The sequence below is a fragment of the Triticum aestivum genome, chromosome 3D (genome assembly GCF_018294505.1).
Source record: "Triticum aestivum cultivar Chinese Spring chromosome 3D, IWGSC CS RefSeq v2.1, whole genome shotgun sequence".
NCBI classification, from domain to species: domain Eukaryota; kingdom Viridiplantae; phylum Streptophyta; class Magnoliopsida; order Poales; family Poaceae; genus Triticum; species Triticum aestivum.
In genome coordinates, this window is record NC_057802.1 from 556,240,854 (window position 1) to 556,312,942 (window position 72,089).

A 72,089-nucleotide genomic window follows, 5' to 3' on the forward strand; every position below is an offset into this window, starting at 1 on the left:
CATACGGGGTCACCAAGGTAGAGTTCTGTAGAACTGTGTAGTGTGCTTGAGACCAAGAATGCCCGTCCCTGCATATTATTGAGTCCGCTCCTAGCGTGCCTTTTCCAGTCAGTCTCCCCTCATACCGCGATTTAGGGAGACCTATCTTCTTAAGGCCAGGAATGAAGTCAACACAAAACCCAATGACATCCTCTGTTTGATGGCCCATGGAGATGCTTCCTTCTGGCCTAGCGCGGTTACGGACATATTTCTTTAGGACTCCCATGAACCTCTCAAAGGGGAACATATTGTGTAGAAATACGGGCCCCAGAATGACAATCTCGTCGACTAGATGAACTAGGACGTGCGTCATGATATTGAAGAAGGATGGTGGGAACACCAGCTCGAAACTGACAAGACATTGCGCCACATCACTCCTTAGCCTTGGTATGATTTCTGGATCGATCACCTTCTGAGAGATTGCATTGAGGAATGCACATAGCTTCACAATGGCTAATCGGACGTTTTCCGGTAGAAGCCCCCTCAATGCAACCGGAAGCAGTTGCGTCATAATCACGTGGCAGTCATGAGACTTTAGGTTCTGGAACTTTTTCTCTGGCATATTTATTATTCCCTTTATATTCGACGAGAAGCCAGTCGGGACCTTCATACTGAGCAGGCATTCAAAGAAGATTTCTTTCTCTTCTTTCGTAAGAGCGTAGCTGGCAGGACCTTCATACTGCTTCGGAGGCATGCCGTCTTTTTCGTGCAAACGTTGCAGGTCCTCCCGTGCCTCAGGTGTATCTTTTGTCTTCCCATACACGCCCAAGAAGCCTAGCAGGTTCACGCAAAGGTTCTTCGTCACGTGCATCACGTCGATTGAAGAGCGGACCTCTAGGTCTTTCCAGTAGGGTAGGTCCCAAAATATAGATTTCTTCTTCCACATGGGTGCGTGTCCCTCAGCGTCATTCGGAACAGCTAGTCCGCCGGGACCCTTTCCAAAGATTACGTGTAAATCATTGACCATAGCAAGTACGTGATCACCGGTACGCATGGCGGGCTTCTTCCGGTGATCTGCCTCGCCTTTGAAATGCTTGCCTTTCTTTCGACATTGATGGTTGGTCGGAAGAAATCGACGATGGCCCAGGTACACATTCTTCCTGCATTTGTCCAGGTATATACTTTCAGTGTCATCTAAACAGTGCGTGCATGCGTGGTATCCCTTGTTTGTCTGTCCTGAAAGGTTACTGAGAGCGGGCCAATCGTTGATGGTTACAAACAGCAACGCGTGCAGGTTAAATTCCTCCTGTTTGTGCTCATCCCACGTACGTACACCGTTTCCATTCCACAGCTGTAAAAGTTCTTCAACTAATGGCCTTAGGTACACATCAATGTCGTTGCCGGGTTGCTTAGGGCCTTGGATGAGAACTGGCATCATAATGAACTTCCGCTTCATGCACATCCAAGGAGGAAGGTTATACATACATAGAGTCACGGGCCAGGTGCTGTGATTGCTGCTCTGCTCCCCGAAAGGATTAATGCCATCCGCGCTTAAACCAAACCATACGTTCCTTGGGTCAGCTGCAAACTCAGCCCAGTACTTTCTCTCGATTTTTCTCCACTGCGACCCGTCAGCGGGTGCTCTCAACTTCCCGTCTTTCTTACGGTCCTCACTGTGCCATCGCATCAACTTGGCATGCTCTTCGTTTCTGAACAGACGTTTCAACCGTGGTATTATAGGAGCATACCACATCACCTTCGCAGGAACCCTCTTCCTGGGGGGCTCGCCGTCAACATCACCAGGGTCATCTCGTCTGATCTTATACCGCAATGCACCGCATACCGGGCATGCGTTCAGATCCTTGTACGCACCGCGGTAGAGGATGCAGTCATTAGGGCATGCATGTATCTTCTGCACCTCCAATCCTAGAGGGCATACGACCTTCTTTGCTGCGTATGTACTGTCGGGCAATTCGTTATCCTTTGGAAGCTTCTTCTTCAATATTTTCAATAGCTTCTCAAATCCTTTGTCAGGCACAGCATTCTCTGCCTTCCACTGCAGCAATTCCAGTACGGTACCGAGCTTTGTGTTGCCATCTTCGCAATTGGGGTACAACCCTTTTTTGTGATCCTCTAACATGCGATCGAACTTCAGCTTCTCCTTTTGACTTTCGCATTGCGTCCTTGCATCGACAATGACCCGGCGGAGATCATCATCATCGGGCACTGGTTCCTCTTGATCTTCAGCAGCTTCCCCCGTTGCAGCATCATTGGGCACATCGTCTGGTTCCTCTTGATCTTCAGCAGCTTCCCCCGTTGCAGCATCACCGTATTCAGGGGGCACATAGTTGTCATCGTCCTCTTCTTCTTCGCCGTCTTCCATCATAACCCCTATTTCTCCGTGCCTCGTCCAAACATTATAGTGTGGCATGAAACCCTTGTAAAGCAGGTGGGTGTGAAGGATTTTCCGGTCAGAGTAAGACTTCGTATTCCCACATGTAGGGCATGGACAACACATAAAACCATTCTGCTTGTTTGCCTCAGCCACTTCGAGAAAATCATGCACGCCCTTAATGTACTCGGAGGTGTGTCTGTCACCGTACATCCATTGCCGGTTCATCTGCGTGCATTATATATAATTAAGTGTGTCAAAAACCATTACAGAACATCATGAATAGATAATTAAGTGACCAAATTAATAGAAGTTCATCATCACATTAAAACCAAAGTACATACATAGTTCTCATCTAACAACATATAGCTCTCCAGAGCATCTAATTAATTAAACCATACATTGAAACTATGTAAAACATTTCAATGCGAAAACAAATGCGATCATAATCGCAACCAAGGTAACAATTGATCCAACGGCATAATGATACCAAGCCTCGGTATGAATGGCATATTTTCTAATCTTTCTAATCTTCAAGCGCATTGCATCCATCTTGATCTTGTGATCATCGACGACATCCGCAACATGCAACTCCAATATCATCTTCTCCTCCTCAATTTTTTTATTTTTTCCTTCAAGAAATTGTTTTCTTCTTCAACTAAATTTAACCTCTCGACAATAGGGTCGGTTGGAATTTCCGGTTCACATACCTCCTAGATAAATAAAATCTATGTCACGTTGGTCGGCATAATTGTCATAAACAATAAATGAACCAAATAGTTATAAAAGATAATATATACCACATCCGAATCATAGACAGGACGAGGGCCGACGGGGGCGGATACCAAAACCATCGCACTATATAATAAGAAGGAATAATAAAAGTAACAAAATTAGACAAGTATGTATCTGAAGTAAGAATTTTTTTCTTTCAGAAAGAAGATAAGAACAAGAGGCTCACCACGGTGGTGCTGGCGACGAGATCGGCGCGGGCGATCGACGGCGGTGAAGACGGGGACGGGACGTGACGGACCGCTAAACCTAGACAAATCTCGGGGAAAATGGAGCTCGGAGGTCGAGTTTCGAGAGGAGAAAGATTAACTAGTGTGGCTTAGACATTTCATCGAACACCTCATGTGCATAGGAGGTGAGCTAGAGCACCCAAATACCCTCCCTCGACGGCCAGAAAAAATAGAGCACTATGGAGTGCTCTGCTGCGGCGATGGGGTATATATAGGCAGCTCATTTGTCCCGGTTCGTGGCTAGAACCGGTACTAAATCCAGGCCTTCTGTCCCGGTTCATGCCAAGAACCGGGACCAATGGTTGTGGGCCAGGAGCGAGGCCCATTAGTCCCGGTTCGTGCCTCGAACCGGGACAAATGGTTCCATACGAACCGGGACCAATGCCCACGAGGCCCCGGCCGGCCCCCTGGGCTCACGAACCGGGACGAATGCCCCCATGGGTCCCGGTTCGTGACTGAACCGGGACAAATGGGCTTGCCATGCCCGAACGAAAGCCCTGTTTTCTACTAGTGTGGAACCCCTCCACCACTAGTAGAAAAACGGCCTAATGTGAAGCACATTAGTACCGGTTTGTAACAAAACCGGCACTAATGTGTCCATTAGTGCCGGTTCGAACGGCTAGGCGGCCGGAGCTAATTAGTACCGGTTCGCTGCGAACCTTTAGTACCGATTCATGGCACGAACCGGTACTAAAGAGGATGTGGCACGTCGTGGTCCGGCTGGGGCCCCACCAGCGCCTTTAGTACCAGTTCGTACCACAAACCGGTACTAGAGGATTGCAGTTGCAGCTGTTTTTTAGTCCCACCTTGCTCGGCTAACAGGGTTTTTACCACCTTAAATATGTTACTTCTCAAACTATCACAAGCACTTGGTCTTCATTGAACTCTATGTGTAGAATTTGTGGCCGCAATATCAGTCCTCAACGGTTTAGAAACCGGTGAAGACTCATATCGACAATTCAGATTGTACACAAAAAGATCAATGATGATCAATGTATTTTTTATGTATATTTTTACATGTTTACACCCTCACTCTGTCCTCTCAAACTCCAGACTTTTTTGTGTTCAGCAGGCGCCATTCAAAGCCACGTCATCAAGTTTCAACTCTTTTCTGACTTAATTTGCTATTTTTAATGTATTTACTGATTTGTTTTGAGCAAAATGGCCCTGAAATTGAAAAACACTACAAATGAACTCTGAAAAAGGTTGAAACTTGGCATGGTATCATCATTTCATCCGCATAGCATCTGCAAAAAAGTAGAGAGGGTCACGGCAAAAACTGGATGCAGTTCGTGTACAAACTGGACAATCTCTTTCGAAGTATCAGGGTTTTAAACGAAAACTCATCTCTTACACCGACAATTCAAAATTTTAATAACTTATTACAACCGCGGACTTTTTTTGCGTTCAGCAGGTGCCATTCAAAGCCACGTCATCAACTTTCAACCCTTTCTGACATAATTTGCTATTTTTAATGCATTTACTGATTTGTTTTGAGCTAAATGGCCCTGAAATTGAAAAGCACTGCAAATGAACTCTGAAAAGGTTGAATCTTGGCATGGTATCATCATTTCACCCGCATAGCATGTGCAAGAAAGTAGAAAGGGTCATGGCAAAAACTGGATGCACTTCGTGTACAAACTGGACAATCTCTTTCGGAGTATCAGGGTTTCGGACGAAAACTCATCTGTTACGCCGGCAATTCAAAATTTTAAAAACTTATTACAACTCCGGATTTTTTTTGTGTTCAGCAGGCGCCATTCAAAGTCACATCATCAACTTTCAACCCTATCTGACTAATTTTCTATTTTTAATGCATTTACAGGTTTGTTTTGAGCTAAATGGCCCTGAAATTGAAACGCACTACAAATGAACTCTGAAAAGGTTGAAACTTGGCATGGTATCATCATTTCACCCGCATAGCATCTGCAAAAAAGTAGAGAGGGTCACGGCAAAAACTGGATGCACTTCGTGTACAAACTCGACAATCTGTTTCGAAGTATCAGTGTTTCGGACGAAAACTCATCTGTTACGCCGGCAATTCAAAATTTTAATAACCTATTACAACTCCGGACTTTTTTTGGGTTCAGCAGGCGCCATTCAAAGCCACGTCATCAACTTTCAACCCTTTCTGAAATAATTTGCTATTTTTAATGCATTTACTGATTTGTTTTGAGCTAAATGGCCCTGAAATTAAAAAGCACTACAAATGAACTCTGAAAAGGTTGAAACTTGGCATGGTATCATCATTTCACCCGCATAGCATGTGCAAAAAAGTAGAGAGGGTCACGGCAAAAACTGGATGCACTTCGTGTAGAAACTGGACAATCTCTTTCGAAATACCAGGGTTTCGGACGAAAACTCATCTGTTACACCGGCAATTCATAATTTTAATAACTTATTACAACTCCGGACTTTTTTTTGCGTTCAGCAGGCGTCATTCAAAGCCACGTCATCACCTTTCAACCCTTTCTGACGTAATCTGCTATTTTTAATGCATTTACTGATTTGTTTTGAGCTAAATGGCCCTGAAATTAAAAAGCACTACAAATGAACTCTGAAAAGGTTGAAACTTGGCATGGTAGCATCATTTCACCCGCATAGCATGTGCAAAAAAGTAGAGAGGGTCACGACAAAAATTGGATGCACTTCGTGTACAAACTGGACAATCTCTTTCGTAGTATCAGGGTTTCCGACGAAAACTCATCTGTTACACCGGCAATTCAAAATTTTAATAACTTATTACAACTTCAGAAAAGAAAAAAAAACTATATAAAAAAACTACTTAGAAATAAATAGAAGAAAATAAATAAAGCAGAAAAGAAAAAAACTATATAAAAAACTACTCAGAAATAAATAGAAGAAAATAAATAATGCAGAGAAGAAAAAACTATATAAAAAACTACTCAGAAATAAATAGAAGAAAATAAATAAAGCAGAAAAGAAAAAACTATATAAAAAAAATTACTCGGAAATAAATAGAAGAAAATAAATAATGCAGAAAATAAAAAATATATAAAAAATTGTTGGGGCGCTGCCCAGTGGGCCTGCCAGACCTCGGGTGTGGTAATTCAGGCCCAGAAGGTCCAGCAGGCTCACAGGGCAGCGCGCCGTAGTTAGGCCCAGAAGCCTGCTTTATAGAGGAGTTCGAAGGAGCAGCCGCGGCTGGGTTTATAAACCAGTGGAGCTGCCCTTCGCCTGGCGAAGTGGGACTAAACTTTGCGCCCCTCGCCAGGCAGCGCACCCCCTTTAGTACCGGGTCGTGGCTCCACCCGGTACTAAAGGTAGGGTCTTTAGTACCGGTTGGAGCCATCACCCGGTACTAAAGGGCTGCCCTTCCCGCCGCTTGGCCTGGCCAAAATTGACCTTTAGAACCGGTTGGTGGCTCCAACCGGTACTAAAGGCCCAACATATATAAGCGGCACTTACAAATTTTGTCAGTTTTCATCTTCTTCTTCTCCTCTGCCCCGTCGCCCCCGTCGCCACCCCTCGTCGACGCCCCGTCGCCGCCCCGTCCCCGGCCGTCCCCGTCATCGTTGCCGCCCCTTCCCCGTCGTCCCGTCGTCCTGGCCCGGCCGCCCCGTCCACGTCGTTGTGGCCGCCCCGTCCCCATCGTCCCCGCCCCGTCCCCGCCCCGTCCCCGTCCCCGTACATCGTCGCGGCCGGTGAGCTCCTGCCCCGGCCGCCATGTCCACACACACACACACACACATACACACACACATTGTTAGTTATATAGAAATATTAGAAATGTTAGAAATTTTAGAAATGTTAGTTATATAGAAATGTTAGAAATTTTTTCTATTTTTTAGTTATAGAAATATTAGAAAGGTTGTAGAAATGTTAGAAATTTTAGAAATGTTAGTTTTAGCTAGATGAATTAGATTAATGTCAAATTGTTAGACGATGATCGATCTTTTTTTAGTTATCACAATCCAATCAATTAAAATTGTTATCACAATCCAATCATTTTAGTTATCACAATTCAATCATTTAAAAATGTTACTTTTTGCGGGCATATAGTATTTGTTGTCGACGATGCCCGGCCCGCATCCTCGCCGTCGACCCGTTCGCGACGACGTCCTGCTTCACAGGACCCATGTCCGGGACTGGGCTCCGCCGGGCTGGCACTGGGAGGTGCTACCTTCAGGGGCACATCGCTTGGTGAGGAACCCAGCCCCGCATCCCGTCGTCGACCCTGATCTCCTTTGGTGGCGTTCGTGTGGGCCACATTCGGTGCAGAGGGAGCCGGCCCCGTCGGAGGTGGTGCGTCGCCGTGTCAGGGAGGAGGACAAGTACGTCCGTCGCTACATGGCTGCTATGGACATCAGGTTCTCCAATACCTGGCAGGTTCTTTGGGCAGATGACTGGAGATATGATCCTGTGATGGTTCCTTCTCTTTGGGTGTCCACCGCCCGTGCCTTAGGAACCGCGAGTGGCCTAGGTTCTTCTGTAGTATTCGAACTTTATTAGCTACCTAGCCAGTGATGTATTCGATATATAATATTCGAGACGATGTATTCGAGATTATATATATTATTAGAGATGATGTATTCGAGATTATATATTATTCGAGATGATTTATTCGAGATTATATATTATTCGAGATGATGCATATTATGTACTATGATTCAGTTTTTCCTTATTGATTGCATCCATGCATTGTAATTTGAATACTAAGTTGTTTTATATTTCTTCTTGATTAGTTAAATAAAAGCTATGGCGGACAATACCGGCAGAGAGGGAGAAGAGGCCCTATTCGAGATCATACGCAGCCCTCGCAGGCCAGATGATCTGAATGAAGCAGAAGACGGCTCCCAATATCTTAACAATACCGTGGAGGGTGATAATAAGATATTCGATCTCGACGACTGAATGGATGAAGTCATGAACTATGATTATGATTATGATGGCGCAGACAATGTTGATCTCGAAATAACAAAGACCGGCGAGGTATATTTATATAAGCAGGCATCTGGTGATCATCACATATTTTTTTGATTTGAAGATCTATTAATGAATCGATCTTTCTTCTTTCAGCCCTCCGGATCGATCAAATCTGCTTCTACAGACAGCAGGACAAAGCGAGGCCCGGGCAAAAAGTTGAAGGAGGGTGTAAAGTACAACATCGATTCCATCAAAGCTAATGGCGAACCACTAGCGCCTAAGAACATTGTGAACAAGTTCGTTCGTCAGTGCGGAGTTCTTGTGAAGGACCAACTCCCGATCTCCATTCAAGAATGGAAAGAGCCAAAAAATAAACGTCCAGATGTTACTTGGGTTGACGACAGAGCAAAAAAACACTTTGGGAATCTCTCATGGAACATTTCACCCTACCAGATCATTTCACTGATGCAGATGTGCAGAAAGTCAAGGACGCTGCTCTTAGGAAGATGGCAATTGCATTCAACACCCACAAGAAAACTATATGGGCCGACTACGTCGAAGGAGAAAAGAAGACTCAAGAATTCAAGGGAACACTGGAGAAGCAAAGAGAACACTGGCCCGCTTTCGTGAAATTCAAAGAATCCGAATTAGCTAAGGAACGGTCGAGAAAAAACAAGGCCAATGCCGCAAAAAAAGAAGCAGTTCCATAGGCTGGGGCCAAGTGGCTACGCGGTGGCAATGCCTAAGTGGGATAAGTCTGAGGAAGAGATGCTGGATGCAGGGGTCACTCCAGTTACTAGGAGCTGGCCCCCCAGGTGCAGAACTTGGTTCTATGCGCATGGGGGTCGTTGGACCCGAAGACAGGCCTGGTTTCCGAGAAGGTAAGTCTAAAAGGAGCCGAAGAGAAGTTACTTCAAGCAATAGAAGATGCTCGAACGGGGGTGTTCACGCCCAACAGGCCTGGTTTCCAAGAAGGCAAGTCTAAAAGGAGCCGAAGAGAAGTTACTTCAAGCAATAGAAGATGCTCGAACGGGGGTGTTCACGCCCAACAGAGAGAACGACGAGCTTATGCGCGCCTTGGGAAATCCTGAACACCCGGGAAGAACACGAGGCAAGGGCGTTATTCCCTGGTATGAGGGATTTTCGGAATGGAACGACGACTACAGGACCCGTACAAGAAGGAAGATGGAGGAGGAGAAGAAGAGGAAGATGGAGGAGGAGCAGAGGAAGCAGGAAGCAGAATGCCTTCAAGGCCTAGAATCAGCGCACGCAGACTTGGCACTCAAATTCCAGCGGCAGCAGCAGCAGATCGACTCACTTAGCCAGGAAAGGGGGTCTCAGCAGCGGCAGCAGCTAGCGGATGATCCAGCATTGGATAGCACCGCCCATCCATGCCGAGAAGCAGCGTTGGTTCTGCCCCGGGGGACGCACTGCTGGATAGATACCCTGTGGATGACATCATGGAGAACACTAACTATGAGCTACACTTCAAAATGAAGAACATATCCATGAAGGTGGCGGACGCCGTTGCTTATATAAATCCCCCCGAAGCAACCTTCCATTGCAACCCGATTCTAGCTAGCTATGCTCATGTCGTGGTTGATGAGGTGGTGGACCAATATTAGGCGCTAGAGCTTGACATTCCTGGACAGCACGAGGAGCACACACTGGGAGAGGCCACACATCGTATCATCCTATGAAGAAAGGATTGCATCATCTTTCGAAGGCCACCGACGCCGCGTCGTCAACCGACTCCTCCTCGATGTGAGGCCACTCCTCCTCCTCCAAGTCCGGCACAACAGCAGGTCACTCCTCCTGCTTCAAGTCCGGCACAACGTGAGGCCACTCCTCCTGCTTCAAGTTCGACACCGCGTGAGGCCACTCCTCCTGCTTCAAGTCTGACACCGCGTGAGGCCACTCCTCCTGCTCCAACTCAGCCACGTCAGCCGTCTCCGCCGCCTCAGCAATCAGCGAAGAGAGCCGCCGCAGCTATGGTGCGTAGTGGTACGAGTCGAGGTAGTACATGAGGTACAGGCGGAGGCAAGCGATATAAATATGGTCCAAGCGTCGCTCCTCTTCCTCAGAGGCCTTACGACATGACCGAGGAGCAAAACGCAACCATAGTGAAGGCCCAAGTGGATGCCCATTTTGGACCGAAACCGGCACCGCCGCCAAGGGAGAAAGTGCCTGAGGGAAAGTTTGACCACTTTATTCGTATGGCTAGACCACCAGCTCCCAAGCCTGTTGACTCAAACTATGAGCGCCAAATCAGGAAGGCACATCGAGCACGAGTACAAAAGGAGTTGAGCTCGAGCTCGAGCCAAGCAGCTGGCAAAAAATGCAGGAAACCCGTTCCCCAGCTGGGAGAATAGGCGGCGCAATCGATCCCCCCGCTTGTTGTGCCAACAACACATAAGTGTACCGACGCCCTATATAAATGTGGGCAAACCGTTAACGTTCCCCAGCTAGGCAATCTGGTAATAACCGAGGAGCATATAATGCAAGCTGAAATGCTCGATATGACTGTTGGACAACTCCTCGAGATCGAGCCCATGTCTCCGCTTAGAGAGGAGGAAATAAAACGGAAATATGTCCGCGGCGAACCTTTGGTCAAGCCCGAGGAGGTCAAGAACCTCCCAACGAGAATGTATGAATTGCATCAATGGTACATGGAAATTTGCAAGACCCACAATCTACAGTCCCTCACGGTGAAAGTCAAGGAAGAGGATTACTTCCATAAGCTAGCTCTGTCTATTGAGAATACAGAACTATTTCAGTTATTCAATTATGACGCACTCGACAAATCTATCGTTAGTTGCTATTGTCTGTAAGTGATTTCTTTCTGTAATTTAAGTCTCGAGCTAGCTGTAGTGCTTGATCATTACCTGTAATTATCCTCACTATATTCTTTCCTGTGGTATTATGCAGGATGAAGATGTCCGAAATGAGAAAAGTTGGACGCTATGACATTGGGTTCATTGACCCAAATACCATTAATAGAGACATGGTCATATGAACATTATAAACAAGAAGTAGAGAATAACATGCTAGAGTTCTTGAAGCGTCTCAATACCAATGCAGATATACTACTTCCTTACAACTTCTAGTGAGTCACACTGTCTTGTACTACAAATTCTGTTTTTGTTACTAGCTAGATGTTATTAAGTGTATAGGGTTTAGGGTTAGTTGATGAGTGTTATGCACATGCCCGCTTAATTTATACATGCAAACGTGCGCATGCAGGTTCCACTGGATCTTGGTAGACATTAAAGTTAAAGAAGGAAAAGTTGAAGTACTGGACTCACTACTTAAAGAACCTAAAAAGTACTCAATCGTGAAGAGGATAGTCAACAGGTAATTTCAATCATTATATATATGTCCTGATATCAACTAATTAATAACTCCTTTATTCATTTTCTTTGCCGGCGGGCCGGCAGGGCTTGGCAAAAGTTCATTGAAGACGTTCCAGGCCCGTTCAGAAAAAACTGTATTGGTATCGACCCACGGTAATTAATTAAGTAGTACTAGCTAGTTATGCTTGATTAATTATTATCTGATTGAACTCTATTCTCGTACAGGCCATGAAGCAGGAGCCGGGGAATGATTTATGTGCATACTACGTTTGCGAGTACATTCGCATGATGACGTCCGAAAGGAGCACATCTGATAGACAGATATGGGTACGTTTGCCAGAACACTTTACACAATGATCTCCATCATCATGATCTCCATCATCGTGTCTTCATGAAGTTGTCTCGCCAACTATTACTTCTACTACTATGGCTAACGGTTAGCAATAAATTAAAGTAATTACATGACGTTCTAGTTGACACGCAGGTCATAAATAAATTAAGACAACTCCTATGGCTCCTGCCGGTTGTCATACTCATCGACATGCAAGTCGTGATTCCTATATATATATGACCAGTTCTACGAGAAATTCTATATATATATCATATACATATACATATACATATATATATGCATAACGTGTACAATATGTAGTATCGTAAAATACCAGCAAACGAAAAAGAATTAAATGCAAAACATAAAATTAAAGGAAAAAGAAACCCAAAGCCCAAAACCCCTAACCTTTTAGTACCGGTTGATGTTACTAACCGGTACTAAAGGTCTCCCCGTCCCCGGCGCCGGCTCATGCCACGTGGTGGCCCTTTAGCGGCGGTTCGTGCATAACCGGTACTAAAGGGAGGGGGGACCTTTAGTCCCCACCCTTTAGTGCCGGTTGCAGAACCGGCACTAAAGGCCCTTACAAACCGGTGTTGTAGCCCGGTTCTGCACTAGTGCACTGTCGCTCTTTTTTTGCATACTCTAGATTTCTAGAGCGGGCCACATATTTCTTTTATTTAGACTATTGTTTTCTACAACTCCGTCTATGTCTTCTAGGCATAGCCGGTCGCAAGCCTGGGTAAAGGAGGAGGGTTGTGGTAGGCTTGGCGAGCCAACGTAAAAACTATGTCTTCTAGGCATAGCCGGTCCCAAGCCCAGGTAAAGGAGGAGGGTTGTGGTAGGCTTGGCGAGCCAATGTAAAAACTACTCAATCCCATGGGTATGAAACTCATTTAAGCGAGAGTACTACTAGGATGGGTGACCTCCTGGGAAATTCTCGTGAAAGGGTTTCATATCTAAGGGTTGTGATAGGCTTGGCAAGCCAACGTAAAAACTAGCCAGCCCTTTGGTTATGAAACCCATTTGGACGAGAGTAGCATTAGGATGGGTAACCTCTTGGGAAGTCCTCGTGAAAGGGTTTCATATCTAGCCTAACCCAACTTGTTTGGGACAAAAGGCTTAGAAGAAGAAGAAGACTATTGTTTTCTATAGTAAACTGCATGTTGGAGTACCCTCGGTGTTATGTACCACGAAGGAAGACGTCTCTGAATATGAAAATAGGAATTTTCTCCCCGCATGATTATATTCCTAATCTTTTGTACGTACTAGGACTGGGCCAACATATTGATCAAATCAACATAAAGATAACAGGTCATCCTGGTGCACTACACATGCCAGCCACTCCCTGTCTATATATAACTGATTCAAGTGTGCAGATCAGATTACCCTCCATTATCCGGTCTGACTTTCTCCAGATAGATATCACTTGACAATCAGTAGCCCAAAATTTTCTACGCAACTCATCTATTAGAACTCTACTCATCTCTTTTAGAACTTGCAGCTGGAGAACAACGCTTTGAGGCCAGTGATGGTAAAGCGAAGATAATCGGACAAGAAAAGTGAAGAATACACTTGCATTGAAACAACAGGTCCATATATTAGAAAGCCTTGACAATAGATCGTGTTAAACTACTCCAGCATTACCATATCACAGTTTCAGCAGCCACGAAAATACAGCACAGAAATGGAATGGCAAAAGAACTGAGAATCTCCATGGCATGTACTCCTCGAGACCTCGACTGCTCTAGAAATGCAACAGCAGTCTTGGGGTCATGGTCCACCCAAACAGCAAGATAAGTTGCAGGCTATAAGACACTAAGAATGAGAATATAACCATTCATGTACTGTTGAAAACACATGCTGGTATACTGTAAACTTATTCACAAACAGAGAGATAACAGAGACCAGAATCCAGATCTTAAAATATTCATAATAGTTTCAACGAGACAGCACATATCCATGATTAAGTACAGAACTACAAAAACACAGGCAGAGTACTAAATTGACTGAATAGCTAGCAGCATAAAGTCAGTCCATGACTTCACAAGCACCAACAGCTTCTCACAACTTACCAGATTACTGTTCCTCATATTCAAGATCCCACTCCACTATCATCATCAGAAAGGTGGACAACTGTGAAGCTCCAATACACAGGACCATTAATGCTCATCTGCCAATGACTCCGAGAATAAAGGAACATATGAAAGATAAGGGCGCCTGGAAATCCTTCCAAGATCACATATAAATTTCAGCTCCTTAGAATCAATTTCATATGAAAATAATTTCAACTGTAATCGGTCCCCCGATAATGTAGATTTAGATTCTACGGTTATGAATATCACATCGTCTTCTGGGTGGACTGAGATAACACCGTAACGTCCCTTAGATCTTGAACCGAACAGTTGCAGGTAGCTAACATTGTGCTTCAAGGTCCAATAATCTTCACTGCTAGAATCTTCAAGGACCCAGATTGATGCTTCAGCAGCACCATAATATGCGACATACAGTTGTCCTCGTGAAACATAAACATCATGACGACCACAAGCATCATGTAAAGTAGGAGCAGGAATGAAACGACAGTTTCCCTCCACGACAGCTGCAACCAAATTATTATCAGAACATAAATACAACACCCCGCTGAGAAAAGTGCCAGCTGAAAAGTTGCATATCTTAAATGGATCGTTCCATTCAATTTGATGTGTCCAACCTCCAGCTTTGGACGAGTAGATCCCCACCTCTTTGATGTTATAATCAAACTTCAAATTCGCATTCAAAGCAGCGGCAGGTACCAACTCGAACACATGGAAATGGGAGGAGACGGCCGGGTCGAATCCCAACCGAGCATACGAGTCCGAGGACCATTCCTTGGCGGGGACAGTTACCCATTTCTCAGTGGCAGGATTGCCCACCACGTAATCCGGTGTCTCAGGATAAGGCTTGGAACATCGACAGAGCAGGAGGCCCTTGCAGCAGTCCAACAAGTCAATCTTCTTGTAGTTGGGCAGGAATGAGAGGGAGGCATCAATAGGGCACCAGTTCCCTGAGAGGCTTCGGTAACCATGAGAATCATATTGACAGCGGTCCATGTCGAAGGTTCTGTAGAAGAAGCCAGCGAGGGTCGATCGGGGAAGCTTCTCCCGGTGGTCCGGGTGGGCGATGAGGTCCCGCCAGCGCGTGGAGACGCACTTGCAGCAGCGGGTGGACTTGTACGGCACGCGCGAGATAATGTCCACCAGGACGTCGCCGGGGAGCTTGGCCGTCAGGTCGCTCATGAGGGCCGTCTCCATGGATCCAGTCGTGATCTCCATGGATCCCATGAGGGCGGCTAATCTGCAGATCGGGGCAGAGGAAAGGTTAGAGATACATCATACTAGCAGTGAGGCGGGCGTGAGGGAAGAGAGGACTTACCAGATGCGTGGAGCGCCGGCGCCGGGTGCTCCCATCCGCACCGCAAGTGGATTGCGGCAAGCCGGCGAGGGTTTGGTTTGGGTGCTCGGCGGCGAGATGGATGCGGCGGAAGTGGAACAGGAAGGACGGGCAGGAGCAATTATATGGCCTTTTTTTATGCGAGTCATATGGGCTTTTCACTGGGTCGTGTGAGTCGAAACACTTACTCTCACTAAAAAAAAGTATTTTTAAAAAGTATTACCTAAAAAAACTAAAAAAATTCCCTAAAAAACTAATAAAAAAGTACAAGTTGCCTAAGAAAACTAAAAAAAAGTACTCCCTCGGTCCGGAAATACTTGTCATCAAAATGAATAAAAGGGCATGTATCTAGATGTATTCTAGCTCTAGATACATTCCTTTTTGTCCATTTTAATGACAAGTATTTTCGGACGAAGGGAATAGAAGATGCACATTTTTTTTAAATGCTCATAAGCATGTGCATCGTTTACGGATGCAAGCGGCGTCTCGCATATCCCACAAAACCAGCAATTTAGTTCACCGCTGGCCGGAAAACTAACACTAACTAGAGATTGATTTATAAGCCCGTAAACTCGTCCCCTCTGCATATCCTTTAGGCCATTACAACGCTAATTACGTGAATTAGCAGTCATATCCACCGCGCACACAAATCACAAGCGCTACGAAACATGCTACACGTAGACCACCCTTATGCTAATGGTGATGGGACAAGCAACATAGTAACCAAACTGCGTCACAACCAATGTCGAAGACCTCTACAACATGACCCAGACTTGAGGACAACCCAGACCAACTTACCACACCGATTGCGCCAAGAGAGACCCAGCAAATGGATGGCAGGGCCTGGGCTGACCTAGAGGAGGCATCGTTGAGAGTGTCAACGATGATGTACATTGCGTACCAGAGGCTCACGCCCAGAGTAGTAGCCGGCCCCGACTCAAATCGCACCACCAAGAGTCCTCGAGTAAGCAAGACGACGCCTTCAAGAAGGAAACGATGTCATGACGCCGCCACTACCGCCTGGTCCGGATGCTGGACCAGGTTTCTCCCGAGTAGAAGTAAAGGGATTCAGAGCCGGCCAAAAACAACACTTCCAGGAGGGGACGACACGTGCGGGCGTTACCACTGTTAGTGTCGGACATCACGAAGTAGGGATACCACCAAACCCTTATCATTGAACCCAAAGTCACGGGAGCCGCTCAAGCAGGCCAACCACCGCATGTGCAGGAGTCGCATCACGAAGCACATCATCCGCCGCCACCAAACAACCAGTAACAGAGCAATGCAACCCCAACAAGATCAAGCCCCAACCAGCACCACTACGCTTGGAGGACGCCATCATCAGAATTGAGCACCGGGGCCCAAATCGACCACTCCACCACTCACCATGGCCGACTGGGCCGGAGCCTGAGCCCGTCCACCGTCTGCCGACCTCAACCAAGACCACCTACGCCGCCTTGCCCACTGGACCAAGGTTCTGCCCTCCCAAGAATACCAGCATGCGTCCGCCCAGATGCGGCCCATCCACAAGCTGTGGCACGGCCACCACCAAGCGCCGCCGAGAGGGACGCCGCCCCTAAGCCCGTCAGGCCGATGGGCTCCTTTGGATCACCCCGCACCACTGGGTGCCGCGAGAAGAGCTCCATGACAGTGGCCCACCGAAGCAATGCGCCCCACCGCCACCTTCCTAGGGCACACGTGGCTTCACCGGCTTCCCCTCTGGTGGCGGTGCAGCGGGGGAGAGGGTGGGATGGGGGCCTGGCCGCGCGGGTAGGGTTTCCCCCATGTCGTCAGAGGAGGGCGACGCGGGAGGGGGGGGGGGGTTCTTACTAAAGGAATGGTGAGAAGACGTACACTAGCTCAAAGAAAAGTACAAGTCATACGACATTTTACATTCGCTCAACAAAAAACTCTCCCAGTATCTCGAACGAAGCATTTTTGTTACGAGTGATTTACCTTTGAAGAAACAGACAATCTAATGTTAAGACCGATCTTTCTTTTTGCGGGTCAATATGAAAGGAGCATGTTGTGGCATGGTTATTCATTTACGGTTTTCTTGGTCTGTCATTATGCTCAGCGCCAGTTTTCTCTATTTTGAAAATTTCGTCTCTCAGCAAAAAGGACATTGCGACGACAAAGTGATGTACACAACCTTTTTCTTCCTTTTCGGGTTCCATTGAGAGACCCCGCCTCGCCCCCCTTTCTTGTTTGATTGCCTCCCTAACCTGGAGTACAAATAGGAGACGAGCGAGGGGCAGTCTTAGTATAGTAGGTGCAGTGTTGTCTTGATTTAGAGGCGTATGGCGTGATGCCTGAGTGAATGCACCGCTGTGACATCAAAGTTGCATATGGTGGCTAGCTGTTGCGGTTGGTTATGATACTCCATGGCGGGGAGCCAGACGTAGATGGTGGGTACGGGGTTGATGAATCCCTTGATAAGCTTTTTTTCTTTCAAAAAGGATCAGATCTTTTATAAAGATTCACCGAAAGTACAAATCACCTCAAACATAATAAAAATTACACCGAGGTTCATGGACTACCGAACGACCATTGCCGCCGCCAGAACGAGCCGCCGACGCGTCACTGTCGCCGTTCCCATAATGGAGCCGGCCTGACCTTGTCGATGACAACCGAAAAGTCTTCGTGCACGTGTCCCTAAGGACCAGTGCCCTTGAGCCGCAGTCGTCGCCATTGAATCCATGAATCGATCTAAAGAACCTGACACCAAATATCGTCATTGCGTATGCATGGCGAGAAACCCTAACCTCCCCCCCCCCCCCCCAAGAGCTGGCAGGAATCTATGCTAGAGCTCTGTCTAATACATCCCGACGGACGAACATGAGGAGGATCGAAGCCCGGAAGACTGGCTCGAAGAAGGAGCGTCGTAATCCGTCCAAATGCCGCCCCTGCGAGGACGAAAACCCAACCTATCTACTAGCCGGAGTCGAGACACCAGGATTCTCCTCCCTCCCACTGGCCACAGAGCGGCAGGCGGAGGGGAGGCGTATCCATGGGCTCGCCGGCGAATATCGAGGGGAGGAAGGCTTTCCAAGTCGCCTTGGGAGAGAGGAAAGAAAATGGTACAATCCCTTAATGTGCTTGTGTTAGAAATTTGCCTTAAAGAGATATAATAATTGTATTGAAATATGTATGTGGCAACCGTGTGGCAGATTGCAAAACTGCCACACGCATCCAGCGCCGTCAGATCCGACCGCCCTCCCGATTTCCTTCCATTCCCGCACATCCTCCCTGACCGCCCTCCCGATTTCCTTCCTTTCCCGCACGTCCTCCCCGATTTTATCGCGCACACCCGCTCGTGAACGAAGGGAGCTAACCACCTCACCTATGGCAATCATTTTTGAACAAGCTAAGGGAAATATTGTTTTTGACATGTTTTGCCTTCAATATGTTAGCACTGAAAAAATATTTGTTTCACCTATCAAACCTGGCGCATAAATTTTTCCCGTGGTAAATTCTCCATCACCACCACGATAAATGACGCACCACCAACATGATAACTTTTGTATACCACGCGGTACATTATGTGTAAGTAGCATTGTCATAAGCACTGAAGGCGTGATAACTTTGGTGAAAGCATCGTGGTGACTTTGATCATTTGGAAGAAATTTGTTGAACCCGCCCCCCAACCCCCCCCCCCCCCCCCGCGGTAATTTCTGTAAATAGCACGATAACATTCATGCCATAGAGCTGATAATTTAGATACAAACATCGTGGCAACTTTAACCATTGGGGAAGAAAAATGTGAAAAGATACCCGATAATTTATGTGTAAATAGATGGTAATATACGCAGCGCGCATCTGATAACTGAGGTAGAAACACCATGGTAACTTTGACCATAGGGAAGATTTTTTTTTGAAAGATACTCCAGTATCTTCTGTGTAAATAGCACGGTAGTATACCTCCCTCCTCTGGTATTTTTATGTGTAAATAGCATGAAAACATATGCACTGCGATAACTAAACACCATGATAAGTTTTTGACCCGTGGGGGGAATTTTTGCTGAAACATGCATACCTATGATAAATTTTGTGTAAATAGCATGATATTTTAAGCACTGCGGGCTTGCTAGGTTACCTAGAATCACCATGACAACTTTTTGTCCCGGGAAAAAAGTTGTTCAAAACATCCCCGATAATTTATGTGTAAATAAAATGATAACATAAGCACCACATAACCGATAACTTACATATAAACACATGATGGTAACTTTTTACCAAAGGAAAACAAGTTGTTAAAAACATACACTCGCCTCGCGGGGCCTCTTGGATGAACACAACACATGGCGTGCCACGGGAAAGTCACATAATGTTTAGTGTCATGAGGGGCACACATGCTCGTGGGTTGGCCCAGAAAAACAGCCCACTTTGACCCGCTATAGGCGTGATAAGTTACGGAAAAACATCATGGTAATTTTTGACCTATGGAAAAAGCTACCGGAACACACCCAGGTTTTTAGGTGTAAGTACCATGATAATATACGAACTGTAGACCCGGCAACTCATGTACAATTTCCCATGGTAACTTTGACTGGGGAGAGGTTGATGTAAACATACCCTGATAACTTATGTGTAAGTACCACATTATTTTACACATCGAAGACATTATAACTTTTGTACAAAACACAGTGGTAACTTTGAAAGGGGTGTAGTTGTTGAAACATAGTACCTAGTAAGTTCTATGTAAATAGCATGGTAACTTACGCAACACAGGCCTGATAACTTGCATACGAATACCATGGTAACTTTGACCTGAGGGGAAATCATGGTAATTTTCTGTAATAACACAATTGTAAAAAAGGGGTCAAAACGATTAGTTTCTTTAGTTTGAGCAACAAGTACCTAAGGGTGAGTTGGTTGTGGTGGCGCACTTTGGTGCTAGGGAATTGTGGGTTCGAATCCCACATGTGCAATATTTTTATCATGTGGTGGACGTGAAGAAGTGGCAGTTTTCTCGGGGGTGGGCGCGCGAGATATGTGGGAGAAGCAGGTTTCTCGGGCGAGCCTGCGGGGTCGTGCGGGAGGAGGCAGGGTCAAAGGAAGGGGGGTCGTGTGGTACTTTCAAGTGAAAGAAGTAGAGGTGTAGCAGTTTTGCTTATATGGCACACATGTGCCAAATATCACAGCCCAAGTTTGTGATTAATGTTTATATTTTTATGCTATAGCTGATATGGCTCTCAAGTCCATGATAACCAAGAGGATTAGAGAGGAACTTATATGCACTTGTAGAATTACAAAATGGTAAAATAGATTCCTAATCTTGCCTTTAGGACTAGCTCAAGTGTTGCATAATGGTTCTGTTTTCTTCATCATGGGTATGAGTTAAGTGTAACTAGAGGACCCGGCTGCAATTAAATACAAGGTCATGTACTACTTACTCCCTCCGTTTCTAAATATAAGTCTTTGTGGAGATTCCATTATGGTCTCTTAGTGGACAATTGGAAGTCACTTCATGAAGTAAATGGATCAGCTAGGGTCCAAACGGTTGCTGCTCACTAGAGCAAACCTGGCAATGTATTTTCGTTAAGCGATTAATGAAAAGGGGCGATGCCTGGTTGGAAAAAAATGCATGGTCACGCAATTGGCGGTGTTCGTCGTATTTCTTTCAGCGAAATGAGACGCCGTGCAGTTGCTGATTTTTTTCACAGCAAAGGATGCTCACATGGCACTTTGACGGCTTACTGGGCGTTGTCTGGTGGGGCGGCCCCTCAACTTTGCATGGTATGCTAAAGAACATAGGGGGCGCCCAATCAGACTGTATCAAACCCTGTCGGCTGGGGAAGCTACTCAAGGTTGTCGGGGTGGGCTATGAGGTCCCGCCAGCGCGTGGAAACGCACTTGCAGTAGCGGGCAAACTTGTATGGCACGCGCGAGATGATCTCCACCAGGAGGTCGTCCGCTTCGTGCCGCCAGGGACGGTCCTAAAATTTTAGGGGCCTGGGGCGAAACTAGGACATGGGGCCCTTAGAGCATGTCATCGGGACTAATATCCTAGCTATTTTCCCCATTTAATATTGCACCCAAATACTAAAAATTATTTACTCATGAGTTGGCATAATGGGGAGGGTTATCAAATCCAGTGCATTATGTAAAAATAGTTTAACCATCTAACAAGAAAATACAAGACTTGTTTCTTTTCCTGAGTGCTTGCCTCTCTCTGTTTCAGAGAACAAATCATTTTAATGGGGAAGCATATATACAGACCAATCAATTTAATAGGAAATCATCTATACACTGCAATTAGCAACAGGGGTATTAGACAGATGCTATGTATTTATAATTATAATATGTATATTTCCTAAGCACCCAGCAATGACTTTGCATTGGACGTGGCCAAATAGCGAAATTGACTCATAAAACCTTACTCCTAATTATGATATTGAACTTACAAATGACAAAACCTAATAATATATGTCGCTAACAACGGCCAAACAATCAATTATCGGTGCCTAATGACAACAGTGAAGATGGACTATTGGTTATCCTTGTTTATATATAAGTACCAATGGGAAAAGCCAAATCGCCAGGGTATAAATACCTTCTCCATAATCATCCTCTTGTCTCCGTGATGGGGCATCTCCCAGAGATGAACTCCGGCTAGAGTTACAGCGGCCAGATGCACAACGTGTGCGTCTCGTCCATCGTTGTACAACTGTTTCTCGTGGTCGCGGTGCTTACAGACGAGGAGATCAGAGATCACGGTTACGGATCAGGCGAGTGTACGGCATGGTCCAAAAATATGTGAAAAGTATGTTAGTCCCAAAAATAATATTGACATGAAACAATATGTTAGTCCGAAAAATAATATAAGATATTACAAAAAATATGTGAAAGTTGAATATTGGCATGAAACAATCAAAAATTATAGATCCAACTGATACGTATCAATTTGTTCTGCCGCATGATTTGGAAGTGGACCAGCCGTAGCCGTACTAGTGTTTAATTTGATTATTAATAGTTTAGTAGTAGTACTATCCAGGACGGTTATAAGGGAATTCAATAAAAAAGTTCAGCACGAGGGAGTTCACTAGTTCAGTGCATGTGCGGATATTGCTGTAATTGGGTATTTAACTCTTGGTATGTACCTCACTTATGCAACTCTCTAGTATTATCATGTTGTCTATCAAGTTTGTATTGAAAGGGGCAGAATACTGTCGGATCTAATGACTGCTATGATTTACTCAGCGTGCTATATATGTATGTATGCCAATGAACTGGATATCTAAGTGCTCTAGGAGTCTATTATTATCGTGGCCGGTGATGTCTTTCAAGTTTTTTTTGAAATGAGAGGGGTTCCCCCCTGCCCCAACTTTTATTAAAAAGCAATGGCAAAATGACCACACACAAACTGTTAATAGCTCTTGGCACAGTTAGGAAGTAGTTGCAGAAGACTTATTATAGGATAGAATCCCTCCCTGAAACACTCATATTTGAACCAGGGGCAGGCAACAGAGCTATTTATAACGGTTAACAACACAACAAAACTGCAACTCGATTGAACAACTACCCCACATCACCAGTAGTCCCGGCAATCCTAAGCGGCTCCCCTCGTCGACGGTCGAGCAGCCTTAAGTAGCAGAGGAGGAGTGCACATTGGTTGTCTGAACATGTATGTTCCATTGCCGAATTCTGGCGCCCACCAGGTCCAGGATGCATAGCACACTTCACCAGCTTCGCTCCTGGAAGACAAATTCGTTTCAAAATAACCATAAGATCCACAAGGCAGCAAAACTAACCAGAATAATGGCATCACATCATTTTTTTTTTAATTTTCTAGAAGGAAAGCAGAGAATGGAAGGAACTGGGCACAAGAATGTTAACACTCTCTACCACCACAGCCCACATATGTTGAGCAACAAAATACAATAAAAATAGGTGTTGGATACTTTCAGGTTCATCACAAAAGTCATAAGAAACATCTTCAACATTTTTGCGTTTAGCCAAGTTATCTCGAGCAAGGCTTTTGTTATGGATAGCATGGATAGTTTTAGCCCATGGTATATTTGGTTTATCAATGGGTGTACTTAAAGCACATAAGTTTTTTCAGTCACTATCATATCATCAAAAAATCTTTTACTCCAGGAAGCCAACAGAGCCATATTAAAATCTCTAAGATTGGGGACCCACAAACACCTTCCTTTGAGGGACAAGCCTCCAATTAGCCAAATGGCATTTGTGCTCCACTCCCAAATTTCCCCAGAAAAATGAGACATTTGGGAGGCAATGGCATCAATTGCCCACTTAGGAAATTTCATCATAGACATCAAATAAGTAGGAATGCTAGCAATACTATTAAGTAAGACAAGTTTTCCCCTATAAGACAAATTTCTCCCCAACCATCTTGCAATATTTTTTATAATTTTATCAATAATAAGCTGAATATCCTCTCTCCTATGTTATTTATAGTGCAGGGGAACTCCCAAATATTTAAAGGAGAAATTCCCCAATCTAGCAGCAAACAATCTCAACAAATTCTCTAGACATTTCCTCCCCAACATGGATAGTATGCAGATCACTTTTATGAAAGTTAATTTTAAACCAGAAAGTTTCTCAAAGCAAGTTACGATCCATTTCAAATTCCTGGCATTTTCAACAAATGAGTCAAGAAACAGGATAGTGTCATCAGCATACTATAAACTGACTACACCCCCAGGAATCACATGTGGAAGAAACCAAGCAATCAAATTATGATTAACAACTTTTATAAGCATCTTAGAGAAAACATCAGCCACCAAATTAGAGACTGGGGGGGGGGGGGGGGGGAGGGGTCACCTTGCTTCATTCCATCCCCCCCCCCCCCAACTAAATGAGGCCCATTAGCATCGTTTATCCTAACACAAAGGAACCTTGATGTAGAGAATTACGTACCCAGCCAATCCATTTACTACCAAAACCTCTACATTTGAGCATTCCACAAGGAAATCCCAACTAACCCTATCATATGCTTTTTCATAATCAAGCTTCAAAACCAAACCACTAGTCCCACCTCTATGAGTTTCATGAATCACTTCACGAGCCATGACTACACTCTCCAAAATGAACTTACACTACAAGAGGACAGAGCTTTTGTAACACAGTCTTGTGTTACTAAAGGCCCAAAACTATGTTACAGGCCATATAGTAACACAATTTGAAATGTGTTCCATTAGACCGTGTTACTACGTGGTGTCAACTGTCACACATAATAATTGTTACCATATATCAAAAAGTGTGTTACAATTACATTGCAGTAACATGTGTATTATGTGTTACCAAACACACTGGTAACACATTTTTGTACTTATAGTAACACCGTTCGTAACATATTTGCATAGACGCTGAACATTGGTGGTAACATGTTTCTGTAACAATAGTAACACAACTGGTAACACATTTTTCTAGCATCGGAACACAACCAGTAACATAATATCCAAATATCGTAATACTATAATTAGTTGTCAACTACTCTAGTAACAAATTTTGTAACTATAGTAACACCATCGGTAACACTACTATATCAATATGGTAACATAATTAATGTATTTGTTTTTTATTATTACCCACAAAATTTGATACCCATTTTATGGAATATAAATTTATTTAATAAAATAGATGCAATTGTGTAAATAGTTAATCATTTTATTATTATGCTAGGCAGCATCAAAATGATATTGAAACTGAAGCACAACACATCTAGAAATTCATATGAAGATATTTATTACGAATACACAAGAGTGTATGATACATATGCATTACAATAAATATATCAGTCATATCATTTTGAGCAAAGAAATTACAACTATCGAGAATATTACACCATAGCATTTGCATCAATTAGACGAAAGAAAAAAAATCTTGTGGATGATATTACATTTTTCAATCTATCAATGTAAACTACGACTATTGGTAGCTAAAATCTTCAAATTTTATTTGCTTCTCGATCCAAGAATTCAGCTTCAACTCAATTATCCTTCTCTCGAATCTGTAAAAGAAAATTGCACCTTTGATATATGTGATTAAATGTACACAAATATGATTTCAGAATGTGGAAGAGAAGATTTTAACTTACAAAAGCTGAAGGCCATGCAATTAAGTATCCTAAAGTGAAAGCCTCACCAATTGTCTTGCAACTCAATCCCTTACCAACTCCTCATTATCAAGAATAGGTTGATATATGCGCACAAGGGCAAATTCAACACCTACTTCAATGCCACCAGCCTTAGTTCTTTGACCAGTACTCCGAATAGTACCATACGCAACATTCCGCTTGTTGGGATATATTGAGGTCTTTAAAACTACTTTGGAAGCAGCCTATATTACGATCTATATTAGCATTCAACGACAATGATAATATAATTTGTAATTTGCATGAACAATATGAGATCATTAGAATGTCAGCCCAGTAAGGTGCCCCCAAAAAACTAAATAAACTGGACCCGGCATCAATGTCTAATACCCAAGGTCACCTCGCTTGCTCATGCTTGGTTAAATATATCCTTTACTTGCATATACAACAGATTGAGCAAAATTTGTAACAAAATCCATTTTTCGAGCAGGCATGATAGTGTGGTCTGGGTTGGGAATTTGGGTGCAGTAAACCATGCCCCTTGGTGAATCTTTACCTTGATGGAAGAAGTACGCTTTCTTTTTGAGCTAGCTGGGTGTGGGTGTTCAGTTCTATTCCCCTGCTGGTTCTGTGTTGAAACAGATTCACCTGTAAGATCCCTCGTTTCCCTCACCTACCAAGACACAATAATATTAGATGGAATGATATTCATATCTTGAAGCTACAGAAAGATACAACTTCAAAACCCAAAAGCACACAAAAATTACCTCTGGCACAGAATCAATAACAAGGTCTTGTGGCGATGATGAATTTTGTTGAATTTGTAATTGGTTGACATCATGGTTGCCAAAGTTACATGACACAACGATGGTAAGCAAGCAACCATTTTATATTCTATGTGACATGAGTAAGAGTAACTATAGGCATAACCTCATCATGGATCTTTGTAAAATTTTGGCTTCCTGGTTTGCATCTTCATAGTGCAGGTATATGGTCAGCATGTCCATCACCTACATATACATATATATATATATATATATATATATGTGTGTGTGTGTGTGTGTGTGTGTGTGTGTGTGTGTCAATTGAACCATTACAAATAAAGACAAATTAACTAATGACATAACAGGGACAATTTTATTTGCCAATAGACATGAATTCGTAGCAGATAAATGAGGGAAGGAGAAAGGAGAATCCACCTAGGACAAGATTGTAGTCTCGGACAGGGGAATCAAGCAATACAAGTTGTGGAAGTCCCCTCGGCAATTTGGGTCCCAAAACCGATGAAAACTACCAAAAGAAACATGTGAATGTAGAGGGCAGAAAAGTACACAGTAGCATGTCAATGCACTATCAGCTTATCATAACTCAAAATAGAGAGAGGAGGTACAAGACCATGGGTCCAGCCACACCCACACTCAGATATAACGCTGCCGCCATATGGATTCAGGACAGGTTTAAGTTGAAAACTGTACAGATTATGCAAACTGAGCAGTATTCAAGCGACGGATAAGATTCTGTTAAGAACTATGTGATAGTTGTCGGGGGTTGGGTGCGACATATGCCAATGGATGGCTTATCATGGTGGGAGCGAGTAGAACGTCGCCGGTGCCTGGAAGCGGGATAAGGCATAGACACGAACGCCGACGCACTTTACCCAGGTTCGGGACTCTCCTAGGAGATAACACCCCTAGTCCTGCTCTGCGGGGTCTCCGCATGATCACTAAGGCACAAGTGGTACAATGGTGCTCCTCGAGCTGTTTGCTAGAGGTGGAAGAGAGCAAGGCTAGCTCTCTCCTTTCTTTATGGGTCGGTCTAGTTCTAACCAGTTGGGAACCCTTTGCATGGGTGTCCTGGGGGGCTTATATAGGCCTACCCCCCAGGGGTACAATGGTAATCTGGCCGGGTATAGGACCCGGCCGTCAGTCTCTCTGGTTGCCGGCTTCTCCGCCGACTGCTGGGGCCCGCCGCCTGGTGGGCCCCGCTGACTGGTCTGGTACGGGGCCGGCAGGCCGCCCCCGCCGCTCATGGGTCTTATCGGCTGCAGATCACTGTTGCCGTGATGCTAATGACGCAGGCACGGTCAGGGGAGCGTGGCTACAGCTCCGCCGCCTGGCGGGCGATTACTGTAGCCACTCTGCGTCTCGTCTGATTAATGGCGTGTGGGCCCCGAGGAAGGGGCGGGCCGACTGTTGGGGGCCGACTGGTGGGGCTCTAGCCGTCTTCCGGGCTCTCGCTGATCGGTGGGGCCCGTCGTCCTTGGGCCGTACCGACAGGCCGTCGTGGGAGCAGGGCTCCGCCTGCTTGTGGTGATGTCAGGGGTGGTGTGGCAACAGTGTCGCGCCGGGCGGAGATCTCCGCCGGTATGGTGCACTGTGGCCACGCCCATCCCTGGATCGGGGGGGGGGGAGGATGGGTTACGCTGTAGCCACTCCCTGTCTTGTCTTTCTTGATGAGGGCGCAGGCTTTGCGTCGCCTCGGGCTGACTGCTAGGGGCCGGCTTCTTTGGAAGCCACCCACTAGGAGTCGGCTTGCCTTGATGCCGGCTTCTGGAACTCGGTCGTCTACGGGAAGCCGGCTATTCCTCCAGCCGGCCACCAGAAGGCGGCACTTTGTCTTGGTGTCTTGAGGGGCGCATCCAGCCCCGATGTCTTGAAAGGTTCTGGGTCTCGGGTTGGCCTACCCGTGGCCCATTACTCCAACAGTAGTCCCCGAAGCTGGTGAGGTGCCGAGGCTGAGAAGCCGAGGAGCCTTGGTAGTTTCTTTCTCCGAGGCTTAAGGTGGAGCTTTGTCTGACTTCTGTCGGGCCGACCGGTAGGAGTCGGCCTCGTCCAGTCTGACTCTTCCAAACTTCGAATGCGTCGGCGGGAACCAAGTGGAGTGCTAGCTAAGCCTCTGGGCCGCTGCCCGTTGTGGGCATGTCACGTGGTGCCGAGCGGCCGGGCCAGTCTGCCAACCCACGCTCGTGATGGGACACACCTGCTGGCGGGGCCCGCCACTACCATGCCTTGGCACGCGAGCGGATCCGCTGCGGCCAAGGTGGGCAGTTGAGTTTCCTGCGGAGTTACTGCGCGTAGTAACTCGCGCGATAAACGTGGGGGCGTGGGGTCGTGGGCACAGTAAATCCCATGATAGCCCCCTCGGCTTCGCAGCCCGTAGGCCTATAAGTAGGGGGAGGGGGAGCAGCGGAGCACGCGCGTCCCTCCTCCCACTCTTTCCTCCTTCTTCTTCCTCTTGCCGCAGCATCTCCAAGCCACGCTCAGCGTTGCGGGGGTTCTCTCCGATGAGCTCATCCTCCAATCCCACGCCCCCATGGCGCGCTCCGGAGCATGGGACGGCTCCGAAGTTCACGACGACCACATCGACTTCCTCCGTCAGACGTGGCGGCTGCCCGACAAAGATTACGTGAAGGTCCGCCTCGCGCCGAAGAGGGAGATCTCGCCGGCGCCGGAGGAGGGCGAGCGGGTCGTCTTCCGCTCGCACTGCCTGCGCGGCCTCGGCCTACCGGCGAGCAGCTTCTTCCGATCCTTCCTCGAGTTCTACGGTCTCCAGCCGCACCACCTCACCCCGAACACAGTGGTGCTGCTGTCCGCCTTCGTCACTTTGTGCGAAGGCTTCCTCGGCGTCCTCCCCACCATCGAGCTTTGGGGGGATTTCTTCTACATTAAACTTGGCACCCTCGTTGCGGCCGTGCCGGCCCAATGGGCGCGTTTATCGTGGTGCAGAGGCCGGCAGCCGAAAATCCGTTTCCTCCCATCCCGCTGATCAAGTCGGTGAAGATGTGGCAGCGGTCATACTTCTACGTGAAGAGCATCTTCGCGGAGGGCGACTGGGTCAACTTGCCAACTTACGAAGCCGGCCCGCCGGCTGGGAGGCGGCCCAATTGGTCGTACCGGGCCAAGACGCTGTCGCCTTCTGGAGCCGCCGCCATCGTGTGGCTCTGAGTGCTGACACAGTCGGAGGGCCTGACCGGGCCCGACTTGCTATCCTGCTTCATGGCGCGCCGAGTGCTCCCGCTCCAGAGCCGCCCTCACATGATCTGCCAGATGAGCGGGCATCGGGACCCAAGCCGGATGTGCACCAATGAGATGCCTCACGCAGAGGTAGCTCACATCGTGAACTACCTTGCGAACTGCAAGCTCATGGAGGAGTGGCGGTTTGGCAAGGAGCCGTATTCACGCGCCGACCCCCCGCCTATGGTAAGTTATCTGTCTATTTCTCTATTCTTTTTGCTGCCGAGTCCGGCCTGTCTGACCTGACCAATCGGCCTTTGAATAGAGCCCCCTCCTCCAGCCGGCAGCCGGCGCCGCGGGGCCGGAGCGCCAATTCCTCCCCGACCGGGCGGAGAGCGACGTCGACGACCCCCGACTTGGGGGCGGCGGCCCTGGAAGACGACGCCAAGGGAGAAGGCGGCGAGGCGGGCGGCTCGAGGCTCGGAGCCAGCCTTGAAGACTGGCCCGACGATGATGCAGGGGAAGTCGCCCCGCGCCCCGCGCCACCAGCCAGGGCCCGGCCAACCAGGCGCGAGCTCATCTGCCGCGCCGGATGCCCAAGGTGGCGCGAAGAAACGCAGGGCCGCGCCGAGCCTGTTCGGCAGTAGGCCGAAGAAGCCCAAGGGCTCGGCCGCGGCAACCAAGCGGGACGAGGCGGCCGCAAAGGCCATCCGCTTCCGCAAGGAGGTGAAGAAGCCGCAGCTGGTTTCCGCGTAAGTACTGCCTTTATCTCGTACCTTCATTTTTTCCTTGTTGATTCTGTCTGAGCTTCTTCACTTTGTCTCCCTTCATCTAGGGCTCCACTCTCTCTCTCTCTCTCGAAATCGGCCGCCGCCTCCATCATGGGGTCGGCGGAGACTTCCACCACCACTCGGCGGATCGATCCGGCGGCCGACCTCCGGGAGGCGAGGAAGCGGAACGCGCGAGAAGTGCGCAAAGAGCAGGAAGCCGCCCGCCTGGAGAAGGCGGAGGCAGAGAAGGCGGAGGCCGCCGCCCTGAAGGAACTGGCGGAGGTCGAGGCAGCCGACGCGGCGAAGAAGCAGGCTGAAGAAGCTGCGCACCGCCAGTCGGTGATTTTCATTACTCCCCTGAACTCCGCGCCGCCACCTCCGGAGTTCGTGGAGCAAACTGGGGAGGCCGGCGACGAGCACCCGGTCATGGAGAGGGACGGCGGCGACGTCGCCATGCCAGACGTGATTGTGCCTCCACCGCCGCAGTCCGGGAGCGCGCAAGGCGAGCAGCCGGCGGACCCACCGGTGCCGCCAACTGAAAACGAGGTGGCGACGGGCCTGACTCTTGAGGTCGCCACACCGACGCGCCGCCGACTTGCAAAGGCGGCTTCGGCGCCACGCCCGCTGGAGACCGGCGCCGCAAGCTCCTCGATCCCGGACACCGAGGCGACCAGCGCCGCGCCCACTAGGTGGGTGCGGATTGGCGGGACTGGCTCCTGAACAAGGCGGTCCTGGATGTTCAAGCCAAACTCCGCGCCAAAGCCGACGCTATCAAGCACTGCAACAAGATGTATCTGGAATCGCGAGAGGCCATCCGGGTACGCTTCTTGCTTCTTCGTTTTGAATTCTTGTATTGCTTCGTGGGGGTGCGTCAGCGCATCCACTGGGTGTAGTCCCCGAGTTCCGGGCCGGCTGCTGAGCAGGCGGCTTGGTACTTTAATTAGCAGGCTCTGAGTGCTGATATCCTTGCTGCAGGATTATCATAACCTTCGCGCTGCCGCCTTCAACTCCAAGGTCCAGGAGCGGGATCAATGCGCTGCCGACTTGTCGGAGAGCCGAAATAAGTCCTCTTCTTTTCTGTGGGGGCGCGCTGGCGCACCCGCGGGCTGTAGTCCCCGCGATTCGGGCCGACTGCCGAGCAGTCGGGCCGGATCTCCCCGGCAAGAGTTCTTCTTTCTGTTGATTTTGATGACTCCTTTCTCCGCGGGGGCGCGCTGGCGCACCCGCGGGCTGTAGTCCCCGAGATTCGGGCCTACTGCTGAGCAGTCGGGCCGGATCTCCCCGGCGACTTTGCCTCTTCTCTGTTGGCAACTGACACCTTTCTCTTCTTCTTTTCTTCTGCAGAGGCCAACGCGGCCTTGCAGCAGCGGCTGGGCGAAGCCAACACCGCGCTGCGCGCTAAGGAGGAGGAGTGCGGCAAGCTGGTTGAAGAGCGTGACCGGCTTGTCGCGCAACAGGCGGAACAGGCGGAGCTTCTCAAGAAGGCCCAGAAGGAGGCGGAGGACAAGGAGACCGGCCTCCTTGCTGAGTTCACGACCGAACGCTGCGCCTGGACCGATAAGGAGGCGATGCTGACTTCCGGCTTTCACGAGATCGAGGACATAGTCGATGGTGAGCTTCCCTCTTTTTCCTTTTTTGAGCTGCCGGCTGCTGGTCGAGCCGGCCTCTTGTCTCTGACTTTGGCTCCTTGCTTTTTGCCTTGTCAGACTTCTTCCCTGGCCACTCGGACGCCGCCAATCAGGCCATTGAGGCTCACCGGATGCTGCGCCGTCTTCAGCGTGCCGGCGCCCAGGCAATCGCCGCCCTGTGGCCGGACATGCCGGCACCGCGCACTCCCAGTCGGACTGCCGACTGGCTGGAGGTGGCGGCCGGCCGTCTTGAGTCCTAGAAGGGCTCCTCGGCTCGAGTTGAGTGCGCCGGGCCCTGGAATTCGTGAAGGCGTGGTACCCTGGGCTAAGTCTAGCCCAGCTGGCCACGTTCCGGCTGGAAGCTCAGGCGGAGTTGGCGGTCGTGGAAGATGATCTTGTCAAGCGTGCGGCGGCAATCGCCGAGTACACCAACACCAGCGTCTTCGTCCCGGAGCGGGTTGAGAACGGCGCCGAGGCGCCACCAGAATGGTTCAGGCTGAACCCGGAGGACGGCGAGGACTTGGTCGAGGTGATCGACTCCAGCGGCAAGGAAGAAGGCGGGGCGGAGGAGGGAGGCGAAGAGGAGGCGCCAGAGGTCGGAGCGGACGGCCAGCCTCAGCTCGACCACGCCTCCAGCAACGAGCCACGCCTAAGCGAGCCGGCTACCACTAGAGGCGACCAAGCGGAGACTGACCAGCCGGCCGCTCCACCAACCGGCGCCACCGACTCCTCCGATCCACTGAACCCGTCTGCCACCCACTAGGCCGCTAGTTTATCTTTTGCTTTACCTGCTTATCAGTCTCGATGAACTTGTTAATTTTGCACAATTCCACCCGCGGGGTGTATCTCAAACTTCGTTGAATATCGGCCAAGGGCCTTTTGCTATGTAAAATATTTTTCCGAGTTCTATCTTTCCTTGCTTGCTGCTCTTTGGCTTTTTTTCCTTTGCAGCCTTCCCTTGGTTGCCGTCTTGCCAGCTGAACAGCCGCTCTGCGGACTGCGGCTGGGTCAAGCACTTAGCTACTTCCGGGGAGGCAAGTACTTAGTTGTTTTTAGAACATTTTAGCAAGTTAAGTAGAAGCCGGCCGGCCGGCTGCTCAACAGCCGGTCGCAAAGGCAGGAAGCCGGCCTGAACTATGCACATGCTTTGGGTCCTTAGCCATTTCTGCCTTTCTCCTACCCACCAGACAGTTGCTCTGCGAGCTGCGGCTTCTGGCAGGAGACGGCTTAAGTGCGAGCACATTACTTGTCCGGCTGCAGGAAGCATTTCATAGTACAAGGCGGCGAGTCCCCGGGCCGACTAGTCGGACCCGGTGCCAAGCGGCACGAAGGGAATAACACATTCATATGCATAATTCCTATCATATAGATAAAAGAGGGTAGTCCCCGAGCTCTTCTCGGGGGACCCGGAGTCTTCGTACTTTAATATAAAAGGTAGCATGGCACATACTGCATTAACTATAAAATCTTCGGAGGAGATTTGCATTCCATGGCCGCTCCGTCTCCTTGCCAGAGTCGTCCCTCTTGCGCGCTCGAGGCTTCTAGGCGTCGATCAGGTAGTAGGAGTCGTTGCCCAACACTTTGCTGATGATGAAGGGGCCTTCCGAAGGCGCTGAGAGCTTGTGCTGGCGGCTGTTCGCTGGATCAGCCGGAGCACAAGGTCTCCCTCTTGGAAAGATCTCGGCTTGACCTTCCGGTTGTAGTATCGGCGCAGGCTCTGCTGGTAGATGCTAGACCGGCTGAGTGCCAACAGCCGGCCCTCTTCCAGCAGATCGACGTCGTCTTGTCGCGCTTCTTCTGCTTCCTCTTCGGTGTACGTGGTGACTCGAGGAGAGTCAAATTCTATGTCCGTCAGGATGACGGCTTCGGCACCGTAGACGAGGAAGAAAGGCGTGAAGCCGGTTGATTTGTTCGGAGTTGTGCGCAGGCTCCAGAGGACGGCAGGCAGCTCGTCGAGCCAGCAGCCGGCCGAACGCTCCAGAGGCTCGACTAGTCGTGGCTTGATGCCGGACAAAATGAGGCCGTTTGCTCGCTCCACCTGGCCGTTTGACTGCGGATGGGCAACGTACACTAAGTCCAGTCGGATACCCTGCGTCGCGCAGAAACGGGCCACGGCGCATTTGGCAAAGTTTGTGCCATTGTCGGTGATGATGCTGTGTGGTATGCCACACCAGATGGTGATGTCGGAAACGAAAGTCATAGCAGTCGGACCGTTCAGCTTCTTGATTGGTTTTGCTTCTATCCACTTGGTGAACTTGTCCACTGTGACAAGCAGATGAGTCATGCCACCTTGTCCAGTCTTGAATGGTCCCACCATGTCCAGGCCCCAGATGGCAAAGGGCTAGGTAATGGGGATGGTCTTGAGTGCAGAAGCCGGCTGATGTGGCTTGGAGCGGAATTTCTGGCACCCTTTGCATTTCTGAACCAAGTCTTTGGCGTCTTCTAAGGCAGTCGGCCAGAAAAAACCATGGCGGAAAGTTTTGGCCACGAGTGCTCTTGAAGCCGCGTGATGACCACACTCGCCTTGATGAATATCTTTGAGGATTGCTTGGCCTTGCTCCGGCTCTACGCAGCGCTGGTAAACTCCAGTGACACTGCGCCTCACAAGCTCTCTGTTGACTATGGTGTATGCTGCTGCCCGGCGTTGCACTTGCCGGGCCGAGATCTCATCAGTCGGCAGCTCTTTGTGCACCAGGAAGTTGAGGATGGGTTGGGCCCATGAAGGTGCTGCGATTTCTTCGACTGCTAGAACTGCTACTTGCACAAGGGCGGTTGGGCCGGGAGGTGGCGGGTTGGAGTCAGCTGCCGCTGCCGCTTGCTGAGTTGATGAAGTCCCCGGGCCGATTGCTGCAGTTCCCGGGCCGGGTTCTGAAGTCCCCAAGCCGACTGCTGCAGTCCTCGAGCCGGGTTCTGAAGTCCCCGGGCTGGGTGCGGCTGTCGCAGTCCCCTGGTCGCCTGTCGAATTCCTTGTGCCGACTGCTGGGGTCCTCAAGTCGGATCCGACTGCTTCAGGAGGAGCCGGCACAAAGATGCAATCCGACTCTGGCGATGGCTTGACAGACGGCTTGAGGAGGCGTTGTAGGGTGACGCCAGTTGGTATTGGCTGACGGGTGGAACTGATTCGTGCCAAGGCATCTGCTTGCTCATTGTCATTAATTGGCACATGGAGAAACTCGCATCCTTCAAAGTATCCACTGAGTTGTTGTACGAGGAAGCGGTAGCTTGCCATGTTTGCATCCTTGGCGTCCCGGTTGCCCGACGACTGCTGGACCACCAAATCAGAGTCACCATAGCACATGATTCGGCGAATGCCGAGTTCTTTGGCAAGCCGGAGCCCGTGAATGAGTGCCTCGTATTCAGCGACGTTGTTGGAGGCGGCAAAATGGATTTGCAGCACATATCTGAGCTTGTCGCCTTTCGGAGAGGTGAGGACGATGCCGGCTCCCAAACCGGTGCGCATCTTGGAACCATCAAAATGCATCCGCCAATGGGTGGAGTCGGGCGCTGGCGGCAGGTACTAGGTCTCGGCCCAGTCGACGAGGAAGTCGGCCAGCGCTTGTGACTTGATGGCGGTGTGAGGCTGGTAGTAGATGGTGTAGGGGGCCAAATCAATGGCCCATTTGGCCACTCGGCCCAAAGCATCTCGGCTTCCAATGATGTCGGCCAGTGGAGCTATGCAGACCACAGTGATTGGGTGCTCTTGAAAGTATGGTTTCAATTTCTTGGCGGCAAAGTGCACGCCGTAGCACATCTTCTGATAGTGGGGGTAGTTTTGCTTGGAGGCTGACAGCACTTCACTCAGGTAATACACCTGTCTCTGGACTGGTAGTGCCTTGCCTTCTTCCTTGCGTTCTACTACTATGACTGTGCTGACCACCCGGCTGGTGGCGGCGATGTAGAGGAGCATAGGTTCTTTAGGAGTCGGAGCCGCCAGGACAGGTGGAGTGGTCAACATCTTCTTGAGCTGGAGAAAAGCTTCATCCGCCTTGTCGTTCCACTCGAAAAAGGTGGTCTTCTTCATGAGCTGGTACAGGGGAAGAGCCTTCTCTCCCAGTCGACTGATGAAACGGCTGATGGACGCCAAACAGCCGGTGAACTTCTGCACATCCAGCAGTCGGGTGGGCACTTCCATCCTCTCGATGGCCTTGATCTTCACAGGGTTGCACTCTATGCCGCGCTCTGAGACCAGGAATCCAAGAAGCTGGCCGGCTGGTACTCCGAAGACGCATTTCTCCGGGTTGAGCTTGATTTGAAATCGGCACAAGTTCGCAAAGGTCTCCTTGAGGTCTTCTAGCAGCGTTCCACGCTTCTCCGTCTTCACCACAACATCGTCCACATAAACGTGGGCGTTTCTGCCGAGTTGTTTGAGGAGGCACTTCTGCATGCAACGTTGAAACGTGGCGCCGGCATTTTTCAAGCCGAACGTCATGGTCAAGTAGCAGAACGCTCCAAATGGTGTGATGAAGGCGGTCTTTAGTCTGTCGGCCGGGTTCAGCTTCATCTGGCGATACCCTGAGTATGCATCCAAGAAACTCAACAGCTCGCATCCGGCTGTGGAGTCTATCACTTGGTCAATTCTCGGCAAAGCAAAGGGGTCCTTGGGGCAGGCTTTGTTGAGGCTGGTATAATCTATACACATGCGCCACTGCTTGTTTTTCTTCAACACAAGGACTGGATTGGCCAGCCACTCTGGAAAGAATACTTCCATGATGAAGCCGGCTGCCAATAGCCGGGCTATCTCTTCTCCAACGGCTCTTCTCTTCTGACAGGCGGTGCAAGGGCTGCCTGACTGGCTTGGCATCGGACCGGACATGTAACTTGTGCTCGGCGAATTCCGTCAGAACACCCGGCATGTCTTTTGGTGACCATGCAAAGATGTCCCGATTCTCACGGAGGAAATCGACGAGCTCGCCTTCCTATTTACTGTCGAGGTTTGCACTTATGATAGCGTACCTCTCCGGGTGCTCCGGGTCCAAGGGTATCTTCTTTGTCTCTTTGGCCGGCTTGAACGAGCCCTCGGCTTCCGACTCCTTGGGGTTGGGTGACATTTCCGGCTGCTTGCCTGCCATTGCCACAACTCGGTCAAGGAGCCGTTTCTCAGCCGCGATCACAAGGGACTCGGCCAGCCGACTGCTATCTGCTGCGCAAGCGGACGACTTCTTGTAATCCCCTGCTATGGTTAGAATTCCCTTGGAACTTGGCATCTTCATCTTGAGGTAAGCATAGTGGGGGACCGCCATGAACTTGGCCAGAGCTGGCCGGCCAAGCAGTGCATGGTAGGGGCTCTCAAGGTCCACCACCTCAAACCGGACTGGCTCTCGGCGGAAGTGATCTTTGTCTCCAAAGAGGACGTCTATCTGGATCTTGCCGATTGGTGAGCAGGAAAGGCCAGGGACTATGCCATGGAATACGGTCCGGCTGGACTGAAGCTGCCTTTGTTTGATTCCTAACTTCTCCATGGTATCCTTGTACATGATGTTGATGCTGCTGCCGCCATCTATCAGGACTCGGGAAAAGCGAGCAGCTCGCCTATCGGTGGCAAAGGTGGCATCCAGGACCAGGGTGTAAGAGCCGGGATTGGGCATTACTTCCGGGTGGTCGGCTCTGCTCCAGCTGATGGGCTTCTCAGACCAGTGCATGAACTCGGGGGTCTCTGATGCCACCGCATTCACTTCTTGCTGTCGTTGCCGTCTGCTGTGCTTGTCGTCGGCTACGCTGGTGAACACGACATAAGCTCCGTGCTCTTCAGGATACTCGTCTTGTATGGCTCCGACTGGTCGAACCGCCGGCTGCTGGGGGGGAGGAGGAGGCAGAAGGCCGTCTCCCTTGGCGATCCTGGTGAGCCAATGGCACTTCCGAGTGGTGTGTTTGGACGGCTTCGCGCCACTGTGGAACTTGCAGGGCGCGTCAAGAGTCTGCTCATACGAGAAAGCAGGTAGCCAATTGGGCTTGCCGCCCTTCTGGCGCTTGGATGGAGGCTGCCCTTCCGGCTGCTGGTCTTCGACTGTCGCCACCTGACGGCTTGTGGAAGCCGGCTGCATGGCCTTCACTAGTAGAAAAAGGGCCTATTATCCCGGTTGGTAAGGGCCTTTTGTCCCGGTTTTTGAACCGGGACTAAAGGGTCGTTACTAATGCCCTAACCCTTTAGTCCCGGTTCTTACACGAACCGGGACAGATGGGCCTCCACGTGGCCGGTGCGGCGAGCCCAGGCAGGAGGGCCTTTGGTCCCGGTTGGTGGCACTAACCGGGACCAATAGGCATCCACGCGTCAGCATTTTAGGGGCTGGGGTTTTTGTTTTTTTGAAGGGGGGGGGGTTGGGGGATTTTGGGGGGTTAATTTAGGTGTTTCATATATTGTGTTAGCTAGCTAATTAATAGAGAGAAGTGTCCTCTCTTATCTCCGTGCTTGGTCGACGCTACATACTATATACATATGGAGAGGACTAGACACGCTAGCTAGTAAGCAAATGAAGGAAACAGAAGATCGTCATGAACATATGCATACAGAGAGAAGTGATATCGACCACCTCTCCTTCTCCGAGAGATTGGTCGAACAACAAGTTCTCGTATATCTATCCGACACTACTGGCTACATATATACAATAATTATCTCTTACAATATAATCTCCTAATTAAATTGTAATAACACAGGGTCCACATAGTATTGTCCGTTTTCAGCGATCACGTGGTCAAGGAAGAATGCCGCCAATTCCTCTTGAATTGCTCGCATACGATCTGGTGCTAGGAGTTCATCCCGCATCCGAAAGATCTAATTTGAAGAAGGGGGTCAATACATACATACATATATATATATATATATATATATATATATATATATATATATATATATGAATAAATGAAACTCGACACAAATGATGGTAATAAAATAAAATTGTGAATATTATTGCTTACGCACTTCATATTGTTCGTCAGAGTAGCCCCGCTCACAGGTCGTGTAGCGGATGGACTCGCAAACGTAGTATCCACAGTAATTATTCCCGGGTTCCTGCCACAACCACTTTACAAGAAATAGAGGTCAATCAAATTGATAAGCAAGCATGCTAAATGGTATTGATGAAACTAGCGCTTGAATCACTAGGAGATGCGCGGAACATGCTACTATAGTACTTACTTTCGGGTGTTTAAATTGCAGCTTCTTCGGCAGTCCCGGAGCTTTTTTGGTGAATTTTCTCCAAACCCTGCCAGACAAAGAAAACAATTACTTGATATCAGGAAATGAACAAAGTTGCTGATATGGTGGATAATGATCGATTTAACTTACTTCTCGAGCATTTGAGTCATGTCTGCATAGTCCTGGGGATCTTTTCGTCTCGAGTCTAAGACGGTTACTACTCCCTGCTCAAGCTTAATCTCTAGGAGAATATAGTGGAAGCTGCGCACGCATGCATAAGTCAACAATTACATTACTATAACCTGGACTAATAAGAGAAACTGAATATGCACAAGACAGTAACACTCACTTGAAGTTGTAAGGAAAGAGTATTATATATTTGTTTTCATTTATTACCAACGATCGTAGCAAGTTGGCCTCGGTATTTTCGGCATGATATTTAACCTCAATTGCATCTATGAGATTTGTGTTAATGAACCCAATATCACCGATTTGTCTTTTCTTCAATTCGGCGATCTTCAATCTGCATAATATAGTGAGGATAATTATAAATACATGCAATGAAAGAGCTGACCTATATAGAGAGACTTAATGACAGAAGTAGTACTACTTATAGACAGTAGCAAGTGATCGTTGATTTATCGAGGGCCTTTTGATTGAAAAACTGGAAGAACTCCTCAAATGGAACATTCAAAAGTTCAATTCCAACGAGGTCATGCTCCGGTTTAACGCTCAGCGTCAAAGTATTCCTCCCCCCAGACTCTCTGCAGGTTTTCATGTACCAATCATGTAATCTTCACATCATCGTTGTTAGAGATCTTTCATCTTTGACGAGAGGCTTCCCGTAATGGTATTTGTGTTCGTCCACCTCCAAGAAATCATAATGTACATCGTCGGGCAGGTAATCTCCAAGATTGCTATAACCGGGCACCATCCTCGGATCTGCAGCGACGATGTCGCTAGACACCTTGAGCGGGGGGCACGATGTCGCTAGACACCAATCATATTGTTCGTCAGGGTCACCTGCAAACTCATCCCAGTACTTTCTCTCGATTTTTCTCCACTGCGACCCGTCAGCAGGTGCTCTCAACTTCCCGTCTTTCTTACGGTCCTCACTGTGTCATCGCATCAACTTGGCATGCTCTTCATTTCTGAACAGACGTTTCAACCGTGGTATTATAGGAGCATACCACATCACCTTCGCAGGAATCCTCTTCCTGGGGGGCTCGCCGTCAACATCACCAGGGTCATCTCGTCTGATCTTATACCGCAATGCACCGCATACCGGGCATGCGTTCAGATCCTTGTACGCATGTTAGAGGATGCAGTCATTAGGGCATGCATGTATCTTCTGCACCTCCAATCCTAGAGGGCATACGACCTTCTTTGCTGCATATGTACTGTCGGGCAATTCGTTATCCTTTGGAAGCTTCTTCTTCAATATTTTCAATAGCTTCTCAAATCCTTTGTCAGGCACAGCATTCTCTGCCTTCCACTGCAGCAATTCCAGTACGCTACCGAGCTTTGTGTTACCATCTTCGCAATTGGGGTACAACCCTTTTTTGTGATCCTCTAACATGCGATCGAACTTCAGCTTCTCCTTTTGACTTTCGCATTGCGTCCTTGCATCGACAATGACCCGGCGGAGATCATCATCATCCTGCACTGGTTCCTCTTGATTTTCAGCAGCTTCCCCCGTTGCAGCATCATTGGGCACATCGTCTGGTTCCTCTTGATCTTCAGTAGCTTCCCCCGTTGCAGCATCACCGTATTCAGGGGGCACATAGTTGTCATCGTCCTCTTCTTCTTCGCCGTCTTCCATCATAACCCATATTTCTCCGTGCCTCGTCCAAACATTATAGTGTGGCATGAAACCCTTGTAAAGCAGGTGGGTGTGAAGGATTTTCCGGTCAGAGTAAGACTTCGTATTCCCACATGTAGGGCATGGACAACACATAAAACCATTCTGCTTGTTTTCCTCAGCCACTTCGAGAAAATCATGCACGCCCTTAATGTACTCGGAGGTGTGTCCGTCACCGTACATCCATTGCCGGTTCATCTGCGTGCATTATATATAATTAAGTGTGTCAAAAACCATTACAGAACATCATGAATAGATAATTAAGTGACCAAATTAATAGAAGTTCATCATCACATTAAAACCAAAGTACATACATAGTTCTCATCTAACAACATATAGCTCTCCAGAGCATCTAATTAATTAAACCATACATTGAAACTATGTAAAACATTTCAATGCGAAAACAAATGCGATCATAATCGCAACCAAGGTAACAATTGATCCAACGGCATAATGACACCAAGCCTCGGTATGAATGGCATATTTTCTAATCTTTCTAATCTTCAAGCGCATTGCATCCATCTTGATCTTGTGATCATCGACGACATCCGCAACATGCAACTCCAATATCATCTTCTCCTCCTCAATTTTTTTATTTTTTCCTTCAAGAAATTGTTTTCTTCTTCAACTAAATTTAACCTCTCGACAATAGGGTCGGTTGGAATTTCCGGTTCACATACCTCCTAGATAAATAAAATCTATGTCACGTTGGTCGGCATAATTTTCATAAACAATAAATGAACCAATAGTTATAAAGATAATATATACCACATCCGAATCATAGACAGGACGAGGGCCGATGGGGGCGGATACCAAAACCATCGCACTATATAATAACAAGCAATACAATAGTAAGAAAATTAGACAAGTATCTATCTAAAGTAAGAATTTTTTCTTTCAGAAAGAAGATAAGAACAAGAGGCTCACCACGGTGGTGCCGGCGACGAGATCGGCGCGGGCGATCGACGGCGGTGAAGACGGGAATGGGACGTGACGGGCCGCTAAACCTAGAAAAATCTCGAGGAAAATGGAGCTTTGAGGTCGAGCTTCGAGAGGAGAAAGCTTAACTACTGTGGCTCGGGCATTTCATCGAACACCTCATGTGCATAGGAGGTGAGCTAGAGCACCACAAAGCCCTCCCCTCGCCGGCCAGAGAAAAACAGAGCACTGGAGTGCTCTGCTCGCGGGCGAGGGGTATATATAGGCACCTCATTGGTCCCGGTTCGTGGCATGAACCGGGACTAAAGGGCAGCCTGTGGTCCCGGTTCAAGCCACCAACCGGGACCAATGGTGGTGGGCCAGGAGCGAGGCCCATTGGTCCCGGTTCGTCCCACCAACCGGGACCAAAGGGGCCAGACGAACCGGGACCAATGCCCCCACGAGGCCCCGCAGGCCCCTGGCCTCACGAACCGGGACCAGTGCCCCCATTGGTCCCGGTTCTGGACTAAACTGAGACTAATGGGGTGACCCGGCCTGAACCAAAGCCCTCTTTCCGACTAGTGCTTGCGCTTGTTGTCGCTTGGTTGTTGGCGCCGACTGGTGTCGCCAGCCGGGGTCCGAGGAGCCTGAGGGGCCACTTTGCCAGATGCATCAACTTGGATTTCTGCCTTCATGTAGGAGTCAACCGTGGCATATTTATCTGCTATGATCAGCAGCTCGTCGAGGGTCGCCGGCTCGTCGCAGAGAAGTCGGTGCTTGAGGAGGGTGCCCTCTCGGCACCCAGCGGTGAAATACTCGATGGCCTGCACCTCGTGCACGCCTTCGCAAGAGTTGCGGAGCTCGGCCCAGCGCGTGAGGTAGTCGCTAGTCGACTCGTTGGGGCCTTGTACGCACAAGGAGAGCTAGCGAGGTTTGGGCGGCCAGTTGTACGTGCTGGTGAAGTTGCGGGTGAAGGCTTCGGTGAAGTCGACCCAGCTGTTGATGCTGCGGGGCTTCAGGCTGTTCAGCCATGTCCGGGCCGTGCCCTGGAGCATGAGCAGAACGTACTTCACAGCTACGCGCTTGTTGCCGTTCGCGATGCTGACGGCTGTGGAGTAGTCGACCAGCCAGTCCTCCGGATTCACGGAGCCGGTGTACTTGGGCGTATCTCTTGGGAGCGTGAACCCTTTGGGGAAGGGCTCGTCTCGAATGCGGGGGCCAAAACAAGGCAGACCCAGCTCATCTTCTTCTTCTAGCGCCAGGGATCGGTGGAGACGGTCGATCCGGTGGCGGGCATCGTTCTCTCCGACTCCTTCTCGGCGGACAAGGCGGTCGCCGAGTGTCGGGTGTTCAACAGGCAGCGGGGAGACGCGCCTTTCCCTGCGAGGGGGAGGAGGCGGACAGTCATCCCGTCGTTCCATTGCTCTCGGGCGGCCGTCTTGGTCGCGCTCAATGGTGATGCGAGTCCGGCTGCGGCTGGCAGCCGGCTCCTTGTCTCTTCTTCCGCGGACGCCACCAGTCGGCGTCCGCGATGTCGCGCCTTGATCTCGGCGGGGAGGCAGATCGTCATTTTGCCGGTGAGGCGCCTCAGTGCGGCAGCCGGCCTCGTGCTTCTCAGCAGCCGCGTCGAGGAGTCGCTGGATGCGCTCCGCCATTTGGCGACGCTCTTCGCCCTTGAACTTGTCCAGCTCTTCTGCTGCCGCCTGGGCAGCTCGGATATTTTCTGCAGGCGTGGCATAGACGGGGCGATCTGCCCCGAACAGGTTGGCGATGGCCACGCCGCGCTGCCGGACCGTGCCAAGGCGGCTGGGCCCACCGGGAGCCGGCGTGCCCCCCACAGCGCGGTCCATCTCGCGCTGGTAGGCCTCCGATAGGCATCTCATGCTGGCCAGCTTCTTGGCGCCCTCGACGAGCTGGATGCGGCGTGCTTCCAGCATCTCGGCGTCGGTGTCTTCTGGGATTGGCACCGTCAGGTCTTGAAGTGCCGCATCGAGCGGGTCATGAGCACCTCCGCCGGAGTGCTCGCTGTGGCCGATGACTAGCACCTCCATGACGGCGCTTTCGCCGCTCTCCGCACGAGGAAGCGGCTCGTCGTAGACCACCACGTTGGTGGGGAACGTATCAAGCGACGTAGTGTCTGAATCGACAAGCATCGGGTCGGTGGAGCCAACAGACTCCAAGTCTATGGCAGGCTCGTTGGTGACGTGGAGCTGATCGAGGAGGCTGACGAGGCGGCCTCAGGGCCATCATTTCCCGCATCGGACGTTGGCTCGTCGGAGAGGCGAACCTCGCCAACAAGTTCGGCGAGGCAGCTCGCCGCGCAGGCGACCTCCGCGCCGTGCAGCGCGTCGGCGCAGACTCCGTCTGGCGTGCCGGGCTGGCTGCGCTCGCCAGGGAGGAAAAGGGTTCCCGTCCAGAACAGGTCTCCGGACGACGGTGCACCTCGCCCCACGGTGGGTGCCAAATGTCGGGGGTTGGGTGCGACATATGCCAATGGATGGCTTATCATGGTGGGAGCGAGTAGAACGTCGCCGGTGCCTGGAAGCGGGATAAGGCGTAGACATGAACGCCGGCGCAGTTTACCCAGGTTCGGGACTCTCCTAGGAGATAACACCCCTAGTCCTGCTCTGCGGGGTCTCCGCATGATCACTAAGGCACAAGTGGTACAATGGTGCTCCTCGAGCTGTTTGCTAGAGGTGGAAGAGAGCAAGGCTAGCTCTCTCCTTTCTTTATGGGTCGGTCTAGTTCTAACCAGTTGGGAACCCTTTGCATGGGTGCCCTGGGGGGCTTATATAGGCCTACCCCCAGGGGTACAATGGTAATCCAGCCGGGTGTAGGACCCGGCCGTCAGTCTCTCTGGTTGCCGGCTTCTCCGCCGTCTGGTGGGCCCCGCCGACTGGTCTGGTACGGGGCCGACAGGCCGCCCCCGCCGCTCACGGGTCTTGTCGGCTGCTGATCACTGTTGCCGTGATGCTAATGACGCAGGCACGGTCAGGGGAGCGTGGCTACAGCTCCGCCGCCTGGCGGGCGATTACTGTAGCCACTCTGGGTCTCGTCTGATTAATGGCATGTGGGCTCCGAGGAAGGGGCGGGCCGACTGCTGGGGGCCGACCTCCCTTGGGTCCGACTGGTGGGGCTCTAGCCGTCTTCCGGGCTCTCGCTGATCGGTGGGGCCCGTCGTCCTTGGGCCGTACCAATAGGCCGTCGTGGGAGCAGGGCTCTGCCTGCTTGTGGTGATGTCAGGGGTGGTGTGGCAACAGTGACGCGCCGGGCGGAGATCTCCGCCGGTACGATGCACTGTGGCCACGCCCGTCCCTGGATCGGGGGGAGGGGTGGGGGGATGGATTACGCTGTAGCCACTCCCTGTCTTGTCTTTCTTGATGAGGGCGCAGGCTTTGCGGCGCCTCGGGCCGACTGCTAGGGGCCGGCTTCTCTGGAAGCCACCCACTAGGAGTCTGCTTGCCTTGACGCCGGCTTCTGGAACTCGGCCGTCTACGGGCGGCCGGCTATTCCTCCAGCCGGCCATCAGAAGGCGGCACTTCGTCTTGGTGTCTTGAGGGGCGCAGCCAGCCCCGATGTCTTGAAAGGTTCTGGGTCTCGGGTTGGCCTACCCGTGGCCCATTACTCCGACAATAGTAGAGCAGCAACATGTTGCCTCATGTGCCATCCCAATAAGTCAACAAGCAGCAGCCAAGGTTTATTCTAAGTCAAACTTCTTCACGTTTGAGTTTGTAAAAAATATATCACTATTTGGACACACTAGATTAGTTTTATACTTTTATTATAATCTTTAGAAAATATTCACAGTATGTATAGTTTATTTTGGAGATCTTGCCATATTTCTCTACAAATTTGATCAAATTTAAACAAGTTTCACCTAGAACGCCCTAGCAGAAGTGTAGAACATGCACCTACATATCAATGGATCGATCTGATTGATGGATTAAGCACTGGCCCGAACACAAAATTATAGCCAGCCACAACCGTACATGGAAATTAGAGCTTTTGCACCAGAATTAATTTTTCACCATCGAGAACTAGAGGGAAATTTGGATCTATTTTCTTATCCAAGGAAAACTGGACTGAAATTGTTTTGCAAGAACTGCGACATTGTTACATATATTTATTTGTTTGGCATGGAAATTTTCCAAAAAGTGTTTCTGGCATGGAAAATTAGAGCATATTTTATATTTTATTTATTAATGATTGAAAGGGAAATTGGATACATCTAAATAGTAAGGACTTTATAAAATTGATTTACGTAACATGTGCTAAATAACCTATAACACGGTTTTCCTAGGCTAACTAGTTGATATAAAAAAAGCATTGAGCATGAAGCTTCGACGGGCCTTGGAGGATGTTGTGATCGGGAGATCCCCGATGTTGGGACGATGGACGTGCTGGTGTTGTCATGAACATCGGCGATCAGTTGATAGATCTCGCTCTTGATCGGTCGCCTCGACCAAGATCACGTCATTCCCACACGACTTCCCATGGAAGGTACGACCGACGCGGGAGAAAACTGCGACCGACAATGCTAGAAGCTACGACCGGCCCGGAACTTGTTATGACCAGTGAGGCCGACGACTTTTGATCGGTACTAAGAGCGCAGACGGTGGTGCTACAAAGTGGCGACGACGATATACGTCAGTTGCAACCAACTATCGACGGTGTTGTAACGACAGATCCGAGAGGCTGGAACATTAATCTAGTATCTTCCTTCCTTCCACCTCCATGACGACAGAGGATAAGGGGAGGGTATCCCAACTACACCCAGGGTTTAAAAACCGACCGTACTCGCAGTCGTACCAGAAAAAGGAAACCTACGACCTCGATGGTTGGTTAAAGAAACACATTGTAATTCGACCGACTGATCTCGCTCCTGATCGATCGCCTCAACCAAGATCACGTCATTCCCACACGACTGCCCAGGGAAGCTTCGACCGGTGTGGGAGAAAGCTACAACTATCAATGATAGAACCTGCGACCGACCCGGGAGCATGTTGTGACCAGCAAGGTCGGAAACTTCTGATTGGTGTTGAGATCGCATGCGGTGGTGGTACAAAGTGGCAACGACGAGATGCGTCAGGTACGACCGACCACCGACAGTGTTCTAACGACAAACCTAAGAGGCTGGCACATCAATCTAGTTTCCTCCTTCCTTCCACCTCCATGGCGGTAGAGAATAAGGGGAGGGTATCTCAGCTACACCCATGGTTTAAAAACCGACTATACTTGCAGTCAAACCAAAAAAAGTAAACCTACAATCTCGATGGTTGTTTGAAGAAAAACATTGTAATTCTGCCTAGACGTTAACTGATTGACTTTACACCAGTCAACCGAGTCCATGAACGTGGAGATAGGCAGCTGATGAGCCTTCGCTGAAGGGAGGGGCAAATGGGCCGGCCCAGCTGATGAGTTCTATTGATAGAGTCCCAACCAGATAGTTGAAGTATCGAACTTATTTTGAAAATTATCGAAAAATAGAAATTGAACAATTTGTAAAATTCCGTTTAACATTTTATTAACATACGGTGAACATTTTTAATAATGATGAATTTTTTTAATACACGGTGAACATATTTGAAAAAATTGATTATATGCATTGAAATTTTTTTTAATACGCATTGAACATTTAAAAAATATATGTTGAACAATTCTCGAATACACATTGGAATTTGTTTGTGGTAATATACACAGAACAAATTCAAAAAACACTGGAACATTTGTATATTCAGTGAACAATTTCTAATACACGCAATGAACATTGTATAAGACAGGAAAAAGGAAATTAAAAAAGGAAAATAAAATAAATAGAAACCGAAACAAAAAAAAACAGAAAAGAAGTGAACCGCGTAGCGACCGTAGGCCGGCCCAAATTGGGGCGTCGGCAGATCAAGCTTCAGGAAGACCCACCCTATTAGACGCGTCAGGCGCCCGTTACAAGTGTTTTTACAAACAGGCGCCTGAAGCGCCCCCGTGTTGGGCCGGCCCATCTAACATTTGTTTTCATGTGTCTTAATTCGCAAAAAAGTGCCACGTTTGAGAATCAATCAAGCGACTTCGCTCCTAAGGGTACGCTGGTGTAACCACCAGGCCACCCCGTTCAGATCAAAATTTTAATTTTTCATCTCTTTAATGCGTTTTTCATCTTTTTCTCTCTTTTTCCTGGTTCGATGTTTTTTCTCAAATACGTCAACATTTCTTTAAATCGATGAATTTTTCCAGAAATTTGATTAACATTTTATAAATTGATTACCATTTTTTCAAAACCCATGATATTTTTTAATTTTGATGAACTTTTTATTAATTATGAGATCTTTAAAAAATCCATGAACTTTTTTTGAATTTTGATGAACTCTTTTTCAAATTCAACGAACCTTGTTTAAACTCGGTGCACTTTTTTCAAATGGATATTTTTTTTCGAAATTGATGAACTTTTTCAATTTTTGAACTTTTTTCAGAATTCATAGTCTTTTTGGGAATTTCGTTTCAAATAATTAATTCTGGGTTTATAATATTTTTTTGCGGTAACGGTTTATAATATATCTCTAGGAGAAGGGTCAACTAGGCCTCGTTTCTTAAAGTGGACTAGCTTGGCAGCTTGGTGTGGTGGTTCTGACATTGTTTACTCTTCATTTAGGTTAGCACCAAACTAGCGCTTATAGTGCCGAATAAGAGTTCCCAAAGCATCAGTGAAGCCACGGCTATTTGACGCATGTGGGCGTCAGATATGATCTGCCTCTTTCTAGTTCGCCCCCTCCTGATCACAAATTGCAAGCCCAATTGGTATTAGGTTGTTGGGCATGCAGCGGCTCAAGGTCAATGGTCCTATTCCTAGTTTCACATGATTTTTTTATTTTGCTAGAAGAACACTTTTTTTATAATTTACTAGTTTTCCCCTAAAAGGCCAACATACTTAAAAACCTGGATGAGGCCTTGGTTCCCTTTTTTCGGTCAGACCGCCGGTCCGGTTCTTAAAACCATGTTCAAATTTAAGCTCTTGTTTGATGTTGATCTTCCACTCTTGTGAGTATTGACGTCAAATACTTAATTTCATATGATCATTTCAAGGTGTGCATTTTGCATTTATGGTCGCCGAGTCATCCTAAAACTCACATAAAAAATAAGGTTAATATGATATTCACTGCAACCATACCAAAAAATAGTTTGGTATTTACCAACCAAACTGTATTTTTTTCATACCATATTACCAAAGAATGAAAACATTATTTACCAAAACAAAAAACTATTAAAAAATCATGTTGACTCACGGGCCCTATGTGTCGACGTATTTGTGATCTATATATGTAGTTAATTTTAGGTTTTTCTAGTTCCACCTATAATAGAGTTTGTAACGCTATGTATCAACCATGATTATGTGTTATTATAGTTGATCTACGTAACACATTTCACTAACACATATTTATATGTTACCATTCGAAAAACTATGTAACACATTCGACCAACACATATTTATATGTTACTATTACAATATCACTGTAACACATTTTGAGGCAGTATATAGTATGTGTTACTGCCTGTCGTTCGACACAAAATGATGTGTTACATTAATTTTCATTGTCACACATTTTTTAATCTGTTTTGTTGTAGTGTTACCGGTAATAAAAGTAGTTTGACTTTAAGAAACAATTCTGTCACAAATAGGCTACTTGTCATAGCCTTAGTAAAAATCTAAACAACACAGTTACTCAAACTAATAGGTCTGAAATGCTTCATATCCTTAGCATTAGACACTTTAGGGATAGAAGTAATAATAGCAAAGTTCACACGAAATACATCAAGATTACCATTTTGAAAATATCTTACTAGCCACATAAAGTCATTTTATCCAGAGATCCCAGAATGTTTGGTAGAAAATAAATGAAAGTCCATCAGGGCCAGGGGCATCACCAGCATATGAACTCATAATCGCGGCTTTTATCTCTTCCTCAGAAAAGGATCTTTCCGGAGTAGCATTTCTTCTGCAGTAACTCACTCATTCAGATAAAAAATCAGTATCTAAGTGAATATCAGGTTTTGGTTCAAAAGAAAACATGTTTTTGCAAAAAGAAGAAGTAGCTACTTCCAACATATCAGAAGTATAAGTAACAGTGCCATCAGGTCCATTTAGCTTGGTCAAATGATTCTTACGATGTCTATAGTTAGCAAGGGCGTGGAAATAAGCATTATTGCGGCCTCACTCTATGATTTTTCTATCTCTAGATCTTTGCCACAAGGCAGTTTCCTCTTTCATCCAGATTTTACCCAGTTCAGCCTTAATAATATTCATCCTCTCATAGTCAGAGGCTGACAGAGGGTTAGTTTCAGACAGGACATCCATATCAAACTCCATAAGGAGGGATTTTAGTTGTATATCGACGTATACTATTCAAAGTATAGTGGCCTTGAAAACAATCGCCAATATATAGTTTCACAAATAAGTCACATACTAGTTGATATATATCAGTGATAATGATCGTGGACAATATAAATAAATAATGATTGCCTCTAAGACATACAATTCCAACAAATACAAGGAAGATATGTGTACATACAGACCACCAAATGATGCAGGACAAACTACTTAGACTTGTTTGCAAGGCATACATCCGTTGTTGATGACGTTTGGCCGTGATGCTCTCATCGTCCTGAGGCGCTGGAAACGAACTCTCTGCCATAGGTTCAGCCGGAGGCACAACTCATCGAGCATCCAGTCGGGCACAACATGGCAAATGCACCACTCGAGCCGGTGACCCAGGTTAGGCATGCAGAGCGGGCCATGCCCGATCCAGCACACCGCCGCTCTGGCATACTCATCCGAGGTCGGCATGATTAGCCGGGACAAGAAGCTTCGTCGCTTGCGGGATGCTGTCGCCCCCAACGTCATGTTGGTCTCCACAAACAACGGCACCTGCAGTTGCATGACACATGCCATGGTATTAATTTTGATCCACTCAACGATGATTGTGTTGCGTGTAAATCCATCCATCGCGGCGTACTTAGCAAGCTTTTATACTCCCTCAGTTCCTAAATATTTGTCTTTCTAGAGATTTCAACAAGTGACTACATACGGAGCAAAATGAGTGAATCTACACTCTAAAATATGTCTATATACATGCGTATGTGGTAGTCCATTTGAAATCTTTAAAAAGACAAATATTTAGGAACGGAGGGAGTAGATTCTAATAGCAGATAAATGTTTGTAGATTTTAATTCGAATTGCTATTTTACCTACATAAAGTGCTTGTATTTTGGATTAACTTGTAGGATTCAACAAGACTCTTACATAGGAATGGACACGTATTACACTTTTGAAACATTCAATAGTAATGATAGATTTGGGCTGATGGTTGTAAGGAATACGTAGAAACAAACATGAATTGCCCGTATGCATTTTCATTCTAATATTATAATAGGCCCCACGTACGTACCTGACATTGTACATCGATTCCTCTGGCCCTGTACTCAACGTGAAGGCTCCTGGACAACTGAGCAACGTACCTGAAATGTACTTTTATTGAACTCAGAAAATGTCCTGGTATATCACAGATATATCTATATCTATATAAAAAGATCCAAAGGGGCAGATTCAGTTAATCTCGGCCATCAAATCATGTCAATCCAACAACCTAGAATGCTTCAATGTCGACCGCTCAACAATTTTAACGTGCAGTTAATTTCATACCAAATATATTGTTAATCACATAATAACACGCAAATAATATCCTACTTAATATCCACATGCACTTAATATACTTACAAATCAATGTGCATTGCACGTACACATTGACTAGTCAAATAAAAAAGACAGAAAAGTTGTACTAGGTGGTAGTATCTATGTACCGTTTGGACGCGGCATAGATGGAAAAGAGCGGGAACGACGGGATGGTCAGGGTGGTCCCGGAGCCGATGTTGACGATGGCACCCCTGCCCCGCTCCAACATCCCCGGCAGCACTGCTGCCGTCACCTCAGTCAGCGCCCACAGGTTCACCCGGATCATCCTCACCCAGGCCTCCACGTCCGCCTCGTGCAGATACACCGCGCAGGGCTTCGCTAGGCCGGCGTTGTTTACCAGCACCCCAACGTCGAGCCCCGCCACCGCATGCCGGAGCAGCCGCAGCGCCTCATCACCTGCCAAATATATACGATCAATAAATATAACTAGCATGCAGCTAGTGTCTTGTACGTCCATCGCCTTGTACAGGTGCATTCCGAGAGTCAGCGGAGCATTTAAATTGAACTTAAAATATTTCGGTACATTTGAACTTGCCGACTACAAAACCTACTAAGTAGATACATCCATTTTTGCGACGAGTAATTCGGAACGGAGGAAGTACTTGATATAATCGAGGATGTTGCCTGCCAGGGTGTTTAGCCTTCTGTTTTCCTAGTTACTAGTACTAGTGGTCAGTACTTTTTGTTCAATTTCACTTTTATTAAGATGGCTACAGTGGAAGAAACACTAGGACAGAGCAGGCTCTGGGAAATACTTGTAGTGTCCATTAGTTTTGGGATGCTTTAACAGTATACTTTCTTATACCCATAAGTTTGAACTTGAATTTATTCAAATTCAAATGAAATCTGTTCAAAATAATTGTCCAAGTTTCGGAAATTTCATTAGATTTGTCAGTCAGCAAAATTTTAGCCAAACGAAAAAAATTTCCCTAGCCTTAATTACCTTGAGGCGTGGCGATGAGGGCGAGGTCGACCACGACGATCTTGGTTTGCACGGCGTAGGTGCAAGAGATGTTGTCCGAGATGTCCTTGAGCTTGGCAGGGTCGCGGCCGACGAGGACGAGGTTGATGCCGCGTCGGGCGAGCTCGAGGGCGACGGAGCGGCCCATGCCGGACGTGGGGCCGGTTACCACGGCCCAGGCGCCGTAGCGGTGGCAGAGGTCAGTGGGGCGGCGCAGCAGCAAGAGCAAGTGGGAGAGGATGCGGAAGGCGACGGCAGCGACGTGCAGAGCGCCAAGGATGGCGAGCGAGACGAACCATGCCGCCTCCTGCTGCTGCCGGAAGAGGAGAGCCCCCATCTTCACTCTCTTTTTTCTCTTGCAGACCGATCCATATCTTCTGTAATCTGTATTAAACATCTCAGTGCACCAGTAGGTCGATCCGGACATAATGGAAACTACTGTACATCTCAGTGAACTGGCAGATCGATCTGTATCAGTTAATGGAAACTACAGTATAGTACAATCAATGGAGGAGGACACAAGGACTAATCAACACTGTTGCAACGTGAGCTGTGCAAGTGGAAGCATGGTGCTCAGTGTGGTGTGTGTGCGCGCGCGCCACACAAAAGGAGTCTCATCTTCGTTCTCCACCGTGTACCAGGCTGACTATGGCCATCACTTGAAGATGTTTACTGTGGGAGTAAATGCCTTCGACCTGGCCTCGCCCAACCCTACGTTAAGGTTTCTTTCCAGAGAGTCCTGGGGTCCGGCGAGTCGCTGGATCTCGATTAAGAAGTGGGACCTAAACCTATCTTTTTCTTCGGAACAATGGAGCGAGCAACTGATTTATTGAAAAATAATACATACTGATGTATGCGGTCCGATGAGTGTTGAGGCTCGCGGTGGGTATCGTTATTTTCTGACCTTCACAGATGATTTGAGCAGATATGGTTATATCTACTTAATGAAACATAAGTCTGAAACATTTGAAAAGTTTAAAGAATTTCAGAGTGAAGTGGAAAATTATCATAACAAGAAAATAAAGTTTCTACGATCTGATTGTGGAGGTGGATATTTGAGTTATGAGTTTGGTCTTCATTTTAAACAATGTGGAATAGTTTTGCAACTCACGCCACCTGAAACACCACAGCGTAATGCTGTGTTCGAACATCGTAACCGTACTTTATTAGATATGGTGCGATCTATGATGTCTTTTACCGATTTACCACTATCGTTTTGGGGTTATGCTTTAGATACGGCTGCATTCATGTTAGATAGGGCACCATCTAAATCCGTAGAGACGACACCATATGAACTGTGGTTTGGCAAGAAACCGAAGCTGTCGTTTCTTAAAGTTTGGGGCTGCGATGCTTATGTGAAAAAGCTTTAACCTGATAAGCTCGAACCCAAATCGGAGAAATGCGTCTTCATAGGATACCCAAAGGAGACTATTGGGTACACCTTCTATCACAAATCCGAAGGCAAGATATTCGTTGCTAAAAATGGATCCTTTCTAGAGAAGGAGTTTCTCTCGAAAGAAGTGTGTGGGAGGAAAATAGAACTTGATGAGGTAATTGTATCTTCTCCCGAATTGAAAAGTGGTTCATCACAGAAATCAGTTCCAGTGATGCCTACACCAATTAGTGAGGAAGTTAATGATGATGATCATGAAACTACAGATCAAGTTACTACCGAACCTCGTAGGTCAACCAGAGTACGTTCCGCACCAGAGTGGTACGATAATCCTGTTCTAAAGGTCATGTTACTATACCATGACGAACCTACGAACTATGAGGAAGCAATGATGAGCCCAGATTCCGCGAAATGGCTTGAGGCTATGAAATCTGAGATGGGATCCATGTATGAGAACAAAGTATGGACTTTCGTTGACTAGCCCGATGATCGGCAAGCCATAGAGAATAAATGAATCTTCAAGAAGAAGGCTGACGCTGACGGTAATGTTACTGTCTACAAAGCTCGACTTGTTGCGAAAGGTTTTCGACAAGTTCAAGGAGTTGACTACGATGAGACCTTCTCACCCGTAGCGATGCTTAAGTCTGTCCGAATCATGTTAGCAATTGCTGCATTTTGTGATTATGAAATTTGGCAAATGGATGTCAAAACCGCATTCCTTAATGGATTTCTTAAAGAAGAGTTGTATATGATGCAACCAGAAGGTTTTTTCCATCCTAAAGGTGCTAACAAAGCGTGCAAGCCCCAGCGATCCATTTATAGACTGGTGCAAGCATCTCGGAGTTGGAATATATGCTTTGATAGTGTGATCAAAGCATATGGTTTTATACAGACTTTTGGAGAAGTCTGTATTTACAAGAAAGTGAGTGGGAGCTCTGTAGCATTTCTAATATTATATGTGGATGCCATATTGCTTATTGAAAATGATATAGAATTTCTGAATAGCATAAAAGGATATTTGAATAAGAATTTTTCAATGAAATACCTCGTTGAAGCTGCTTATATATTTGGCATCAAGATCTATAGACATAGATCAAGACGCTTAATTGGACTTTCACAAAGCACATACCTTGATAAAGTTATCAGGAAGTTCAAAATGGATCAGTCAAAGAAAGGGTTCTTGTCTGTGTTACAAGGTGTGAAGTTGAGTCAGACTCAATGCCCGACCACTACAAAGGATAGAGATAAAATGAAAGCCATTCCCTATGCCTCAGCCATAGGTTCTATCATGTATGCAATGCTGTGTACCAGATCTGATGTGTGCCTTGCTATAAGTTTAGCAGGGAGGTACCAAAATAATCTAGGAGTGGATCACTTGAAAGCGGTCAAGAACATCCTGAAATACCTAAAAAGGACTGAGGATATGTTTCTCGTTTATGGAGGTGACAAAGAGCTTGTCGTAAATGGTTACGTCGATGCAAGCTTTGCCACTGATTCGGATGACTCTAAGTCACAAACCGGATACGTATTTATATTTAATGGTGGAGCTGTCAGTTGGTGCAGTTCCAAGCAGAGCGTCGTGGCGGGATCTATGTGTGAAGCGGAGTACATAGCTGCTTCGGAAGCAGCAAATGAAGGAGTTCATATCCGATCTAAGTGTAATACCTAGTGCATTGGGTCCAATGAAAATCTTTTATGACAATACTGGAGAAATAGCCTTAGCGAAGAAATCAAGATTTCACAAGAGAACCTAACACATCAAGAGACGCTTCAATTCCATCCGCGATCAAGTCAAGGAGGGAGACATAGAAATTTGCAAAATACATACGGATCTGAATGTTGCAGACTCGTTGACTAAGCCTCTTCCACGAGCAAAACATAATCAGCATCAAGACTCCATGGGTGTTAGACTCATTACAATGCAATCTAGATTATTGACTCTAGTGCAAGTGGGAGACTGAAGGAAATATGCCCTAGGGGCAATAATAAAGTTGTTATTTATATTTTCTTATATCATGATAAAAGTTTATTATTCATGTTAGAATTGTATTAACCGGAAACTTAGTACATGTGTGAATACATAGACAAAACAGAGTGTCCCTAGTATGCCTCTACTTGGCTAGCTCGTTAATCAAAGATGGTTAAGTTTCCTGACCATAGACATGTGTTGTCATTTGATGAACGGGATCACATCATTAGAGAATGATGTGATGGACAAGACCGGAGAGCTTAGCATAATGATTGTTTAGTTTTATTGCTATTGCTTTCTTCATGACTTATACATGTTCCTCTAACTATGAGATTATGCAACTCCCGAACACCGGAGGAACACCTTGTGTGCTATCAAACGTCACAACGTAACCGGGTGATTATAAAGATGCTCTACAGGTGTCTCCGAAGCTGTTTGTTGGGTTGGCATAGATCAAGTAGGATTTGTCACTCCGTGTATCGGAGAGGTATCTCTGGGCCCTCTCAGTAATGCACATCACTATAAGCCTTGCAAGCAATGTGACTAATGAGTTAGTTACGGGATGATGCATTACGGAACGAGTAAAGAGACTTGCCGATAACGAGATTGAACTAGGTATGATGATACCGACGATCGAATCTCGGGCACGTAACATACCGATGACAAAGCGAATAACGTATGTTGTTATGCGGTTTGACCGATAAAGATCTTCGTAGAATATGTAGAAGGTCAATATGAGCATCCATGTTCCGCTATTGGTTATTGACCGGAGATGTGTCTCGGTCATGTCTACATAGTTCTTGAACCCGTAGGGTCCGCACGCTTAACGTTCGATGACAATTTGTATTATGAGTTGTGTGTTTTGGTGACCGAAGTTTGTTCGGAGTCCTGGATGAGATCACGGACATGACGAGGAGTTTCGAAATGGTCGAGAGGTAAAGATTCATATATTGGAAGGTTATATTCGAGCATCGAAATGGTTCCGAGTGATTCGGATATTTTAGCGGAGTACCGAGGGGTTACCGGAACCCCCCGGAGAAGTATTGGGCCAACATGGACCTAAGGGAGAGAGAGGGAAGCCCGCGGGGGGGGGGGGGGGGGGGGGGGGGGGGTGGCGGCCCCCCTCCTAGGGAGTTCGAATAGGACAAGGAGGAGGGGGCGCGGCCCCCCTTCCCTTTCCCTCTTCCTCTCCTTCCTTTTCCCTCCGGTGGAAGAAAGGAAAAGGGGGGGGGGTCGAATCCTACTTTGACTAGGAGTCCAAGTAGGACTCCCCCCCATGGCGCGCCCCTCCTGGCCGCCGGCCTTTCTCCTCCCCTCCTTTATATACGTGGGCAGGGGGCACCCCAAAGGCACACCAATTGTTCTCTTAGCCGTGTGCGGTGCCCCCCTCCACAGTTTACTCCTCCGGTCATAGCGTCATACTGCTTAGGCGAAGCCCTGCGCAGATCACATCACCAACACCGTCACCACGTCATCGTGCTGACGGAACTCTCCCTCGACCCTCTACAGGATCAAGAGTTCGAGGGACGTCATCGAGCTGAACGTGTGCTAAACACGGAGGTGCCGTACGTTCGGTACTTGGATCGGTTGGATCGTGAAGACGTTCGACTACATCAACCGCGTTAACATAACGCTTCCGCTTTCGGTCTACGAGGGTACGTGGACACACTCTCCCCCTCTCGTTGCTATGCATCTCCAAGAGATATCTTGCGTGATTGTAGGAATTTTTTTTGAAATTGCATGCTACGTTCCCCAACAGCCCCTCCCCCGCTCCCTCCGCCTGGTCCGGCCGAAACCCGAGCCGGGGCTGCGCCCCGTGAAGCCGGAGCTGCGCCCCGTGAAGCCGGAGCACACGGACATGGTGGCCCCCAACAACTAGGCCGCCCTCAAGTGGGTGAGGGAGGACTACGTCCGCGAGCAGGTGCTCTGCCAGCGCCGGGCATACGCGGAGCTCCAGGCCCGGCGCCGTGGACGCGAGGAGGGTGATGCCATCGTCCTCGATAGCGACGAGGAGGGCGAGGCCGGGCCGTCCAACCCCCCACCGTGTGTCGGCGACCCTGGACAGGGGTGTAGTAGGGAGGGCGGCGGCTCCGGTGGGGCGCGCGACGACGACGACGGCGGCGGCGGGGACTACACCCGTTTCTACAGGCTCCTCAGCATGTAGATGGCGGGCGGCGGCCGCGGCGTAGCAGGGCTAGGCGTAGTTCTAGGCGTAGTTTGCATGTTTATCTGTTTTTATACAAATTTCTATGAAATATCGCCGAGTTTGTGCCAGATCGCCGAGTTTGTACAAATTTCTATGAAATATCGCCGAGTTCGCGCGATTTTGGCGGTGACCTGGGGGCGTCGACTAGGAACGCAATCGCCCCCACGCGCCAAGCAAACACCGGTTCGGCCCCAGGCGGCTCTTTTTCGGCGTCCTGAGGTGCCGAACGGCTGGAGATGCTCTAAGGCCAGGTGGAATATTCGTCTCTAACAGTGAATACATTCTTGCGTCCATGGTTTGCTATCTCAAATACATCACTACCATGTTTGCTGCAATTACCCATGTTGCAATTGCGGCCCATATTTTTGCTTCAGTTATCCATGTTGCAACTTGGTAACTTCGGAGCACCAAAAAAGTCAACGATACACCTGACAAAGATAAGTTTTGTAATCCAATAGCAATGTGTGAATAGTAGGGTAACTCACACATTAGGCAGTGATAACTTATAAGCTCGAAAAAACATCGTAAAAACATCCTGAATGATATTTTAAACTAGTAACTACTCCACTTGTCATAAAATATATTAGGCATGTTTAAGCATGGTGTTGATGCACGAATTTGACCACTAATGTGTAGTAAATGATATGTATCGAGAATTATAAATGGTATTGTTGCATTCGTCTTGCAAAATTATTCCACATCCTATGTATTTATACTAATTTTGTGCACATACTAAAAATGCAAGTCATAGACTCGTAGTTAAAGTTGTAAGTCTTTAACAGCGAAAATCAATGGTGCCTTATATTTTGGGATGGATGGAAGTATTTATGAATGTTCGAAGCCGGTAGCGTGTGACTCACACAATACTAGGTGATAATTTATGAGCTCCAAAAATGTCGCAAAAACATTTCAAATGACATATGATTTTGAACCTAGAATTATAGATGATTAGCCCAGTAAATCACATAGTCTACCATGTGAATTTTCAAACCAAAAAAATTATATCAGAAATATCTAATTTTAAAGATCCCGTCCCGATGAGTCTAGTGGTAAAAACATATCTTAAATCAGATTGGTCATTCAAGAGATAAGATATTTCAATGTTTCAAATAGGAAAGAATCTTGCACTTTTTGTCCTCTACTGCATGCATGCAATGTGATGCTCTTATTTTTCCTATCTCACCCTAGATACACATGAAGATGGCATTTGTGAAGAGTCCCCACCATAAAGTCTCTTGGACAAAGGAGATCGTTGGAGCACATTAATGTCACTGCACGAACCTGGCGTGCCAAAGAAAGCATGCCAAATCCATAAGTCCATCGATGCCACTACTTCCAGTATGATGGTGGTTTCTTTGATGTGGCCTGTGTATTGCCCACGCCAACCTTTTGGGAAGGTCTTCCATTGCCGGTGCATGCGAACAACTAAACCTGGCATACCTAGGAATCCTCTTGATGCTCCAATTGCCAACAGTTTTTCTGTGAGCTCCATAGTTGGCTCTCTTAGGCACTCTGGTCCGAATACCTTCACCATAGTGCGCGCAAATTGCACCATGGTGTTCAGGATTGCGGTCTCTCTCATCCGGATTTCAGCATCGATTGCATCTGCTGATTTACCATAAGTATGCATCGTGAGAGCAGTCATGCATCTGCGGAGGAGAGAAGGAAAGTTTTCCGCAATAATCCTTCCTCAGCTTGAAGTTGGCATCAGCCTTCTCCACGGCTTCCACTACCCGCAAGAACAAATTTTTGCTCATTCGGTAGCGATGAAGAAAGAAACTTTCAGGGAATGTTGCACTACTAGGAAAAGGGCTATAGCTGATATGGACATTAATGACGCACCATGTATGTGGTGCGCCACTGCTATACAGCAGTGGCGCACCAGATACAGGTGCGCCATTAGTGTCCTCATTACTAATGGCGCACCAGACACACAGTGCACCATTACTAGCAAATTTTATTTTTTTATTTTTCCAAAACTATTAATGGCGCACCAGGGCACAGTGCGCCATTACTAGTTCAAACTAGTAATGGCGCACCACAACCACGGTCGCCACTACTAACAATTATATATATATATATATATATATATATATATATATATATATATATATATATATATATATTGCAAAACTAGTTATGGCGCACCCCTAACTGGTGCGCCATTAGTAACCAGGGTTACTAATGGCGCATTTTTAGGTGGTGCGCCATTAGTAACCTGAGACCAGCTAGATATTTTGGACAGCCACCTACCACACTCACTTTCCCCACTTCATTCTCTCCACCTCCTCCTCCAAGCTTGTCTCGGCTGCCTCCTCCTCCTCTCCTCATTTGCACCATAGATTCACCCAAATTAAGTGGTTAAATTATCTTTTTTTGATAGGTAAGTAAGGGGAAAGCTTTCTTTATGTTGTAGATCTACTTTTTTCTCCCTCCAACAACGTGCACATGCACTTTTTATGGCCTAGCTAGATCTACGTATGTTTGTGGTGTTGCATATGTTTGTGGTGTTGCATATATGTTTGTGTTTGCAGGTACCGGTATTTGAAATGCGATAGTTGCCAATATTTTGCCGGAATGTTGATTCATTTCCGTTTCGGCGAGAATTTGGCACTATGCATTCTTTTTTGTCCTATTTTAGGCAAAGTCATGCCAAATTTTTTCTTGGTTCTAAAATATCATTTCGCTCTACCCCGAAATTTTTGCTGTACCATGGTCTGCACGATGACCGAAGGCATCGTGAATAGGTTTTTGAGCTCCGCGAAGGCCGAGATGCTTCAAAAGAACGAGACGGAGATAAGATGTCCATGTCGAAGATGCAAGCTGAAGAGCCTTATTGCGGACCCGGATTCCGGGCAGGTGCGGGACCACCTGCTCTTGCGTGGTTTCATGGATGGCTATCGGTGGCAAGGTGATGAAGATGACTATGAAGTCGTCCATGGGGGCCTGGCAAGAAATGAGGAAGGGCAGCAAGACAACCACCGCGGCGAGGGCGGGCGAGAAGACGAAGAATCTCCAGGACATGATCACGACGGTGATGTAGTACACAGTCATCATGTAGAAGATGCCGGACATGATGATGAGGAAGATCAAGACGAAGGGCATAATCATGAAGATGAAGATGCCGGAGGGGACGACGATGGACCATCGATGGGCTGGGTGCAGGACCCTCATATTCAAGAGCTGCTTCTCAAGCAGACGGATAATGCAAGAGCTGCCGCCCGAGAGAAAGCCAAGCTGGATCAACTGGAGATAGATGCGGTTACTCCATTGTATGAAGGATGCAGGCCCGAGGATACCTTCCTGAAAGTAACGCTCATGGCTCTGGAGATGAAGGTAAAACACAAAATGACCGACGCATGCTTCGACGAGAACATGTCATTCTGGCACGAACGTCTTCCCAAGGGGAACAAGTGCCCGACCAGTTTCGAGGAGGCGAAGAAAATCGTGTGTCCTCTGGATTGACCGCACGAGAAATACCATGTGTGCATGAACAATTGCATCATTTATCGGGACGAGCACGCGGAGTCTACCATATGTCCGGTGCGCGGCGTCACTTGATACAAGAAGAGGAAGAAAGCTCCTCGAAAAGTGGTGTGGTACTTTCCGATCACTCCTCGTCTGCAGCGGTATTTCGCGGACCCTAAGCTAGCAAAGCTCCTGCGTTGGCACGCAGATAGGGAGGAGAAGAAGCAAGAAGATGACAGAAATGATCCAAAGATAAATAAAAAAGACAAGATGCTGAGTCACCCTAAGGATGCGAGCCAGTGGCAAGCGTTGAACTTCAAACACCCAGAATTTGGGGACGATCCAAGGAACATCGTGCTGGGCGCGAGCACCAATGGAGTCAATCCGTTTGGCAGCCAGAGAAGCACACATAGCACCTGGCATGTGTTTGTGTGGATGTACAACCTTCCCTCTGGTTGTGCATGAAGAGGAAGTACATTCACATGAGTATGCTAATTGAAGGGCCGAAACAACCAGGGAACGACATCAATCTGTATCTGGGGCTGCTGAAAGAGGAGCCAGACACGCTGTGGAAAACGCCAGCCAATACGTGGGACGCCGCAGAGAAAGAATATTTACCTATGAGAGCCGCACTGCTCACGACGGTGCACGACTATCTCGGTTACGGATATCTCGCGGGGCAGGTGGTCCATGGATTTTCTGGATGCGTCAGATGCATGGATGACACAACGTATCGCCAGCTAGATAGAGATCCCGGGTCTTCGAAAACCGTGTTCATGGGACATCGAAGGTGGCTTCGCGATGATGACCCATGGAGAAAACGCAAGGATCTGTTCGATGGTGAAACCGAACCCCGAAGACGCCCGCGTACGAGGAGCGACGAGGAAATAGACGAGCTGTGGAAAAATTGGAAAGATTGCCCACTGCCGGGAAAGAAGCAAAAGGCGCCAGAGCCGGGAAAGAAGCGAAAGGTGCCAGAGCCACTGCTGAAGGTATGGAAAACGAGGTCTGTTTTCTAGGACTTGCCGTACTGGAAGATCCACCGTGTGCCTCACAGCCTTGATGTGATGCATATCACGAAGAACGTGTGCGAGAGTCTGCTTGGTACCCTGCTCAACATGCCAGAGAGGACCAAAGATGGGCCGAAAGCAAGGGCAGACTTGAAATCAATGGGCATCAGGGAGGAGCTTCACGCTAATGATGATGATGAGGCGAAGCAGGACACGGAAAGTCGCAGCAAAGGCAAAAAGGCCAAGAAGACCGGAAATGACTACCCTCCCGCGTGCTTCACTCTAAGTCAGGAGGAGATCGAGCAGTTTTTCACCTGCCTGACAGGAGTAAAATTTCCTTACGGTTATGCAGGGAAGATAAGAAGATACCTAGACTCAGCGAAGCAGAAGTTCAGTGGGATGAAGTCTCACGACTGTCACGTGCTGATGACGCACATACTTCCAGTTGCAGTCCGTGGGATCATGGACGCGCACATCCGTGAAACGCTATTTGGCCTATGCAACTTTTTGGACGTCGTCTCTCGGAAGTCGGTTGGCGTGAGGCAACTCAGAAGGCTACAGGAAGAGATCGTGGTGATACTATGCGAGCTTGGGATGTACTTCCCGCCCGCATTCTTCGATGTTATGGTGCATCTGCTGGTCCATATCGTAGAGGATATCATCCAACTCGGGCCGACGTTCGTGCACAGCATGATGCCGTTCGAAAGGATGAATGGTGTCATCAAAGGATACGTTCGCAACATGTCACGTCTAGAGGGAAGCATAGCCAGGGGCTTTCTGACCGAAGAGTGCATCTCCTACTGCACGAATTATCTAGGCATCGAGAACCCCGTTGGTCTGCCCGTCAACAGGCACCTCGGCAGGCTCGCTGGATGGGGTCACCGCGATGGTCGCCGCAAAATGCATGTCGACTTCGAGGGTCGACTCGCCGACTTTGAAAGAGCAAACCTAGTCGCGCTACAACACATAGATGTGGTCGATCCTTGGGTGGTAGAGCACAAAACTGTTGTTGAGAAGACGTACAATGACCGAGGCCAACAGAGGACGGACGGAGATATAATCAAAGAGCACAACTCATGTTTCACGCGTTGGTTCAAGGAGAAGCTTCTGTCGTACCCTTTACATGAGGATTCTTCCGCGGAAGAAAAACTCATATTCGCCTTGTCACAGGGCGCCGAGCACAACCTGATGACCTATGAGGTGTACGATATCAACGGCTACACATTCTACACCGAGGACAAGGACATGAAGAGCGATGGTTATCAGAACTCCGGGGTAACGATGGAATCCTACACCGGTAACGACAAGGACAGATACTACGGAAGGATCGAGGAGATCTGGGAGTTGAGCTACGCTGGAGAGAAGGTCCCGATGTTCCGTGTCAGATGGGCCAAGAGCGTCCTAAAAGAAGACTGGTATTTCACCACCATGGTTATACCCGAAGCCAAATCCAAGACCGCGGGCGCAAACGTCACCGCGAAAAATGAGCCATGGGTACTGGCTTCCCAAGTGGACCAATGCTTCTTCATTACCGACCCGTCAAAGCCCAGTCGTGTTGTCGTGAGGAGAGGCAAAAGGAAGATCATCGGAATGGATGGAGTCGCCAATGAGCAAGACTTCGACAAGTACGGCGACCCGAAGATGGAACATGACGACGACGATGAAGTGCCATACACCACAAGAAGAAGCAGGACCACCCTACCTAAAGGACGTCCGTTCCACAGAAGAACTCCATTTGCGAAAAAGAAGGGCAAGAAGATTGTGAAAAGATAGCTAGCTAAGATCGATTGTATTTAAATCGTAGTCTTCATTTCTCGATTGTATTTCGACATTTTGAAATGATATTTCCTCTGTTCTAGTCCTCATGAATATTTATTTATGTTTATTATGGTATTGAATTTCTAACTCACAAAAAGTATTGAATTTGTTAATATTTTTTGAACTCATGAATATTTTTCAATTTCATGGGCACTTTTTGAATTCATGAATATTTTGACAAATTTGATGATATTTTTTCATATTCATAAATGTTTTACCAATTCACAAATGAATGCAACTAAAAATCCAAAAAAATATTGATGATATTTTTCAATAACAAATTTGATGATATTTTTTCATATTCATAAATATTTTGAAATAACAAATTTGATGATATTTTTTCACATTCATAAATGTTTTCAAATTTGATTGTCATTTTCTAAAAAATTAATAGATGCAACTAAAAATAATAATAATAAGTTACTAATGGCGCACCAGGAGGAGGTGCGCCATTGCTATCAGTGTACTTATGGCGCACCCCTAGGAGGTGCGCCATTGGTAATGTTTTCAAATTTTTATGATATTTTTTCAAATATTTTCAAATAAGAAATTTGATGATATTTTCAAATAACAAATTTGATGATATTTTTTCATATTCATAAATATTTTCAAATAAGGAATTTGATGATATTTTTTCACATTCAAAAATCTTTTCAAATTTGATTTGTCATTTTCTAAAAATATATTAGATGAAACTCAAAAAAAGTTACTTATGGCGCACCCCTCAGTGGTGCGCCATTGCTATGGATGTACTTATGGCGCACCCCTCGGTGGTGCGCCATTGCTATTCTTCCCGCCTCTATCCCTTTTCCCCTCGCCCCCCGCGCCAGATCCCCCTCCATCTCGATCCCCCTCGCCAGATCCCCCTCGCCGCCGATGATCCCCCGCACCCTCCCCAACCCCATTCGCCGCTGCCGCCCCACCCCACCCCACCAGCAGCTGCACCTCGTTCCGCCGCCGTGACGAGGAAGCCAGAGCCCGGAGGTGGAGACTTCGGCGGGGCTACTCGCAGTCCATCGACGGCTGACAACGAACGCCGACGCGACGCGACGAGGCCAACCCACGACCACGACCACGACCGGCGTCCTCCTCCTTCTACGGTCTGCATCTCCGATGCGACGCCAACCACCGCCTCGTCAACGAATGTAAATGCTCCCTCCCTCCCTCCCTCCTCTACTCCTCTCCTCTATATAGTGTAATATTTTTTATCAATAAAAAAATAATAATAAGTTACTAATGGCGCACCAAGAGAGGGTGCGCCATTGTTATCAATAAAAAAAATTACTTATGGTGCACCCCTCGGTGGTGCGCCATTGCTATGGATGTACTTATGGCGCACCCCTGGGAGGTGCGCCATTGCTATCCCTTTCCCACCTCTATCCCTTCCCCCTCGCCCCCCGCGCCAGATCAAATCCCTAGCCCCCTCACCCCCCGCGCCAGATCCCTTTCCCCCTCGCCGCCGACGACCCCTTTCCAGCGTGCCCCGCCTCCACCTCCAGCGCTCCTCCACCCATCACCACCGTAGCTCTTCCACCCCTCACCACCGCAAGCCGCCGCCACCCCCGAGCATCCACCGCCGCCGCCGCTCCCAAGCATCCACCACGACCGCCGCTGCCCCCAACCAACCATCCACCGCCGCCGCCCCTCCCCCTCCTCCCAACCATCCACCATCCTCCACTGGACCGCAAGCCACAACCCTTCTTCGCTCGGCTCGAACTCGAGCAGGGCCAGCGCTAGGGTTCCAGTGCCGCCGCCGGCCCCGCCTCGCTGTCTCGGTCCTCGCCGCCGCCGTTACCCACTCCCACCGCAGCCCAGCTTCCTCCACGGCCCCTCTGCCCCTCTGCCCTCTGCCGCTGCCGGTACAACGGGAAGGCGCCGCCGCACCCCTCTGCACCGGCTGCCCACGGCGCCTCCGTCCCGAAGCTGCAGATCATCCAGTCCTCCACTCCTCCACGGTGAGCCATCCTCTCTCTTCCAACTCCCTGTTCTTCTTTTTTAAGCTATAAATTGTTTTAGGACCTTTCGGGGATCTGGCATGTTCCCCTTCTTGACGCGTTGTGGCCATGCTTGATGCAGGAGCTCAAGAACCTGCGGCCGCAGCTCTACTCCGCCTTCGAGTACTGCGAGAAGTCCTACCTCAACACCCACCAGAAGCAGATGTGAGTAGCCACCTCTGCTGTTCCTCCTCTCCTCCATTAGAAGTAGTCGCAGAGTTATTGAGTGGACGGACATGCTTAGATGGGCCTGGAAGACAGGAAGAACATTTAACTTGAAATGGTCATGAATTGGAACTAAGTGTGTGTAGAACAGCGACAACTTACACTAGTTTTGTAGCCTCCAGCAAGTTTACGAGCAAACAGAATTTTCCTTCTCTTTTAGAAATATGCAGGCAGCTCCCTGATCAGTGTTGTTGTTGGTTGCTGTAAAAAACTAGTTACCAGTGCACAAATGAGTTTGAGACATGCCAAGCTAAGCTACTCACCATTTGAACTTTTTGCGCCATCATGAGTTATATGGATGTTAGACGTTTGTTACTTTCTAGTTCTGGCTACCGTAATTGGTTATGACCATCATGACTGACATCACCTTGACAAAATTCTGCTCCACATTGTCAATTGGTTGCCATCTGTTACTGTACCAGCCAACTAGTGCTAATTATTTACTACTTTTCCCATATCAGTTTTCAGTGAAAAAACAAGACAAAAAAGTGGAGCAGGAATTTGGCACTAACTGTTTTCCACTGATCCCAAAATGAGTTTAAGAGTGTAGTCTAGCAATCATCTGCTACCGTAACCGTATGATATTGGTAGGTGTAGATGTGAGTGAGGGGATTGATGTCCAGATGTGAGAATGTGACTAGCTAGGCAACAAATTCTGCTAGACGAACTGAACAAGGATATGTCATTTTGGTTCTATCTAGGATATGAGAGTGGTGATATTCAGATTACTCTAGTACAGTACTCCTATTTGTTTTCTGAAGATATCTCTTTGCTGAACGACTGGATTTATTCTGGGTGTTCCCCAGTCATGTGGTGTCAGTTTGTCACTTGGTTCGAATTATATCAAAGGGTTTTACCCTCCTCGTGTCTGACAGTGCAGAAGAAAGTTCTCAAGCATGGAGTAGAGTCAATTTTGTATGGTAAATTTGGTGAATGAACAGTCAACAGTGTAGTGATTTAAGGAGGAAATCATTATCTGCCATCTTCTGAACATCATTACCTTACAGTTATCCGGCTGGATTTTCTTCTTCTTAAAAGCTTCAAATTCAAAGTATAGTTTTACAAGCTTTTGCAACTTTTTCTTAAAAGCTCCAGCTATACATTTTATCACTTGTTCTTTTCTCTCAGAATATGGAACCTATTTGTGTAATCTGACCTATCTCTCCTTGATTTTGATGTTGTAGCTAGAACTGCCATGAATGCTCAGTATATACAAATTTAGATGTTTATATGCTCGCGGGGTTCTCATAGTATACCGTTTGAGGGGTTCATCGTGCTGCAGTAGCTCTAGGCAGAGCATGGCATGTTAATACCATAGAGGTACCCAAATATGTAGGTGTAGTTTGTGTTTTTATTTGTTCACACTGTCGCTGTATTGCTCAATTAGACAATTAGTGTTTATGAAGAAGAAGAATAAACCTGCTGCTGCTGCTATGCCTGTATTCACTGCTGCTGCTGCTGTACTTGTGATGATGCTACTTGTGATCTTCTGAAATGACCCATTGGCGACTTCATTACGCGGGGATAATGATTTTGCAGGTACCCCGAGGGGCCCTTGAGTTTGCCGGAATGTCGATTAACTTCCGTTCTGGCAAATTCGGGTACTCCATATGTCCTATTTTCAGCAAAGGTCATGCTGAAATTTTCCGTGAATTTTAGCATGACTTTGCTAAGAATAGGACATATGGGGTACTTGCGACTAATGCATGGGCCGGGGTATCTTAGTACTTAATTAAGTAGGATCAACTGCCTCTTGTGTTATACATATAGAAGTGTGATATCAACTCATAGTTATTACTCTATCTGTCACCATATATGTGTATCCAACCTTGTGAACTTGTTTCATTTTGTAGTCTGTGTTAACTCAAGTATGTGTGACATATATACATATGTGTGTGCCTGTGATATAATACTCTGTTTGGGATAGTTTAACCTGCAAGTTGCCTTCTCTGTTTCTCTGGCTGTGAGGGGGTAGCATTATCGGAAGCACGAGCGCTCTTTTCCTAGGCATTCGAGTAGGCGGTGCTACTGATGCAATCTGCCATTTAGAGTACCCATATATATCAGTCAACCTAGGGTGCCTCGGCATCGATAAACCCTAAATGATGAAAACTTAACTTAGCATTTAGGGCGCCTCAGCGTCGACAAACCCTAAATGATAAAACCTTGGCTTTTAGGGTGCCTCGGTGTCGATAAAAACCTAAATGATGAAAGCTTAGGCTTTTAGGGTGCCTCGGCGTCGACAAACCCTAAATGATAAAAGCTTAGCTTTTATGATGCCTCGGTGTCGACAAACCCTAAATGATGAGACCATGATCTTGTTCCTTGACAATAACCAACTTTTTGACCAAAGTTTTTTCCTATTTAGAGCGAAACATGGCCCACAACGATGGGGCCGGCGGTTCGGGCAAGGCATTCTGCGAGCTGTCCCAGGAGATGGAGGAAGAACCTCACCGCTATGAGGATGCCGCGGAAGACATCGATCCCGACTACACAACCCCTAGTGGCGTCGGGGTTGACACCACTGATGGTGCCGCCGAGGATGCCACCACTGATGATGGCGGCGCACGCACAGATGGCAGCCAACCGAAGAGGCAACGGAAGGACCGGCGCCCGAACGTGCTCGGCACCGTCAAGGAGGAATTTAATGAAGTGTCCTCCGAGGGGCATCCAACGTCGCCCAAAGATATAGTCAAGGGGTACGCGGGACAGCTCGGGTGCATTCTCTGGAGCACCGTCTCGATCAACACCGAGAACCTAAGGCATCGTGACCGAGGGAATTTGCGCAACCTCCTCTTCACGAAGCTGCACGAACGATACAAGTTCCCCGGTGACTTCGCAAACACACGCCTCTCAGGTAATAAAGTGAACAGTGCCGCCCTCATGAAGATGAGCAAGGCCCTGGCTACTTGGAGAGGCGCGGTGAAGAGCATGATTGAAAAAGGTGATAGTTATGAGAAGATCGAGGAGAAAAATCCTTCGATCAGCGAAGATGACTACCGGGAGTTCAAGATCAAGTGCGAGAGCAACGCATCCGGGGAATCAAGTCAGTGGGGGAAAGATATGTGGGACATGAACTTAGGGGTCCACAAACTCGGTCCTGGCGGTTACAGAGTGGCAGAACCTATATGGGACAAGGAGGACGCGGAGCGTGCTGAGCAAGGCCTACCGCCCCGCTTCGAGAAATACCGTGACAAGCAGACCAGGAACTATGACAGGGCCCGGTACAAGATTGACCCGGTAACCAAGGAGCTTACGACGGATCCAAAGACCAATGCGCTTGAGCGTGTTCTGGTAAGGAATACACCCCCGCGTAATGAGCTCCATATGGTTGCATTCTAGTTAATGAAGCCAAATTTCTAAATGGTTCACGTTCCTTCCACAGGACACTGAAAGCAGTAGCGCGGGGTCGTCTCACAGCTCCCCTTTCGACACCCCTTTAAATAGGGCGTTGAACATAATGAAAAACAAGGATAAGCTCAGTAAGCCGTCGTCAGCTAGTCGTGTGGCCGGCAAAGGCTTGTCCACGAAATGGTCGGAATACTATATCGCTGCGCGAAAGGAGAGAAAGACCAGCTCGGAAAGCCAGCAGCGCGAGGTTCAACAACTCAAGGCACAAGTGGCGCGGATTCTGGAGATGGTTGAAGAGCAAGTGCGAGACCAACTGGGAGTGACGATCACCGCCATTATACCTACCTTGGTTTCTGGGCTGCAGGCGTGGCTGGCGGGCGGCCAACAGGGGCCGCCCCTGATTCCCAGCTTCACAGGCAGCAACTCGCGCAACGCGCCGGCGGCGCCATTGGTGTCTCCGGCAGAGGCGGCATTGGTGTCTCCCGCGGCGGCGCCGGCATTGCACCTTAATGCACCAAGGTGTGGGAAGAATACGCCGGCCGGCACCTCGGCAGCAAGCGGCCCCTCCGTCAATTGCACGCCCGCCGTTGGCGGTAACTAATTAAGCCTCTCGGGCGATGACTTCATCTCCTTGCCTTTGACTGGGAATCCCTGACGCCCTACATGTTTTCGTAGGGCGCCGCCGACATTCTGTGCACTCTCCTGCACTTTGTGAACGACGAGTTGGTCGATGTCGCCAAGGGCAGAATCGTTCAACCGGGCAGCCGCGTGTTCCACGGTAATCCGATGCCACCCACCGTTTATAGGGTTCAACTGGTTCTGGTGCTGCCGGGCTTTGACGACATGTTACCTCCGTATCGACACCATGGGGCTGACGAATATGATGTGATGACCCTCAGCGCCTGCATAAGCTGGCCCATGCTTTGGCCGAAGAGCCAGATTCGTTTGGGGGCGGGGGACACCACCCCACAGACAACACCGCCAGTCGTGCCGGCGCCAAGCCATGGCAAGACCCCCGCAACGCTACCGGACATGCCGGACATGCATATGGCACAGGATCCGGACATGCATATGGCACAGGATCCGGACGACGACGGTACATTTACCAACGTCGATAAGTACTTCAACGAACATGGGTACGGTGACGAATTCTTGGGGCCTCCTTCTCAAGAACCCAACCCTGCAAAAGACGATCTAGCTGGTACCGTGGAGAAACCCAATTGCAACAGGCGTCGTCTAGCGTTCAGTTCTCAGGAGACGCCTCCAGCTGCCGCCTTCACCGAGCCTCAGATAGCCGAGGTGCGAAATATTATCAGCCCCAACACACTCAAGAAGGCGGTCTCTGAGCAGAACTCGATCCCATTACAGCAGAAGAAGAAGGGACGGAAAAGAAAGAGTAACAAGGGTGCGAGCCAGCCGGCACCGAGTACGATCCGTGCTCAGGACGGTCCACCTTCACCTAAGGATATCTCGAGGAGGGTGCATGTGGCGGGTAGGCTGATGCTACCGACTAATCTGCTCAATGCTGCAAGCGGTGCTATGCGGAGTCTGCATGACAGTGTTCTTTCTTTGGAGAAGCGGCGTCTCTCCGAGAATGATGTGGCATACCCGGTTTTTGTGGCCAAGGTGCCAGAGGGCAAGGGCTTTGTGGATAGTGCCATCGGGGGTACGATCGTCCTGCGGTTTGATGACATCTTCGCTATGTTTAACCTTCATCCGCTGCACTACACCTTCGTTCGGCTATTTTCGCTGAGTATGGAGATGCGGATCATTAGAGACAAGACCCCGGAGATCGTGATAGTCGACCCCTTCTACATGCATGCCAAGATCTTGGGCAGCACTGGGGACCAGCAAGTCGCGAGTTCATACCTCGAAGGTGTCATTCTGGCAAACCCAGATAATCATAACTTCCTCGTGCCTTACTTTCTCGAGTAAGTCATCCCCTCACCGCCCCGTAACATATGATTTCTTTGATTTCGATCGTTCTTTTTTTTCTAACATTCCGTGTTTTGTGCAGTGACACACATTGCACACTCATCCTCTTAAGCCCGAAATATTCCATGGCCACGTATTTCGACTCGGACCGTCAGTCGAAGAAAGACTACACAAATATCAAGAAAGTTCTTGATGATGTTTCCCCTGGCTACGCCAGATCTGGAGGCACCTTCAGCAGGCCAGTTCGTAGGTACGGCAAGCACGTGTTCACCCACAATACGACGTTCCCCTGCGTCAAGCAG

The 72,089-nt window shown here is 48.0% G+C and overlaps 2 protein-coding genes across 3 annotated transcripts; both read right to left on the reverse strand.

The window, feature by feature from the left end:
• Nucleotides 1–13,831: 13,831 nt before the first annotated feature.
• On the reverse strand, nt 13,832–15,523 carry LOC123075405 (uncharacterized). Of its 2 annotated transcripts, XM_044498017.1 has the most exons (3): nt 15,376–15,523; nt 14,675–15,297; nt 13,832–14,563 (listed from the first exon to the last, which is right to left on the reverse strand). In XM_044498017.1, exons 2-3 carry the CDS (start codon nt 15,282–15,284, stop codon nt 14,127–14,129), a joined length of 1,047 nt encoding a protein of 348 aa, XP_044353952.1. In that variant the 5' UTR covers nt 15,285–15,297; nt 15,376–15,523; the 3' UTR covers nt 13,832–14,126. The 2 variants fall into 2 exon arrangements, with proteins under 2 accessions (XP_044353952.1, XP_044353951.1); XM_044498016.1 differs by having other exon boundaries at nt 13,832–15,297.
• A 34,659-nt stretch (nt 15,524–50,182) lies between these two features.
• Nucleotides 50,183–52,801, reverse strand: LOC123075406 (very-long-chain 3-oxoacyl-CoA reductase 1-like). Its single transcript, XM_044498018.1, has 4 exons — nt 52,401–52,801; nt 51,565–51,853; nt 51,153–51,222; nt 50,183–50,632 (listed from the first exon to the last, which is right to left on the reverse strand). The coding sequence occupies exons 1-4, from the start codon at nt 52,753–52,755 to the stop codon at nt 50,306–50,308; spliced, it is 1,041 nt and encodes a 346-aa protein (XP_044353953.1). The 5' UTR covers nt 52,756–52,801; the 3' UTR covers nt 50,183–50,305.
• Between the last annotated feature and the right edge of the window lie 19,288 nt (nt 52,802–72,089).

What these genes read in the sequence shown, in the direction of transcription:
- LOC123075406 (XM_044498018.1), bottom strand. Translation starts at nt 52,755, where the DNA reads ATGGGGGCTCTCCTCTTCCGGCAGCAGCAGGAGGCGGCATGGTTCGTC. An exon ending in CCTCATCGCCACGCCTCAAG is followed by an intron (nt 51,854 to 52,400) that starts GTAATTAAGGCT and finishes TATATTTGGCAG; the next exon opens with GTGATGAGGCGCTGCGGCTG. An exon ending in ATCTATGCCGCGTCCAAACG is followed by an intron (nt 51,223 to 51,564) that starts GTACATAGATAC and finishes AGTACATTTCAG; the next exon opens with GTACGTTGCTCAGTTGTCCA.
- LOC123075405 (XM_044498016.1), bottom strand. Translation starts at nt 15,284, where the DNA reads ATGGGATCCATGGAGATCACGACTGGATCCATGGAGACGGCCCTCATG.